General features: G+C 38.2%; 5 protein-coding genes across 9 annotated transcripts; 4 read left to right on the top strand and 1 right to left on the bottom strand.

Annotated features, from left to right (window-relative positions):
• Window positions 1–20,277: 20,277 nt before the first annotated feature.
• znf414 (zinc finger protein 414) lies at window positions 20,278–25,680 on the top strand. Of its 3 annotated transcripts, none has more exons than XR_008361313.1 (8): window positions 20,278–20,419; window positions 20,644–20,693; window positions 20,784–20,894; window positions 21,562–21,667; window positions 21,772–22,232; window positions 23,353–23,417; window positions 24,558–24,707; window positions 25,302–25,680. XR_008361313.1 is itself a non-coding variant. In XM_053506749.1 (7 exons), the coding sequence occupies exons 2-7, from the start codon at window positions 20,687–20,689 to the stop codon at window positions 25,376–25,378; spliced, it is 912 nt and encodes a 303-aa protein (XP_053362724.1). In that variant the 5' UTR covers window positions 20,278–20,419; window positions 20,644–20,686; the 3' UTR covers window positions 25,379–25,680. The 3 variants fall into 3 exon arrangements, 1 of the variants encoding a protein (XP_053362724.1); XR_008361312.1 differs by having other exon boundaries at window positions 23,350–23,417; XM_053506749.1 differs by lacking the exon at window positions 23,353–23,417.
• A 2,183-nt stretch (window positions 25,681–27,863) lies between these two features.
• On the top strand, window positions 27,864–34,801 carry LOC128533458 (protein ENL-like). 3 transcript variants are annotated; one of them, XM_053507729.1, is made up of 11 exons: window positions 27,864–27,993; window positions 28,627–28,719; window positions 28,805–28,930; window positions 30,314–30,660; window positions 31,537–31,732; window positions 31,883–31,964; window positions 32,554–32,662; window positions 32,882–32,975; window positions 33,167–33,235; window positions 33,336–33,407; window positions 34,545–34,801. In XM_053507729.1, exons 1-11 carry the CDS (start codon window positions 27,991–27,993, stop codon window positions 34,671–34,673), a joined length of 1,320 nt encoding a protein of 439 aa, XP_053363704.1. In that variant the 5' UTR covers window positions 27,864–27,990; the 3' UTR covers window positions 34,674–34,801. The 3 variants fall into 3 exon arrangements, with proteins under 3 accessions (XP_053363704.1, XP_053363705.1, XP_053363703.1); XM_053507730.1 differs by having other exon boundaries at window positions 28,624–28,719; window positions 33,167–33,226; XM_053507728.1 differs by having other exon boundaries at window positions 28,624–28,719.
• Window positions 34,802–44,752: 9,951 nt separating this feature from the next.
• On the bottom strand, window positions 44,753–52,397 carry LOC128532879 (E3 ubiquitin-protein ligase TRIM16-like). Its single transcript, XM_053507001.1, has 6 exons — window positions 51,750–52,397; window positions 47,584–47,679; window positions 47,054–47,287; window positions 46,719–46,878; window positions 46,370–46,429; window positions 44,753–45,823 (listed from the first exon to the last, which is right to left on the bottom strand). Exons 1-6 carry the CDS (start codon window positions 52,347–52,349, stop codon window positions 45,288–45,290), a joined length of 1,686 nt encoding a protein of 561 aa, XP_053362976.1. The 5' UTR covers window positions 52,350–52,397; the 3' UTR covers window positions 44,753–45,287.
• Window positions 52,398–56,602: 4,205 nt separating this feature from the next.
• On the top strand, window positions 56,603–58,902 carry LOC128533302 (myoglobin-like). The gene is made up of 3 exons (XM_053507542.1): window positions 56,603–56,703; window positions 58,309–58,525; window positions 58,622–58,902. The coding sequence occupies exons 1-3, from the start codon at window positions 56,621–56,623 to the stop codon at window positions 58,760–58,762; spliced, it is 441 nt and encodes a 146-aa protein (XP_053363517.1). The 5' UTR covers window positions 56,603–56,620; the 3' UTR covers window positions 58,763–58,902.
• A 2,797-nt stretch (window positions 58,903–61,699) lies between these two features.
• LOC128532892 (myoglobin-like) lies at window positions 61,700–63,252 on the top strand. Its single transcript, XM_053507018.1, has 4 exons — window positions 61,700–61,729; window positions 62,333–62,418; window positions 62,674–62,890; window positions 62,985–63,252. Exons 2-4 carry the CDS (start codon window positions 62,336–62,338, stop codon window positions 63,123–63,125), a joined length of 441 nt encoding a protein of 146 aa, XP_053362993.1. The 5' UTR covers window positions 61,700–61,729; window positions 62,333–62,335; the 3' UTR covers window positions 63,126–63,252.
• Window positions 63,253–71,358: the final 8,106 nt, after the last annotated feature.

The following is a 71,358-nucleotide window of genomic DNA, read 5'->3' as shown; positions in this document are numbered from 1 at the left end:
ACAGTGCAATTAAATGCATAGGTACCCGAAAACAAATTATACTTCTGGAATATTGTAAGTAAAAAGTGCTCTGGGGGAACTTAATGGTACTAATGAGCAAATAATCCTTACTCCAGGGTGATTTAATTATATTTGGAGTGATTTATAAAATTAAAACTTAATGATACTTAAGCCCAATCCCAATTTTATTTTCTACCCTTTCCCCTACACCTTGTCCCTTGAAACGAAGTGGAAAGGTGAAGGGTTAAAATATTTCCCCTAAGAAATGGGACACCACTACAACACGGTTATACGTCATCATACGTATCTGTTCATTTACATGTTCACATATGGCCGTAAGCAAAACAAACAATGTGTTATCAAATGCTCGGCAAACTGCCGTGCTACTGAACTTTCATATTTGTTTGTAGCATGCAGTAAAGTGTATATGACATAAAAAAATATTTTTGTAATATCGTGCAATCGGTGCTATCCGCTAGCAAACTTTAGCGATTTTTTTGCAAGCGTTTCTTTACAGAACATTATGGAGCGATATCCCGGACAATATTTAAAAGGAATAGCAAATTATATTTGCAATTGCGTTTCCCATATGTGGACGCACAAAGTGTGCCATAATTCAAATGCAATTGCAAACTTTGCATTACCGTTTGCTGTTTCGCCTTCGTGAACGCACACTGACTGCCAAATTTCAAATGAAAAAGAAAAGTCCATTTGCATTTGTATTTCCCATATCTTACAAGTCATGAACCTGCCATATTTAAATACCAAAATCAATGAACACGTTTGCTTTTTCACTTTCTCTGCGTCACGCTTCAAGCCGGCCAAAATTCAAACGCAATCGCTAATCCATTTGCAATTGCATTTCCAACACGTTACACGGAAACCTGTCAATCAGCCTCAGGGGCGGGTCCATACTGTGGGGCGGGATTGTGTGGGGAGTGACGTCACTCGCAGTCGCCGACCAAGAGGGGGGAATTTGAGCAATGAAGGTGAACAGCAGTAAAGTTGTGTTATGCGATAAAATGCCCCCTGTCATGGATTGCAACCCCCACAAAATCTCTTTTAAATATATTAGGACATCATAATAATAATAATAATTATTATTATTATCAAATATATTATTACTAATATAATTAACCCTAGGCAAGTTACAAATTAATGCAGGAAAATAAAGACACGTAATACAAATTCTCATATAATGTATATTTTGTGGAACATTTATTTTGCAGGGGTTTGTCATGTAATACAAAAATGTTTACACTAAATAAATATTGTTTATGATGAAAAATTACACGACGCGGTTTTTATTATAAATAAGCAATTTAAAAAAATATATATATATATGAAAAAAATATATAATTTATATAATTTTTCCCAATACAACATGTCTTTTTTAATATTGCTAATTTTATAATCAAATTCGTTTGGTGCAATTTGTAAAGCATAAACCTATTAATTTTAGTCTAATATAATATTTGATAGAGGTTATGTGGGGGGAGGGGAAATCCGTGGAGGCATTTTAGCGCATAACATTACAAAAATAAAGTTCAATAGCTTTTTTGTTATGTGGATTACACACGTAAAACCAGTTGTACTATAATCCACTCTATCAGTTTCAGTTTGATTTCATTTTTATTTTATTTTTTTCAAAAAATGAATAAACAAATTAACTGAATTAATATCAAACTGATCATTGCAAAAGGGAAGGGTTGTAGTTATTAGCGAGGATAGAATGCATTATAGTACAGTTGGTTTTACATTTTCTAATTGCCAAATTTCCATAGCAAAAAAGTTATTGAATTTTGTTGATTTAATTGTCATTTTTGCAACTCATAATAGACTGTACCAAGGTGCATTCATTTTCATACATATCTTCACAATGATTATTATTTTAATAATAAAAAACACCATAACTCTCATTTAACAAATTATCTGTTTTATTGCCACAAGAATTGTCTGTGTAATCATTTATTTTAAAATGTACATTGAAATATTTATTAATCAATTAAACAAACAAATTAATAAACAAATAATCCATTCTGTAGCCTAACAGTGTAATGTCCTGTGAGGTATTTTTCTGTAATTTTGTGTATTCTTCTGTAAACAAGCGGTTGAGTCTTGGTTATGCACTTTTTATACAGTCCATTTATAGCGATGGAGTCACTTAGTGACTCCATCACTATAAAGCTCCGGTAAGCAGCGTTTCTAACAGATTTGGCTTCAGCAGGCGGTAGCAGGAGAAGATCTAAAAAAATATATTTATTTGTAATAGCTTCTCTGCCACTTCAGAGTAAGAAAATGTGCGATTTGTCATTTTTGTGTGTTTATTTCTTGATAAACAAATGAGATAATCTCGGTTCACCTCCATTGCTCAAATTTCCCCCTCTTGGTCGGCGACTGCGAGTGACGTCACTCCCCACACAATCCCGCCCCACAGTAAAGACCCGCCCCTGATGCTGATTGACAGGTTTCCGTGTAACATGTTGGAAATGCAATTGCAAATGGATTAGCGATTGCATTTGAATTTTGGCCGGCTTGATGCGTGACGCAGAGAAAGTGAAAAAGCAAACGTGGTCATTGATTTTGCTATTTAAATATGGCAGGTTTATGACTTGTAAAATATGGGAAATACAAACGCAAATGGACTTTTCTTTTTCATTTGAAATGTGGCAGTCAGTGTGCGTTCACGAAGGCGAAACAGCAAACGGTAATGCAAAGTTTGCAATTGCATTTGAATTATGGCACACTTTGCAATTCCTTTTGAATACTGTCCGAGATATCGCTCCATAGAACATCACCATATAAACTAACACAAGACTAAAGGTAATATACATATAATGAAAACTTCTCATAAAAATCCTTATTAATGGCAAAAATACTTACATTTATGGGTCTGCTTGCTCCAGTGAGCAGCCATGTTGAAAATTTCGCTTGGCCCTTCGTTTGAAGTGAGGTCCCGAAAAATCTTCGTTTAGAGGGCTATCTGGCCCTTACCCTTACCCCTACCCGTCCAACCAAACGGAGGGGTAGGGCTAAGTGCAGGGGTAGAATTGGGATTGGGCTTTACAGTAATGATACTTAATGATACCAGAGCAACCTAATGATTTAAAGATTCAGATATGTCCTAGTGTCTCATTTATTCTACTGAGTGACTAATTCTAACACATGTAATATTTCAAAGTGACTTAAGCCTTGATGCCATTGATAAACATATTACTATTTCAGTATTATTTATAAATACTTCATGGTGTCCTATTTTTTGTGTGGACCACATGACCGAACACAAGAAAGACTTCTGCTTGCCTTCTATCTTACCAGATGATCTAATTTATTATAATGTTATGTAAAATGTATATTGGTCATTAAATTTTAGCTTGTTGTCTTTTCTTTAAAATAAGGAAGAAATTTAAATGTACAGGAGGTTAGATCTGGCTTAGTCAAAAGAGGGGTGTTCAAGAAAAAGTGTGACTTTTGATTGTGCAAATAACTTTGTGAAAGTAGAACCTTCACTTATTTCTCCAGAAACCCATGCTACACCAATTCACTTGTCCCAGCATTTCACAGGTGCTTAAATAACATAACAGTTATTTTGTTAAAGCATAACACATTTTTTCGGAAGAATTTCCCAGGAACTATTTAAAGCTCAATTATTTGCAAAATGGCTTGGAGCAAGGGCAGGACTGTACAGGATATGTGGCAATAACTTTTAGCAAAGTTTCTGACACCAGACAGATGTGTCTCTTCTGCAAGTTGGTGACAAGTAATTAGTTGATTTTCAATCATCAGGCGTTCCACTCTTTGAATGTTCATGGGATCAGGATGGGGCTGGGATCATTATTCACGGCTGCCCTGTTTAAAAGTTTTACTGCAGCTAAGAATCTCATCACAGTCCTTTGATTAAAGTATTCTGTAAACATCAATCACTTTTACACCTTCATTCACTATAATTTCTGTAAAAAAATAGCTAAAGCTGATGGAAAACATACTTCATTTAGGTCCTTACTGCATGACAGGAGATCATCAGTGGAGCAGACTTCATCTTCCTCTATTTTTTACCTCATTTTTTTCTCAATCATACCCCTCCCCCCCCCCCCCCCCCACACAAACCGCTAATTTCCCTGTCCAGCCTATGAAGGTCGACCGGGCCCGAATATCTCCTGAGGAACGCCAACGTTGGCGAGAAAAGCAGGCCTGTTTCCACTGCGGTCAAATAGGCAATTTTCGCCTTCAATGGCCATTACAAGGATAGGGCCCACAATGAAACTGGGAGCCTTGGAGGGCCCTTCTTAAACAAACCTCCCAAGCTGACGCCCTTACTACCGGTTATGATCATTTGGAATAGCAAGATTAATCAACTAAGAGCCCTCATTGACTCTGGATCTGACCAAGACCTGATATGTGCTGCAACAGAAAGAGAATTGAAAATCCCTTTTTTACCCCTAGACACCTCCTTATCTGTACAGGCCCTCAACAGAAGTTTCCTACCATCCATAACTCGCTGCACACCAGTCCCTAGTCACTCTAAGAATCTCCTTCCTTATGATGGAGGACTCTCACGCCCCTGTTGTCCTTGGCTCTATGGCTGATGAGACATAACCCCAACATTGACTGGGCCAAGTCCTCGATTGAAGCCCTGCCTGTTTCTCCTCATGGCTTCACTCTGCTAGAACTTACTTACATTTACATTACATTTTTTTTTAATTTTTTTTTTTATCTCATTACACATCTGAGCAGTTGAGGGTTAAGGGCCTTGCTCAAGGGCCCAACAGTGGCAACTTGGTGGTTGTGGGGTTTGAACCTAGGATCTTCTGAACCGTAGTCCAATGCCTTAACCACTGAGCTACCCCTGGCCCGTTGGTAACTTATCGCTCTCTGTCACTCAGGATGTTCTGATCTTTTTAACAACCCACCTGAATACAGCAACCGCCAACAAGTTTTCAGTAAGGCACGTGCCCTCTCTCTGCCACTGCACAGACCTTACGATTGCTCTATTGATCTCTTTCCAGGTACTACACCCCCTAGGGGATGCTTGTACTCCCTATCTGCCCCAGAAGGGAGGCCATGAACAGATACATCACCGAATCACTGGCAGCAGGGATTATCCAACCTTCCTCCTTGCCAGGAGAAGCCGGGTTTTTTTTTCAAGGACACGAGGGAGAAGTCTTCGCCCATGCATTGACTACTGTGGGCTTAATGCCATTAAAATCAAGAACTTCTATCCATTAAAATCAAAAAATGCTATCCTCTCATGTCTATGGCCTTCGAGCTCCTGCAGGCCTACGAGTACCTGGTAGTTCCTTTCGGTCTGAACAATGCCCCTGCTGTTTTTTAGGCCCTAGTTAATAATGTCCTGGGAGACTTTTTAAATATCTCTGTCTTTGCTTAACTAGATGACATCTTAATCTTCTTTTGTTCCTTGAAAAAGCATGAGCTGCATGTCCAACAGCTCCTGTAAAGACTCCTTGAAAATAAATTCTATGTAAAAACAGAGAAGTGTGAATTTCACCACAGCTCTGTGACCTTTCTTGAGTTCATTATCACCCTTTGCAGCCTACAAATGGAGCCATCCAAGTTAACGGCTGTCACAGACTGGCCCACTTCCAACTCAAGACGAGACCTCCAACGATTCCTGGGGTTTTTCAATTTCTACAGGCACTTCATTAGGAATTTTAGTTCAGTGGCAGCTCCCCTCACCGCGCTAATCTCCACAAGAGTTCCCTTCCTCTGGAACAAACAGGCTGAAAATGCGTTGTCTGACCTTAAGCACAGATTCACCTCGGTGCCCATTGTAGCCATCCCAGACCCTTCCCTTCAGTTTGTAGTGGAGGTGGATGCCTCCTAGTCTGGACTCAGGGCTATCTTGTCTTAACGATCATCTAAGGATGATAAGCTACACCCGTGCTCTTACTTCTCCTGTCATCTCACCCCCGCAGAGAGAAATTACGACATAGGAGATCGGGTGGTAAAGCTTGCTCTAGTGGAGTGGAGACAATGGTTGGAGAGAACTGCTTCCCATTTCTCAGTCTGGTATGACAACAAAAACTTAGGCAAGGTGGAGTCTATTTTTCTCACGTTTTAACTTCACGCTCTCGTATCACCCTGGCTCCAGAAATGCCAAACCTGACGCCCTGTCCCAACAGTTCTCCACACCTCAATAACCGACGCTGATTAATTCTGCCTTCTCGCTGTCTTGTAGCAGCCGCACGCCTGGATGTCGAAAGGCACGTTAGGAGAGCACTCAATCAGGAACCAAACCCTAGCGACACCTCCCCGACCACCTCTTTGTCCAGGTCTCTGTCCGACTTCAAGTGTTGGAATGGGGACATAGCTCTCAGGGCTGCCACCCTGGAGAAGCCCACACTCTATACCTACTCCAGCAACGATTCTGGTGGGCCTTTATGAAAGATGATGTTCTGAGGTTTGTGGCAGCCTGTGACACCTGTGCATTGATGATCCTCCTTGTGTTCCGTCTGCATGGGCTCCCCTCTGACATCGTTTCTGACCATGGCCCCCAATTTTCCGGTGAGTTCTGGAGTGCCTTCTGCAGATTGATCGGAGCGACACCCAGTCTATCCTCTGGTTATCACCCTAAGTCAAACGATCAGAGTAAGACTTAACCAAGAGTTGGAGAAAGCCCTAAGGTGCATGGTGTCATGAGATACGACTACACGGAGACTACAATTCGCTGCCAACGTCCTCCACAGGTTTCTCTCTCTTCCAGTGCTGCTTTGGCTATCAGCCACTTCTGTTCCCAGCCCAAGCAGAGAAAGTAATGGTACCTTGAGCTAGTTCTTTCATATGCCATTGCAGGAGGATTTGGTCCCAGGCCAGGACCTGTCTACTTCACTCCGTCAGCATCTTTAAAAGGCAAGCTGACCAAAGCCGCACAACAGCGCCCAGCCCCGAGACATTCCCCTTAAAACAACTTTCAACAAATTGTCACCCAGATTCATCGGACCAAGGTAATCAACCCTGTCTTCCTTAGGCTTTCCCTACCACTTTCTATGTGCCGCATCAATCCAACCTTTCATGTCTCTCAGCTCAGGTGACTAGTACACAGCCTGTTACCTCCCCACCCTTCTCCTCCTCCTCGACTCATTGACGGTACAAAGGGGCAAAGTTTTCACAATGCACTAAACATTCAACGCTGAGGGCGAGGCTTACTATACCTCATCGATTGGAGGGGGTAATCCCAGAATAGAAAAGTTGGGTCCCTGCCAGGTTCATTGTTGACCCACACCTAATTTCGGAATTCCACCAACAACACCCAAAAGCACCAGCTAAGGCCCGGTGTCGGCCATGGGGGGTGGGGGGGGGAGTGTTACTGTCGCGGATCGCCAGGTAACGCCCACTTCTCGTGACAAGCCATGATCACCGGTAATCCCTTTCCACACTCCATTCTGCTGCTTCCATTTTGCCGCCTTATTCATTTATGCTCGAGCACACCTGCGTCTCATCTCATTTACCATTCTTCCCTATATAACTCTCCCTCAAAAAGCCAGTCCTTGGTGATTATTGCATGCTTATAGCCCAGTTTTTCGTGACCTTTTTGCCTCCAAGGATTACGTTTTTGCCTCTCAGGATAAACTTGTTTGCCATGCTGACTGATCTACCAGCTTTGATCTTCTGTTTGTGCTTTCGACTTTGGCTCTGTCTGTATCCCCAGGATTATTTTCATTTGGACTACAGCTGTGTGCTTTTGAATTCAGTTTGATCGGCAGTCCCTCTGTTTACAACCCTGACTTTCTTTCGTGGCTGCTCTCACTCTGTGTGTTAGAAACTGCAAGCGCTCTACGTCTTTTGATCTTGTGCAGCTGCTCTCACCCTGCGCGTTGTATGCTCTCTGAATCTGCCTGCTTTTTAACCTGCTCTGCCGTCCGTCCTAAACTGCATCATTCTGTATTGATTATTCTGTATTTTGCTAAATTTATCCTTTTTTTCTGCTTTTAGCACACTTTTTATTAAAAATATCAACCTCAATCTGATCTGTTGTAACTGCTTTTGGGTCCTCCAGCCTGCCTACCCAAAACAGGCACCCACGTGACACTTTCCTCACCTGACATGGTATACTGAAATGTATTTTCCAACGGAAATTACTCTGTTGGTTAAAATTTGGTAAATATTTATCTTTTCAACCTTGTCCAATGGTCCTGCTGTGTTGATTCTCTTGACCATGGCTCACTGGAAAGAAGAGTCTTCATGATTAAACCAGTTTCCAGGTTTTTGATATGAATTATTGTTGGGAAGTGCACTTTTTTCCCATGTGGGACAATAGATTGTAGAAGAAATTGAGTCACTAGTGCAGAAAGCTCCAAATATAGTGGTAGGATGGAAAAAGTGTCACTTAGACTTAGCAAATTACCTTTCATACACTGATATTGCACTGCAACACGTTCCCTTCGATCCTCCAGCACGGCTCGCCTCGTACCACCATCTCTTAGGGATCAAGGACGACATTCATCCAGACTCTTTTCAGTTCTGGCACCTAGGTGGTGGAACGGACCTCTTCTAGATGTCCGTATACCAAAATCTTTGACAATCTTTAAACAGCGACTCAGGACATTTCCAGTTCTTCAAAAAACCTCTGTGTTTGACTGATGTCAGTTAGTTAGAAACCTAGTAAACTTACTATGTCAGATCAGAACCTAGAATACTTTACTCCCCTTAAAGAGAATTAACTCATTTCACTCATCTTTTCTGCAAATTCATCAACCTGTATATTAGATCCTATACCGACACATTTTCTTAAACAGATAGTACCAATAATAACAGAACCCCTGTTAAGAATAATGAATTCCTCACTCAGCATTAGGTATGTTCCAAAATCTTTTAAATTTACAGTTATTAAACTGATTACTAAAATCCTGACCTCGACCCCTGTCAGCTGTCCAATTACAGGCCAATATCAAACCTCCCCTTCATCTCTAAGATTTTCGAGAAAATAGTAGCGGAGCAGCTATGCTCATATCTACATAGAAATAGCATACATGAACTGTATCAGTCAGGATTTAGGCCTCATCACAGCACAGAGACAGCACTCGTTAAAGTAGTAAATGACCTCCTATTGGCCTTTGATCAAGATTGTGTAACCATGCTTGTATTACTCGACCTTAGTGCAGCTTCTGACACCATTGATCATGGTATTCTTCTGCACAGATTAGAAAATGTAGTAGAAATTAAGGGTACAGCCCTCTCCTGGCTCAGATCCTATTTGACCAATCGTTATCAGTATGTAGGTAGCTCAGTGGTTAAAGCATTGGACTACTGTTCGGAAGATCCCAGGTTCAAACCCCACAACCACTAAGTTGCCACCGTTGGGCCCTTGAGCAAGGCCCTTAACCCTCAACTGCTCAGATGTGTAATGAGATAAAATTGTAAGTCGCTCTGAATAAGAGCGTCTGCCAAATGCCAAAATGTAGACTTAAATGGTGAATATTCTGCATGCTCTCTAGTTGACTTTGGTGTTCCACGAGATTCAGTTTTAGGCCCACTGCTTTTTCCCCTTCGTAAACATGGTATTAGCTTTCATTGTTATGCTGAAAACACACAGTTATATGTCTCAGCAAAACCAGATGATTAAAACCAGCTTACTAAAGTTGAGCAATTGATTGGATGCTGATTAACTTCCTTCTGCTTAATCCTGATAAGACAGAAGTTCTAGTCATAGGACCGCATACAGCTAGGAGTAAAATTTTAGATCACACCGTAACTTTAGATGGCCTTTCTGTTCCATCAAGTTCAACAGTAAAAGACCTCCGTGTGATTATACATTCCAGCCTTTCATTTGAAGCTCATGTAGATAATATTACCAGGATAGCATTCTTTCACCTCAGAAATATTGCCAAGATAAGAAACATACTGTCGCTAAACGATGCAGAAAAACTAGTTCATGCTTTTATCACCTCTAAGTTGGACTATTGTAATGCCTTACTGTCTGGTTGTTTAACCAGATGCATAAACAAGCTTCAGGTAATCCAGAATACAGCAGGGAGAGTCTTTACTCGAACCAGAAGATACGAGCACAACACACCTATCTTATCTTCACTTTATTGGCACCCCGTGAAATTTCGAACTGTTTTTAAAATAACTACTCTTGACATATAAAGCATTAAATAGTCTCGCGCCGCAGTATCTGAGCGACCTGCTAGTGTCTTACGTCTATCACACCTACTTCGGTCAAAGGATGCAGGCTGCTTGTCAGTAGGGGGCAGAGCTTTTTCTTACAAAGACCCAAAATTATGGAACAGTCTTCCAAATAGTGTTATATGCTGTCATAGTTAGTCTTGCCGGAGTCCCTACTTGCACTAAATATATATTCACCTTATACATTGTTCGACTGTAACCATACCTAACTGCCATCTCTCTCTCTTTTGCTCACTTCTCTTCTGCTCTCTTCCTTTACCTCTACCTATCTCTCTGTCGAGCTATACATGTATACATGTCGCTCCTGTGCTGCCAGTGATCCAGACCACGTGTGGTCTGCCTGGGATGCGTGTGGTGACTGGGGATGGTTCCACTTTTTCACAAAGGTGGTCCTGTCCTCGACTGATGCAGACAGCTGTTTTTTGAGGACCTGTGACTTCAGTCGCTCAATAGTTCAGGACTGGAATTTCCTACAGTCTACCTGAGCCTCCAAGAACAAACTGGACTCCTTTTAATTTAACACATCTCCTGTTATACTTAACTTCCAGTCTCACATAGTATTAAATAAAATCCCTTTTGTCCGTTTTCACCCAAATGAGAAAGGGTTCCCTGTTGAGTCTGGTTTACCATCTCAGGGAGTTTTTCCTTGCCACTGTCGCCGTTGTCCTCGGCTTGCTCATCAGGAACAATCTTATTATTTTGATTCATACATATTCACATTTCGTACAAACTTAATTCTTTTGATTGTGTAAAGTTGCTTTGGGACAATTGTTACAAGCGCTACTCAAATAAAATTCAATTGAATAGATATATAGATAGATTTTAAAATATCACACAAGGAAATTTTTACAATTTCCTTTATTTTTTATATCCTATGATTTTTGCAAAATATGCCAAAGCATCAATTAATTAAAATTAATTATCAGATAAAACCTTTGTTGTAGATTATAGTGATAGTACAGTATATCCATGCACAATACAAAGTATTGAAAGACAAGAATGATGAGGCAGACTATAAAAAAAAAAAAAAAGGTTCAGGGACAATTTATTCAACTTCAGCACTCATGTATGTTCTCCTGGTCAGTGATGGATGTTCTCTCTCCTGGAAAAACTGACCGCGGTAAGGTTAGTTTGATATTCAGACATTCGACAGACATTCAGAAGCTGTATTTTACGGACCGTCAACAAATTTCTGTCCAAATGAAAAGTGAAAGTACTTGTTAGTTACCTGACTACGTGGCCCAGTTATTCTAATTTATTATTAAACATACAAATGCCATGCATACTGCTTTTGTTTATTATTAATTGTTGAAATAATAGATAATATTAATTGAATATTGTGAATTAATTAAATGACTATTTCTTCAATAGCTTTTTGGTCGTGTGACCATGTGACCCTAAACTGGTACCAAAATAATCAGATCTGAGACCCCCAAAAGGGACACCTGATTTTAAAAACTGTGCATGACGCAGGACCAGTGTGCCTCCTATTAGGTAAAATAATAAATATAAACGTGTAAAGGATTTACATTGTTTCCACAAATCAGTTGTGTAGGTTAGTTTTTTAAAATGCAATTCCTAGCATAATTACACATTGCACATTCTGTGTAATTTTCTATACAGTATATATTATTGTAGCTTGTAAATCTGTAAATGTATAGAATTTTAATGAAATATTTTCTAAGTGCAGTAAAACCCTGCTAATATTATATCTTATACAGTTATATATAGCATATACGTATATTTAAAGATTATGGTGATTAGAATTGCATTATAAATTACCAATATATTTTATACAGTACTTACGGTAAATCAATCCATTCATTCTATCCCGACGGAATCTTACTTCCGCGTTTCATGACGTCGTGTCAAGCGCGTTTTGCGATTGGTCAAATCGGTTCCCTGCGTCTGACGAAACACACTTTTTTTTTTTTGTTCTAATGCGCATGCCTGGATACAACGTCCCGAGCGGTGAGGGGAAAAAAGATTTCAAAACCTTTAAAGATTTTTGATATTTGATCAGCAATAAAGATCATAAAGTGTTTAGCGCTAAATATTTCTTTTAAACATCTAACATAATGAAGAATGCAGTTTATTATTATATATATTTTTATGTATATTTTTCATACACTTGTATGCATGTATAATAATTACTGTGAATGTTTATTAAGTATTTTAGGCCTAAAAATAAATTAAAAGAAAAAGCTAATTAAATATTTAACCATTAATTTCATGTCTGTCTGCAGGTACAATTCTGCATCACATCCATTACATGTGTGCATAGTCTGTTTATTTCCCTGCCCAATACTACAGAAATTCACAATAATGTTTACGATATTGTTGTTTAGTTTGATATTTATTCTGTTTGTTTTGTAACATTTATCCAGACTTGCTGAACAACATCCTGAAGGATTATCTTATCATAAGACCGAGTCCCTGGCTCATATGTAGGAAGTATTTCATATATCGAGCATTAAAAGAAGGGGGAAAAAACATTACCCACAATGCAGTTTGATTACCTGCAGATGGTGGTGTACTGGGATTTAGCCCTGACTTTATCTCTTCCAAAAGAAAGTGATGCAGCGGCACTTTAGTCTGTCCAGTATTACACATTTGAGCATGACCTTTGGTTTGAACCCCTCCATTTGTCCAGTGGTCAAAAATATTTAACATTTTACCAAATTCCCCAAACATTTAACTGACGTGTGTTTCTTCTTGCCCAGATGTGAGCTCGGGATCGGATTGATATTAATTCATTAATTTCTTTGAACGCCTGCTCTTGGTTTCAGTCTTGGATTTCACCTGTGAGTACAATTGTTATAAAAAAGGATCAACCAAAATGAAGACCAGGGAGCTGACTATGGAGGAAAAGGAAGACATTCTGAAGCTGAGAAAAGAGGGAAAATCCATCAGACTTATTTCTCAGGAGTTAGGAATAGCCAATACTACAGTTTGGAACATCTTGAAAAAAAAAGAAACCACCGGTGTGCTAACAACCAAGCAGCGATCGGGGCGGCCGAGGAAGACGACCGCCGTTGATGACCGGATCATTGTAAGAGCTGTGAAGAAAAACCCACAAACAACAGTCAGCACCATCACCAATAATCTTCACATGGCAGGGGTGAAGATATCGCAGTCTACAGTTCGAAGAAGGCTTCGGGAGCAGAAATATCGATTCCATTACATAAACTGTGACCCACTCACCGACAGGATGAAACAGGAGGACGATTTAGAATTAGCAGATAATACAAAGATGAGAGATGAGGATTTAAAAGAAAAGCAGAGTGTTTAACTGTGGGAGCAGACAGAATGTGACTATGATGTTTCATCTAACATGTTTCATGAGAGATCAGAAACGATTCCAACAGGCAAAGAAACAAAGGATAAATCACAGCATCTAAATGTTTAGCTACCCAATTGGCACACAAATGCTCGCTTTCATGTTAAGATGAAATTTTGTTTAGGCTTTACAAGTTAAACACACAGTCTGTCACAGTCATATACTGTATAGTGCTGCATACAAATCGAAGTCGCACTATGGACATGTGGAATGATCCAACCACAAAAGCCTGCGATTTATAGCAGGTCATGTACGCACAGGCAGTAATTTATTTTGAGATTGTCAATTATTTGTTAATTTTTGGTTATTTATGCCATTATTTGCTGTTACATTTGATAAATGTGATACATTTAAATACCAAATAGTATATTTGATATGTACATATTGCAATTTATAACACAATATGTGTGAAAATAATCTTGATGTGAAATTTTGACCAAATTGTGCAGTCTAGTATTGTAGATCATCTTTTCCTGATTGGCATCATCATACACTGGATGCATTGTTTTGTGCAGAAATTTATCAATAAATAAGTCTGTTTAGTGCATAAAATATAGTTTGTGGAAGTTTCTAACAACATTAAAGTTTTATTCTTCTAAAAACTTGCGGTGATGCTTAAATAAAAATTTATTTCATAGTAATATGCAATGTTGACCACAATGTATAATATTAAAAGCATTTGAGATTACACTAGGGAGAGAGTCCCTGTTTGTGTTTGGGACTACAACTGATGCTGATGATTATAATAATAATATCACTTAAATCGTCACCGTTGCTTGTGGTTTAAGTTCGATCTGTAGTTGTTTTGTGCAGAATACTTAATTAAAAAAAATACATTATTTAGAACTGCATCACTAAAAGTAGTAAGAAAACCCACCTGTACGCACTGAAATTTCTACTTCAACTGTATCTTTTTGTAGTTTCTGTAAGAGTTGTGACAGCATACTAATAGTTTTTAAATATGCAGGTCAATAGCACCCCAAGTGGCCATTTATTGCCAAGATAACAAACATGAAATGATCAAACTTAAATTTTTTAAGATTTGTTTTTGTCATTTAATTGTTTTTAATATTTAAGATACATTCAGGTGTAAAGATTTTGGAACAAAGTTAAGGGTGTTTTTTGGCATTTGGATTCCTAAGATACAGTAGGAAGAAACCTTGCGAGGAACCAGACTTGACAGGAATCCCATCTTCATTTCACGATATCTAGCCAAATCAAAAACATTTTTGAGTAGGTAAGCGTGTCATTGTTAACGTCTACATACAGTACAAGTGATGGCTTTATGAAATAAGGACAATTTATGGCAGGGTGCAAACCACTGGTAATGCTCAAGAACAGAAAGGTCAGATAAGACTTTGCCAGAAATCTTTCCCAGATGCTTTGGACTGATGAAGCCAAAATTACCTTGTACCAGAATGATGCGAAGAGAAAAGTATTGAAAAAGAAAGAACAAGCTTGTGATCCAGAGCATACCACCTTTCATCATCATTTCTTTGAACATGGTGTTATGGCATAACAATGTACGGCTGCAATTGTTACCGGGTCACTTGTGTTTATGGATGACATGACTGCTAATAAAAGTAGATGGATTAATTCTGAAGTGTATAGGGATATACTTTCTGCTCAGATTTAGCCAAGTTTTCAAGGCACAGAAATGGTCTCAACCCAACAGAGCATGCTTTTCACTTGCACTTGATAAAGAGACAAAACTGAAGGAAGAAAGACCCATGAACAAGCAGCGGCTAAAGACCATTGCAGTAAACTCCTGGCAAAGCATCTCAAGGGAATAATCTCAGCATTTGGTCATGTCCATGGTTTTGCAGTCACTGACTGCAAAGGATGTTCATCCAAGTATTAAAGGCAATCCTTATGTTTGTATTTATGTTACAGGCGAACCTCTGCATATGAAATTAATTTCAGTTTTTATTGTGATATGCATTTTCCCATAAGAATTAATGTAATTATAAATAATCTGTTATAGCCCCCAGGAATAGGAATAAAACATGCAAAAGTTCATGTAGCCTTTGAAAGCACGCCGAAGGTATCATGGCTTGACTCACAACAACTTTTGCTGACTGAATAAATAATCTTTAAATTTGTAAACTTGCTTTGCTTGGCATCTTAGCATCTGTTTGGTTCGGGTTGGTTTGTTAATTCGTATTAAAGTTAATTAAAGTTGTGTAGTTGAATGAATAAGTAACAGCAAAGGACAGAGTATTTATATGCTCAACCAAATGCCTGGTGTCATGTACTGGACATCTGTTACTACAAAGGACATAAACCATTGTAATATAACCTGGTAAAATCCTTGAGATAAAGAGTGGAAGTTGGACAGATAGGTGTTAGCTTGAGAAGAAGAGAGAGAGAAAGAGAGAGAGAGAGAGAGAGAGAGAGAGAATGGGAAAGTAAGCGTGGGAGAGTTAGGACCTTAACAACAGATGCAAGAGGAGACAGAAAGGTAGTAGCAAGGAAGATTTAACACGTTAATATCAGATCCACTGATATTCATACTATATATATATGTGCACACACACACACACACATACACACACACACACACACACACACACACACACACACAAAGCACCAAAAAGGTGGGTGCGGGAGCGTTTTACATCTGGTCTGGAATGTTTATAAAAGATAAGGTGAAGAAGAACAGAAACTTGGGAGTAGTTCTGCATTTAACAGCGTTCACCAGTTTTACGCCCCTTAACATAAACTATACTATGAAATGTGTTTATTGATAGTGAAGTGTGTCATGCACACAGAATATCATGAAATACACTAGAAATGAAATATTCCCTACATCCAGGACGGAAAAAGGAAGAAAGTAGACTTCTTTTAAATCTAAAAAAAAAAAAATCCCTTACAGAGGCCAGGAAAAAAAGTACAGTATTTAACATACAGTATTGGTGTCTTTAGGAAGACAGCACTTGAAAAGGTTTAAACTGAAAGGAAGATTAGGAATAAAACGACCAGAAGGTGGCGGTAGTGAGACATATTGGATGCCAAGAAGAAGAAGAAGAAGAAGACACATTAGAGCAGCCATTTTTTTCGGATTGTATACAACGTCGCGAGCGGTGAGAAACAAAATAATCTGTTATAATTAACAATATTTATGATCCTTTATCAACTAATAAAGCGCATTTAGTAATAAAAGTTATATTAAATTGTTTTATGTTAACAGTAATAACAAGCGGCCGGGTGGTGAGTTATCTGCGGTCTCGCTCTGTTTGTCGGAGGTTATTAATTACCTGGTGTTACCTAGTAACGCTGTAGGATGGAGCGACACATTTCCTTTAAACCGCTAATAAAGTGAATGATGCGGGTTATTTTAAGTTGCAGAGAACATGTATGTATAATAAAGTAAATAACATTAATGCCTTTACATTAAGTAAATGTTTAGGCTGTTATTTTTCAAATATTATTTTAATGGTCCAAAAAGCTAATTAAATCTTAATTGTTTAAAATCTTAATTGTTATTTAAGAAATCCTCTCTCTATATATACAGTATGTCTCATTTAATTCAACTCCCAATCCCAAAGAAATTAAACAATAATGTTTAAAATATTGTTCTTTCAGATTGATGATCATTCTTTTTCATAACATTCATCCAGATTATCCGACCTGAAGGCATTATCATACTGTACACTGCCTGGACCATAATAATAATAATAATAATAATAATAATCTAGTCGTTGCGTGCTTAAGAATAGATTTCCTTCAGTCACCCTGAGCGTTGATTTCAGTTCTCACTGTGGTGTCCAGTGTGTAAATGATTCTTTATCATTTGTGGTTTTCTTATAGAGCCACAGCTGTTTAAAGTTCTCATTACAGTGTGTGTGTGTGTGGGAGTGAGGAAATGCTCTTACTTTCAATATTGAACATAGCTCTGGTTTTTACTGGTAATTTTTTTACCATGCAACTTCACTAAGCGTTTAAGTGATTTATATTCTTTTTTTTTTTTTCAGATCGCATTTCTTCCACAAAGTTGACAGTTCAGATTTTTTCTTTAATGGTTTTGATAAACGTTAAATGTTGATCATTCTGTTAAAGGGCTCTCAGCCCAGTTCCTTTCATTTAAGTTCTCCTTGTGTGATGTGTTACCCACAATACAGTTTTATCATCTGCTGATGGTGGTGTCGTGGATTTTACAGTAGCTTACGCATAATCTCTTTCAAAAGAAAGTGATGCGACAGCGCTTTAGTCTGTTCAGCTCTCTCTTCTTCTCATCGTTTACTCAGATCAACTTTCAAAGTGTCCTGCTGTTGCCTCTCTGTCAATTTCACTGCACTCGCTGTCTTGTAGATTTTCATACTGATTATTATTATGTTCATTCTGAATCTAAAAATATTGGAACAAGATATCTGATTCTCTAGTTTATATACGCTAATAATATTTAGGCTTGAGATGATTATGAGACAGCGATCAAAAATCCCAATTTCTTACTTTTTTGATATTTACATCTAGACATGATGCACCTTTTACTGCACATTTCTTTTGAACCCATCCGTTTGCCCAATAATAAAAAATATTGAAACATGTTTCTTCCTGCCCAGATGTGCCCTGTCGGATTAATAGTAATTAATTAATATTTCTGAATGTCTTCTCTTGGTTTTAGTCCTAGAGTTCACCTGTTCATCAAAAAGGAGAAACCAATATGAAGACCAGAGAGCTGACTATGGAGGAAAAAGAAGACATTTTGAAGCTGAAGAAAGAGGGAAAAACCATCCGACTTATTTCACAGGAATTGGGAATAGCCAGTACAACAGTTTGGAACGTCTTGAAAAAGAAAGAAACGACCGGTGTGCTAACAACCAAGCAGCGATCGGGACGGCCGAGGAAAACGACCGCCGTTGATGACAGATTAATTGTGAAAGCTGTGGAGCAAAACCCGCTAACAACGGTCAAGAGCATCACGGACAACCTCCACATGGCAGGGGTAAAAATATCACGATCCACAGTTAAACGAAGGCTCCGGGAGCAGAAATATCGATTCCATTACGTAAATTGTGACCCACTTGCGAGCAGCGTAAAACAGGATGAGGAGGAGGAGGATGATTTGGAAATGGCAGATAATTCAGAGATTAGAGTTGAGGTTTTAAAAGAAGAGCAGGACATTGAACTCTGGGAGCAGACAGAAAGTGACTCTAAGGTTTCATCAAACCTGCAACATGACGGAGCAGAAACAGACACAACAAGCAAAGAAACAAAGAAAAAATCACAACATTCGAATGTGTAGCTACCTAACTGTTTCTGTACATCTATTTTATTTTCTTATGATTTTATTTTTATCATTCCAGTATAGAGGAACATTACAACGCTGCCTGGACAAAAATGTCACACTGAGATTTTATTAAATTGTTTTCAACTTTGATTAAACACACACACTGTTTTCATGTATGAAAACGATTCCTCGTGCTCCCAGAACCACTATTTCACACTTTGAGTCCTGGAATATGGCTGTGCGATCAGGAAAGATGTGGGATGGAAATGCTTTGTTCAGCACTGAAGGGTACTTAACCCAGGTTTCCTTTGTTGTTTTCTTTGCTTGATGCAGCCCAATAGTTTGACACTTCTGAAATGGTGACTTTTTTTTTTTTTTTTGCCAGGCAAAGTATATTTGTTATTTTTACATGAAGTACAAGTTTATTGCACAATCTGTTACAGTATTCGAGATGATTTTTGTACTGATTGTAATTCCAGCTTACGATAATATCAATGTTTTGTGCATAAACTAATAAACAAATGAATGTTTACTGCATAAAAAAAGTTTGTGGAAGTAATTAGCAATGCTGAAAGCAACATACGGTTTGAAAAAAAAAAGTTGTATTTTTCTTAAAACGTGCTAATGCTTTTATTCCATATTTTAAGGAAGTATATATTTATTTACACACAATATTAGCAGTTTATGAAATAAAGAAGCCACACACATTACTAGTCAGTTGGATAAATGCAGACAAAAGTGTGCAAATTTTTTTTCATCCATTCATTCATACTATACTGCATTATCTTGTACAGTATCGCGGGCACCCTGGAGCCTGTCCAAGGAGACTTTGGGCACAAGGCAGGGGAGTTCGCATGTACTCTCTGTGGTTGGTGGGTTTCCTCTGGGTACTCTGGTTTCCTTCCACAGTTCAAAGACATGCAGGATGGACTAATTAGCGTTCACAAATTGCCCATAGTGTGTGCGCACCTTGCAATGTTTCCCTGTAACCTCCAACAAGAGCCATTTCTTTATTATAAGAGCATGTCCTGTTTGATTTTTGTTTGTCTTTTATTTACAAACTTGTCAAGACATGTAGGTTAGACTAATTGGCATTTCCCAATTGCCTGTAGTATGTGAATACTGACTGGAGGTTTTACCAAGGGGGTAAAATGAGAGTAAATGCAATGGAAATCACCCTAGATGGATGGATGGATTAGTAGAAGAAGCAGCTGAATTAGTAGTATGGATGTTAGGATTCAGTGTCTTAACATAAATGGCCAGAAGATGTCACCAGTGAGACGTGTATAATAATTACGGGTAAAAATCGCTTCAAGTTATCCAACATCCTGTTTTTATAAGGTTTCATAGATTATAATTTCTGGAAGATATTTGTAAAAAAAAAAAAGTAATATAAAGTTGTAACAATTACAACTTTATCTTAAATATAACGCATATAAACGCAGATAAAATCTATGTACATTACTATATCGCATCAATTTGGATTCACGCCCAGGTCTCTATCAAACGCGCCTTCCTATTGGTCGAATCGGCTGGCTGCGTCTGACGTCACAGCGCAGCCATTTCGGTGCGCCTTCTATTGCACGTACAGTAACGTAAACACAACGGCGCGAGCTGTCAAACAAAAAACAACAACAATAATAATACAAAACCTGGAAATATTTTAAAGATTTTATCAATTAAGAAAGCTTAGTTAGTGAGAGGAGGTATGTTTAATTAATTTGTCTGGGGATTATGTTAATAACTGTGATGCTAGGCTGCACGGGAGTTGATTAGCTAGTTGCTTTGTTGTTAGCTGTTAGCTAATGATGGTTTTAACAGCTAGTAAATTTATATTTATTATGAGTATCTACAAAGTATGTATGTACATTTATTTTACATTTGCGAGGTAAATATTTACACATTTAAGTGACTTTACGTCTGTGTGCAGGTAGAGTTCTGCATCCTGTCCATCACTGCACCCCTGAAGCACCATGGAGGGTTTGTACTGTTAAATTAAACACCTAAACCACATAAAAAATCATAAATAATAATTTATGAAATTGCTCATTTTTTGAAAAATTTGTTTAGGCTGCCATTTATCCTGTTCGTTTCATAACTGTAAGCGGACCTTCAATCATCCAGATGTTCTGAACATCCACCTGAAGGACCATCATAAGAATCCTGCACAATCCCTGCCTGGTGTGTAGGAAGTATTTTAAATATATATTTTTTTAAAGTTTAATACCAAGTGATTGGTAACGGCCATGCTTCCTGTAATTTAACCTACACTACCGTTCAAAGGTTTGGGGTCACTTTCTAACTCCATGATCGTTCCTGATTTTTATTTCTTTCTACATTGTAAAGGAATGCTGAAGGCGTCCAAAAAATGCATTAATCTCCTTTGAACAGTTAATGGTGAGATGTTTCTGCTACTTCTGCTCTGTAAAGACTTCATAACGCCTCTAATCTGAGGTGCTGTTAATTGGTCATTTTTCAGGCTGATAACTCTAAATGAACTTCTCGTCTGCGGCAGAGGTAGGTTTTGGTCTCGCCCTCCTGGGACGGCCTTCATGAGAGCCAGTTTCATTATGGTGCTTGACGGATTTTGCAAATGCACTTGACAATACTGTTCTTGCAAGAACTATTACAGAAAGGCTGACCTCTGTGTCTTAAAATAACAACTAACTGTTGTTTTCCTTGTTGTTACGTGATTACCTAATTTCATATGTGTTATCTTATAGTTTTGAAATCCCCAGTATTGTTGTAGAATGTAGAAAATAAATCACTAAACAAAAAAAACAAAGAAATTTGCAAGTGACCCCAAAATTTTGAACGGTAGTGTACAGTATTTGTTCTTCCTTTTTAGGTAAGTCGTTTCTGTGCTCGACGATAGGATGTGACGGATCTTTCACCACCATGCAGCAGCTGATGGATCACATGAGGCATCATCACAAGCCGAATTATTTCTTCCTGTACGTTGGTAAACATACTATAGTTGTATGATGTTTTTTTTTTTTTTTTTTTTTTGCATTGCCATTATAGCAAATAACAAGAAACATTGGTCTCTAATCTGTAGATGTGAGAGCTGCCGGGCCAAGCTCCGCTCCTACCGCACCCTCCTCAAGCACCTCCAGACGTGCGCCAAGGTCGCCAAAGGCAAAGGCACGAGACCCGAAGGAGGTCTGATACCCGATCCGTCTGTTCCCAGCACTGATTCCGACCCTGATGGTTCTTTCCAAGCTGTAGATGAATCTCAGCAGATGGAGTCTAACCCCTTGCTGCCTCCACAAGCTCAGTTTCAAGCCATTTCATCAGACCAAGAGTCCCTGTCTTCTCTGGCAGAATCTGGATCTACTGCTTCTGAGGCGGCAAAGTCCCAGAATCAAGCGGATGCTCCCTACAGCCCGTTTCCTCCAAGCCTGTCCCCTGCACCTGATCCTGAGCCCCAGCGCTCGCCCAGGGTCGGTCCGGTCAGCATGACGCCCTCTGTGCCACCACCTCCACCAGGCTCTAACGCCGTCTGGAGGAAGAACCAAGGTGAACACCTTTGAGGCTAGAAATAAAGGGTTAAGACTGCAGTAGGTTGTGTTATAATCTTGAAGATGCTTTGTTCCTCATTATTCACTAAGATGTAGTTGCTCTCTTAATGTCTCAATACCTTTCAGAATTTTATATAAAATCATTAAAGAAAATTTTACCTTTATACACTACATGGCACAGGTTAAATTAATGAATGTGAATAAATGAAACTATAACACCAGAGGTGATTACTGAAAGGAGGCTCACAAACAAACAAGCACGACTGTCACGAGGCCATCAGCCAGTCAGGCGTAGACGAGCGAGTTTCATGATGTCTTATACCGCAGTGCTAATAAACGGTGGCTTCTGATTGGTCAGAAGGTATTGATTAATTTTCAATAACAGCAGCTCTGACAGTAGTACAGCTGCCAGTCACAGGTTTATATTAATGCGCTTATTCTAATTCTTCATTGTTTCTATAGCAACAGGGAGGTATGCAGTGGACGCTGTACATTTATCCAGTGTCAGTACTTCGTAATGCAGTTAAAGCTGTGAAGGAAACAGTTGTTTGTAGGTTTCTGTTTGGGTTGATTTATAGAAAAAGTGATAACAAGAAGTAATCTAACTACACTAAGTAATCTTTTCTTTAAATAAGATATAAGAGCCCAGTATGCTTCTGTGCCGTTTTTCCCCCTCAAATAGAACATCCAGCATAATGGTGTAAGACTAATACCGGTGAATATTAGGAATAACGATGTACTCAGATTTGCAAGAAGTAAATAGTCTTCCGTGGTTTTATGGTCAAGTAAAGGTAGACTTCGGAAAAGAAAGAATTGTCAAAAACATTTTGGTGTTTATGTTTTTATCAAAGACTATTTGGGCTTGTATTTTCTTTTTTGGGGCTCTGTGTACTTATACAAGTGGTGAAGCGTCTTCCCGAACACATTCTAGATTAAACACTGAGCATCATCATTCATCATCATCCTAAACAGTTTTCGAGTTCCTGTGCATCTGTTATTTTTACTTTCTTAATTTCTTTATTTTTTAAAAAAGTTTCTCACCTGCTCTTTACTACACACATCATCACACGTGTTGAGTGAACTCTGTTTTTGTCGTGTCACACTGTCGCCCCCAGCAGACTTGCCTGCGCCTATTTTGCACAGATGGAACTCTCCTCAGACTTTGAGTAGAGAGGATGTCCAGGTGAGGAACGGAGAAGTGTGTACACACACACACACACACACACACACACACACACACACACACACACCCTAAGGAGAAATCAATCCAATCTGCTTTGGAAGATCTCATCGCTCCTGCTCCTTCTGCTGCTGCTTCTGCGCTTCCCAGCAAACTGTGTGGCTGTGATGAATTTCATTATTACTAACAGATTGTAACATTTCACAGAATAAATTCTGTTCTGTCCTCCTGGTTGAACCCCTCCCTCACCTCACTAATCAGCAGCTTGAGTCCTGGGCTTGATGGACGTGTGCTGAGATGCTGACAGTGCTTCCACATTCCTGCTCTTAAGTCTTTGTTCCAATTTCTTCTTGGCTGCCTTCACACTTGTGGAATTTTTTTTCCTCTCAGCCCTACGTAAGAAAAGAAAAAGAAAAACTTTTAAATTCTAGACAAACCCCAGTTTTTATAGCATAATGGTTAATTCTATCTAATAAATCTAATCTTGACATAAATTTTTATATCAGTGATTTTTCTAAAAGAGGGGAAAAAAAGTCCAAGTGTGAAGGCTACAGGAATTTTATTTATACCTGATCTGCCTGAAACATCTTTAAGGTCCAGAACTGCAAAGTTGTTCTGGATTTTTTATAAATTATTACACTTATTTGTTAGTTATGTTAAATTTGCAACTTAAGTACAAACCATGTTTCAGGCTGATTGGCTGCATTAAAGCTTAAAGGTGAAACTGTGCACATTTTCTGGGGCAAATTTTTGCTTTCGGTTGGTTCATTTTGAGGTTTATCCTGCAGGCACAGATCAAGCCTAGTCCAGTAAGTCAAATCTGGAGATACAATGCTATATTTATTTTTAACCAGTCTGATCTAGTCCTAAGTGCTTAGGTTTAATCTGTGTCTTTGGTAATACTCCTGCTATGAGTTCAAAAGTCTGATTTCACTACCATTCTGTATTTAATTGGTGAATAATTTATTTTTATCTGTCGAAAGAGCATTCTTTACTATGTAAATATAAAAAGTGTGTAGAATGAAATTCTGATTGGGTTGATATTTTTGAGACTCTCAGACTTTTGAATTCTATTAAAAATGGATTTGTGTCTGTTATCCTAATCGTGTGTGTGTGTGTGTGTGTGTAAACCGTTTCTCCCAGGTCAGTCCTTTAACAGTCGGATCCTATGGGAGCACACTAGGGGGCGATACAGCTGCCTTCAGTGCGGTCACTCCACCCTCGAGCGCAAAGAGATGACAGCACACATCGAGAGCCAGCACAGGAGCCCAGGGGCCAAAACTAATGACACGGGTATCGCTGACACTCGTGTCTAATGACTAGTGCTGTTAGTTAAACTTGAAACAGTAACTACATCCATCCTAAAATGAGTTGCAAAATATTGTGCCTTTATATGCATTATAATGGAATACAAGTTAAAATTTATCACTCATTCACTCATCGTCTATACCGCTTTAGGAATGCCAATTAGCCTAATCTTCAGGTCTTTGGACTGCCTGCCTCTCACAAAGTTTCTTTAATTGTTCCACTTAAAATTTGCGAAAAAAAAAATAAGTTTTTTTTTTCAAGGAAAAATAATAATAATAAAAAAGTAATAAGCATGGGGCAGAAAAGAAATCCTTTATATATCAAAAATATATAATAAAATATTATTTTAAAAAGTTGAAGTAAGGCAATTTAAAACAGTTCTAGAAGAACATTTTATTTTTAATTTAATGTTTTAAAGAAAGACTAAAAAAAAAAAATTGTATGTTTGTTACACAGCCAGTTTTACTAATGTTTATTGAGGTGTATATCATTCCATATTATAATGACACTGTATAGGGTAAATTACACTATATGACTATGTTTTGTGTGTTTTTCTTTATTTTTTATTATTATACACAGACGCATCGGTTGGTTCGCCTTCGTCCCTGGGTAAAACCTCAACAAACTCAGAGAGCACGAATTACACTCAGCTTTAGATTCCCACCAGATGATAAACTCCGGATTTGAACGGCTGTTGTAGCTCACACGATCAAAATCTCAAGTATCAAAACAGTGACTTTCTGGTTGAATCTCTCCAGGAAGTTCATGTTCTACTTATTTTCCATTTACATTTTGATTGTAATTACAGTATGATTAAAAAGAATGTATACATTGTATTTTAAGGCCTACAGCAGTAGATTGTATGTGCTTTAGTAGTGGCATGTAACTGATTTGTACTTGATTGTACACACAGGCAAGTACATCAGTGTTTTTAATATCAGTAAAAATATTGAAGTGGTCTGAATTTGCATTTATTCCCTGTTTTGTTTCTCAATGTTTGCTTTCAAAAATAAAATATAGTTGCAAGCAATGATGACTGCATAACCTGTTAAAACATGTTAAAACCTCAAAATCGCCATCACTGCACCGGTTGTCACAGCCAGCCCTAAATATTTGTCATGTTAACTGTATATGTGTGTGTGAGAGAACTTCAGCGCAATCACAGAAAATGTATTAGGACTTTTTAACAGAGTGTAATTTGTGCAAAAGTCAAAAAAATCCAAAAGTAATTTTTTGCATGATTTCTGTGTTTGGAAGTTTAGATTTGATAGCATAGACAGAAGTCTCACAGCTAAGCTATTCATTATTTTTAGTAGAATAAAATCTAAAAATTGAAAAGAGACAGGTGTAAGTATTGAAATATGCAGACATGCTAAACAAAAATAGACCACCATAGTTATATGATAAAATATCTGCACCAGAACGTATTACATTTTGGAGCATGTGAGGTGTTAATAGATGTAGCTATTATTACTTTATTACTAATTTCGGACTTTCCTTCAGCGGCTATAAGAGCAACATCTCGCCTAGGTGTAGAATGAGAGGATTGTTCTTCTCAGCAGATCTCTAAACAACACGAAGACATCTTTCATGAGGCCCAGACCGACCAGCTTGTGATCCCGACACTGTTATTTGACTCTTCTCTTTAAACTGAATTATAATTTTGTTAAAAATAGAAAGTAGGATTTAAAGATTTGTGACCATTTTCTCGGAGACAGTCCTATCTCAGATTGACCAAAAATCGGTGAACTAGTCTTAAAATATCTCTTTGAATATCAGAACTATATTAGGAATTGTTTTAAGGTGAGTCTGTTCCAATCAGAAAAAAAAAATTCAAATAAAAAATCCTAATAAAGCTGCATACATTTTATCATAAACATCTGAGGGTACATTAAATTCTTTAATGTTTGAGTGAATATCGATTTTAATGTTTACTTGTAATTTCATGTGATGTTTGTTATTGACTAACTTTGTACATATTTAAATGCCTGTAGGAAAATATATGATAGACAGACGATAGATTCTGAGTTTGTGGACTGAGTCAGCATTGCTGAAGGACAGATTAACCAGTAAGCTAACATTAGTGATCCTGTCAGCTATTTTTATCTCTTTTTTTTTTTTGTGGAAAAATAATCAGCCAAATGGTGCACGATGAAGGTCACAAGGGTCATGTACAAGCGAAACTCTGGATACATGTGGAACTGCAGTGTGGGCAGGTGGGAATTACCTGAATTCCTTCTTGTGCAATGAGAATTTTTAACGAATTCTTGTAGTGTGTTTCTCTAACTCTTACAAAGCGCTGACACTGGAGACTCCTTCCATAAATTGCAACTAAACAGCACCTTCCTGAAAACTTTATGTTTATAAATAAGAGCTGCTGTCATATTTTGTAATCACCTAAACACATTCAGTTTCCCCAAAACATTAACATTTTATTAATTTGACGAATGCAATTAATTATTGAGTGCGGTAAAAGAGTTTCACTGCACCACATCGACCCCGTGTCCTGTACATTCTCATATTAATGTGCATTGCCTTTCTTTGTCTTGCATTTCATCACCCACTCCCTTCACTACTACACCACTACAATATTGTTTCAGTGTTGTTGTTTTTCTATTCTTTACGTAATTGTTTTTAATGTAATTTACTTTTATTTTATTTGACAAATACACTGTGGAGGGGGTGCATGTTAATTTGCTTGCAGTTTACTCAGCTCTCAGTGAGGTGTGTTTAATCTTGGGGAATTGTGTAGGTTGCAATCCTGGTGAAGTGAAAAATAAATTTGAAATAATAATAATAAAAAATCTCCTGTATTTTGTGCACAACGCTTTTACTTTTAAATTTTTTTAAAACTAATTTGTCTTACAAATGTATTTTATAGAAATGTTTTTAAAGTCCATTTTAATAGATTTTATTGCAAGGAATTAAATTTTAATTCTGATCCTAAATAGAAAGTAGAAGAAAAAGTGCTCAAACTATGATGAGATTCATACATTAGTTTTGCATTATTAGTTTTATTTTTCCGACTTTATTTTGTGTCAGGGAACGTAGACTAAACCGAACAGCCCTGTAGACGTGTGGTAACCCGATGAAAGTCAAAGGTCAGGCCGTTCTGTGTTTCACCAAGCGGCAGTGTTTGCACTCTGAGATGACAGACTGACTCAACAAAATGGTTTCACACACAGACTCGGCTTTAAAGAGCTCTTCCTCTATATGCTACTGGGGTGTGTGTGGTGTGTATGCGCGAAGGAACTGATTCCAGACACAGATGGTGAGAATGAATTTATCCAGTAAAATACACCAGTGCTGAATTTTACTGAAAGTCAGAGCTGATGTTTTTATCATTGTAGATGGTTTTGCTTCTGGATTTCAATGTTTTGCCACTAAAAAGGGATTTCAGTCTGCAATTTAATTCCTAAATGTTTATATCAACCATAAGGAGATGTATTCATGAAGACAAAAGCTTCAGACTTTGTTTCGTCATTGCAGTAATCAGTTAACTTACAATGTGCAGTATTTCTACACCATTGACCATTTCTGTCTGGTTGCATTGATGAATAGATTTTCAAATATTATACGAACAGGTCTTAATCTGTTAGGGCCAGGAGTGTGTGTTGGTGTGTGTGTGTGATGTGAGCATGATCTGTCAGTGTGGAGGATATTATGAAATCAGTTAGATAAATAATGTTTTTTAAAAACTTTTAACACTTAAGACCATGCTTACTGACCATATGTACAGTATTATAAATATATACCATCCTAACTTCATTTAAATAGTATGACGATAAAATGTTTTGTACTAGTTTAAGAAAATGTGTTTGTCCCTCATGGCACCACCCTTATGTGTCAAAAGGATTAGCATTAAAAAGTTTGCTTTAACTACGACCTTTTCCTAAACCAGCAGAGAGACCCACCGGTCAATCACCTACTCCATGGGAAGCTCACATTTAACAACAAGAAACACGAGTTCCGCAACAAACCCGTCAAAACTGGAGGGGTGAGTTCGGTCCAGTCGCTCTGGTTCTCGAATTGCTCCCAGTCCGGGGATATTTCTTTGTCCGCTGCTTTGTGTCTCCACTCAGGTCATGGTTGTACCTGAAGGAGCTGAAATGATGCCCAGAGCCGGTGCAGATTATCCCATGCTGTCTAGTCCTGCTTTTTCTGCCATATCAGACCACAGAAAGATCAAATTGCACCATGATATGAAGGTAAGGTTTGTTATGTACCAGCACTCATGAAAATGTTTTTTAACTGTCATATAGCAGGGATTCAAAAATAGTTTTTTAGGCAGAGATGCCTTTCATTCTGTGGACCCTGTCGGAGAAATATATTTATTCCATGAACATTATGTGTCTTTTTCTATTTATGAACTATCAATTAAAAGACTTATTAAGCTACAGAAAATGTTAAGTTTTGTATAAGCTTTAAGTTATTAAGATTTGGATTCAATCCATTTTATGGTGACCAGTCAAACAGGCAGAACTTTGGTAATGGTGGGTTGCAATTTGCGCCTAACGTTAAATGCTTGAATTTTATTGAAAATGTTTTATTAGATTGTTTTTGTTGGTGTTGTTCTTTTTTCAGTTTAAACAATTATTTTTAACTGAAACTTTTGTTGCTTGCGTAAGAATACCCAATGTATAATTATATAATTTAACATTACTGTTTAAATGAGTTTTCTAATAATAACACCCAGTATAAACACTACATGACCAACAAAAGTATGTGGTGACATGGTATAGTTGACTATCACAACCTTACATGTTTCTTCACCAAAATATTTTTACAATATATAAAGCATACAATTATATAGAAAATCTTTGTGTGCTGTAGCATTACAATTTCTCTTTACTGTAACTAAAAGGCAGAAACCTGTTCCAGCCTCGAGAAGACAGTCCCTATAAAGGTGAAGGCTGTTATTACAGCACAAAGGAAACAACTCGGTCTTAATGTCCATGGTTTTGGGATGGATTGGTCAGCATTTAGGTGTCCACATATATTTATTTAGTATTTGTATAACATATTTCATATCCTATACACTGTCATGAAGCCAATAAAGAAATAGAAAGTGCAGCATTTCAAAAAAATATATAGCACTTTTTTTTAAGTCAAAACATAAAAAATACAAGTGATGTAAATCATAATAGGAGTATTTAAAACAAAATAATAAAGAGAATAACATAAAAACTATAATATATTATAATTAATTATAATTAATTATTTTTTTGCTAATTCTAAAAAAAGATATAATGTAATTGTGTGTCTGAGCTTGATGAAGAAATTATTGTATTTTTGGGTGCACTACTAGATCTAAGTGAACATACAGGAACATACGGGTACAAGGTCCATAATAGATGATAACACTAATCTATTTAGTGCTTTAAAAGATAAATTCTAAATATAACTGCAAGTCAGTGTAATGTAGTCAGGATTGGTGTGTTGCGAACCTGAGCTCCTGCATTAAACAAACCGTTAAACATATAATTTAAGTCAACTGATCCTTGTTCTGAGTAATGATCCAGTACGTTACAGAAGATTACTCTGGTATACATTTTCTCCTCATTTAACACTTCTAAATCTCTCACCTTCAGGAGCCAAATAAAGACAGAGAACATGGTGCGGGAAAGGGCCACAAAAACCAAACACCGAATACAGAGCACAGAGAACACAAGATCACTGAGAGTAAAAGAACGTCCAAAGAGAGACAGCATGAAAAAGAGAAGTCCACACTGGAGCTGCCATCTTCTTCCTTTATAGGGAAGAGCACAGAGTATTGGGGGAAGACAGAGGGCAAAAACTTGACCAAAGTGGCCTATAAAGAACCCAAAATCAGCAGAAGAGAGCTCCGAGGTGGAGGGCAGGTGGATTTACAAGGTGTAAGCAAACGTGCTTCATCTACAACAGAGTCATCAGATCTGAGCACCAAAAAGCTGAAAAGGTAAAACTGATAATCTTCTAATCTATGAATAATATTACAACCAGTTCACACTTTTGTATTACATATGAATTAAATAAAATGCAATATTATTATGTCAGGTAATCTCACAATCTGCTTAAATTGTCATAATCTTCTTTATAATTGAACTGTGACGCCTCCGAGTGGCACAGTGTAACCCTAGTAACCCTAGTGCTCGCCCTATCATCTGGAGATTGCGAGTTTTATTCCTGGGTGATGATGTAACCTCTCGCAGCCGGAGGTCTAGAGAGAGCTGATTGGCTGAGCTCTCTCAGAGGGGAGGGATGAGAGGTATTAAGTGCTCCCACATTAATCACGGTTCTACAGCCAAGCAGGTGGTTCGGATGAAATATGTGATAGTCTTTGGCCCTTCCCTACTGAGTGGTAGTAGTCACCTTACTGTGGGAGCCCCCTAGTGATGGGGAGGAATTGGACACGACTAGATTAGGGAGAAAATCATGGAAAAATCCCCCCCAGAAAATAATTAAATTGTGACCTTTTTATACTTATATAGAATCTCCCAATAATTGTATATCTATTTCAAATTTCATACCTTTCATAATCTGTTAAAAAATTCTACATTATACTACTTGTAGTCTCATATATTTGTTTTTGGCATACTCTGCTCAAAGTATGTACATCTGTTCTAATCTGTACATTGTGTTGTTATAATCAGGTCCTGTTTTAAAGCCATGATACTGTAATCTGATGTCAGTACACTTATAATGCAACAGTGTGTGCTTGTCAAGACATTTGTTTAATTTAATCTTTTAGTTAATCGTCTAACAAAAAAGTTTTTAAATGATTAAATTGCTTCGTTATTAAAAACGTTGTGATGATGTGTATTTGCCCCTTAAGCTTAAAGGGGTGTAAAGAAAGAAGCTCTGTTACAGTCTCCTCCCGTGTCTCCTCAACTTCCACCACAACCTACCTGGAGAAGAAAGGAATGAAGGAAACAAGCCACTGGATAAAAGTCAAACATGAAATTCCTGTAGTGATGAGAAGCAACAGCTCGAATTCCAATTCAGAAGAGGAGATTTTGTCTAGATCTGTGGTGAGGCAAGCTAATCACCCTTAGCGGTGTTTGCTAGCCGTTCAAATGTTTAACCTTTATTTGCAATTTATAATTTTAACTAAATTACTTGCTATCCCTTTATAGGAATTAAAGTGGTTCTGTAGTAGTAACTGTGTTTCTCTGAAACAGTCATTTCAGTCCAGGTCATCCAGTTCCTGCTCTTCTTCCAGCCCTGATTCTGAGTTTGAGCCTTTGCAGATGCAAAGACAAGGTATGAGAAGAGACCAAACTGATATAGTCTCTGATGTACTAAAGTTGCATGTGTGTGTATTAGTATCTGCAGTGTGATTTAGCACTTAACCCAACCACCTTATCACCTTTAGTCTCCTCTACACTTTTCAGTTTCGAAAACTTAATTTTAATATTGTTACCATCACCTTATGTAAAAGAAACCTGTAAATCTAATTTTAAAGGAAAGCATTGATGACTTGTCTCCAGAAACATCCTTACTTTGGAAAACCATGATAAAGAGTAGATGGGGTTTGATGAACCTACAATTTTGGATGAGGCTTTAAGAAAAGAATACATTTGAAACTCAGGGCTAAGAGAAGACTTTGAGAACATTGGAGTTTGAGACAATAGGGCTTTAAGTAGAGATGACTTCAGAACATGGGTCATCTTATCTTTGATAACCTGGGACTTTGAGAACATGTAACTTTTAAAGCATAAGTCTTTGAGAATTTTATATCCTATAACTGAGAACAATAAAACAGTGATGAACAAGCGACCTTAGAAATAAGTCTCACAGAACATGTCACAGTACTTTGAGATTACTGAAAACATGAAAATATTGTATGCAGGACCTTTGCACTCCATGGTGGAACATCTGCATTCAGTGCACTCTGATGATTACAGAAACCCAGTGGTGGAGACAGCTATGAAGGCCAAAGCCACAATCCAGGACTCACGGTACACACCATCTCCTCTCCTTAGCATTCAGAATCAGTGCTGTTGCTTGCTTTGGGTTTCTTCTTATAACATTATTTTTCTTAATTATCTTATTATCTTTTGGTTATTGTACAATGACTAAACAGAGATTTTTCTACGAAAATTTCCGTAGCCTGAATCTATATAATGTGTTATATTTATTTAAAGCATTTAACTGTTTTTACTTGTCCTTTTTTTCAGTTTGTTCAGGAACAGTGACAGTGATGATGTTGAAGAGTCTTACCCACACAGCCAGGACGCACCATCACCCAAACTCAATACAAAAAGCCTTAGGGTAAGTTTTACATACAGGTCTTTCACTGGGACTGACGGATACAGAAGCCACTCCGCCTTTACTGAACCTGACAGATACAGAAGCCACACACCCATCACTAAGAGCGACAAATATAGAAGCCACACCTCCTTTACTCAGATACAGAAGCCACACCTCCTTCATTGGTACTGACAGAGTCCTTGTGTTTGTAGATGTTGGAGAAGAAGAATTCAGATTCCTGCAAAAATAAAAAGGTTTTCAAGGATGACAAGGTAGAAAGGGTAAACAAACAAAAGTAATAATTAAACTAAGTAAATGAAGTGGAATTTCCTGTGGCTTGAAAATTTGTGTGGTGCATCGTGTTGATTTTTGTCCTCTAAGGCTTACACAGAAGAGCTGGTGGACCTCCATCGCAGACTGATGGCTCTGAGAGAGAGGAACATTTTACAACAGGTAAGAAACCAGTTTCTTTTTCCAGATGAGATTTAAAAAAAAAAATCTAAAAATATATTCTGTTCTATGACCCAAGCCTTGTTTGTAAGATCTTCTTTTATAAAATTAATGAATCTTTTAATTTAAATTGAATTTTGACTATACACATTTGTCTTAATGACTTACAGACTCTATGCCTAGCACATTCGCTTAATTACTAATAACTCACTGAGTAACTTACTGATGAATTCATTCACTGACTTATTAACTGACAGGTTAAATGCCAGGCCCTCTGATTAACCCACTGACAAGCAGACTCACATTTTAACCGACAGACTAACTCACCCTTTGCTTATTAATTAATAAATAAATTAATTAATTAACTAACTATGATTGACTTAGCTGCTAAGTTTAAGGGGACATATGCAAAAATACACTTTATCATTTTTGGACATTTAGATGGCTTTCCAGTCAAACCAGAAAAAAGAAAGAGAGTGTGCGAGAGAAACAAAAAAAATCTTACTTAAACAAGCAGATAAGATTTATTTATTTATTGTATTGTGAGCATAAATCATTCCGGAAGCGTGCTTGTATATCAAAACCCTCGAATTTCCCCCATAAGCAATAGTGGAAACTAAGACGATTCGTTCCACAACCCAAAAATATTCATATAAAAATAATTAATACAAAGTATAAGGTTAAAAAAATAAACAACTTTAACCTGCACTTTACATTTGAAAAGTGTAGTAACACAGAGCTAACAGTTCTGTAACTTATGCCTTTATTGACCACAACAGAAAGGCATGAAACAGTTACAACAAAAACTAATGACAGACACGTGCTCTCTGCTTCCCGCGTTCAGCTGCTTGTTCTCCGCTCTTTTTGAACATGCAAATCTTTTCCATTACTCACTGCTGCCATCTAGTGGATATGTGAACAATAAACCCACTATACTACAAAAAGAATCCTAGCTGCAGTAATTGAGACCAGAGAGAGGAGAGGAGGAAGAAGGCTGCTGTGTAGGCCACACACACACACACACACACACACACCTCTGAACATTATTGATTTGTAAGACTTATTTTGTATTTAATTTAGACAAACTTAACCAACTATATTGAACACATTTTTAACCACTGTGGCTTGTTTGTGTTTTAGATAGTAAACCTTATTGAAAAGACAGGACACTTCAACATCACCAAAACCACATTTGACTTCGATCTTTTCTCCTTGGATGAACCCACTGTGCGGAAATTACAGAGCTACCTGCAGACCAAGGGGACATGACAAAAAGAAAAGCTTTATGTCTCAGTTAAATACCGGCATGTACACACCGCAGTAATAAATGTGATGAACATGAGGAGGGTTTGAAGGCGGGAGTATGTTTTTGCACTACAGCTGAAAAATCTGAGCATGTAACAAAATCGGCACAAACAATGGACGTTCAATGCTGAAATGGCATTACAGCCACATAAATGCTCCCTCTTTTACATCCTTGTCATTCAGTCACCTTTGTCATGTATGTTCATTCCAGTGCTTTGAAATGAAAAATATGCTTCACAACAAACTGTGCTGTCTTCTCATGATGTAAGTGACCACTTGTACAGTTATCATTCCACTTAGGCAGATTTATAAAGGTTGTGATTTTATTTTTAATGTGTCTGTTAAGTTTATTTAACATTAAGAAATGAGGTTTCAATATTATATCTGTAAGGTAACTAAGTAAGTTTACTTCATTACTGTACTTAAGTACATATTTTACATATTTGTACTTTACTAGAGTAGTTTTTTCTCCAGGTACTTTGGTTTCCTTCCACAGTCCCCCAGCAGAGTGCACAGTGAACGGGTGGATTGAGATCGGTATCCCTTAAAAGCTGACCAAAATGTGGCCTAAGCTCACTTTATGAGGATGGCCTAACAACAAAAAAAAAAAAACATACTTGAACGTTCTTATTAACAGACATCAAAATTTGCAACTTAATATTTTTAAAAACTGTTGTAGCAGGCATTACTACAGTGCATAAAAATGCTTATTTTTAAGGTGTGCTCAAATGCAGTGAATTATAGAGTAATGCCATAACCACAAAAATTATAGCATCATATATATTATAATAATTATATATCATATATATACCTACCTTATAATAAAGTAGGGATATGTGTAAGGTGAGTGGTGACATCATCCTTCCCCAAAAATACACAGTCAGCGTATCACTTATGCCATACACATTACATACACTTACTGTATCATCAATATGAACACCATGACAATACTGGGTTTCAGGATTTCTTTGAACTGATCTTTTTCTACAGAATAATGATTATACAATATACACAGGGGAATGCTTAATATTTCATCTTTTCTGGACCAAAAATACACATACAGCATTGATATATAAATACAGTATAGCACACCCGAGAGCCTACGGTTCGGAAGATCCCAGGTTCAAACCCCACAACCACCAAGTTGCCACTGTTGGGCCCTTGAGCAAGGCCCTTAACCCTCAACTGCTCAGATGTGTAATGAAATAAAAAAAAAAGTAAGTTGCTCTGGAAAAGAGCTTCTGCCAAATGCCTAAATGTAAATGATTTATTCTATATTTGCTTTCTTCAAGCATCACAATTTTATAAATATCCTCATTTAATATTCCATTTCACAGATTTTGTTACAATTTCACTACCACACGATGCTGTGCAACCCTCTATTGTGTAAATAGTTTACAGTGCACCATTTAGTAATATATGTTACCAATTCAATTATGAAAATATATTACTAAATTACAACAAGAATTTTATACATTTTTTTTTAATTATTATTATGATTTGAATGATTTTGGAAGTCAATGTGGTGCTACAGGGATAGCTGTTGTAATGAGATAAAAATTTAAGTCGCTCTGGATAAAGGTGTTTGCTTAATGTAAATACACGAAGTGCTATACATAACTGAATCAAGTTTTCCCACAATCTCTTATCTTCTGTACCATTTTCCAAAACCACTACAAAGCATACTGTAGTTGTAAGCAAACAAGCTAAAGTTACTCTGATAAAATAGGAGAAATAAAGCATTTTATTAAAAGTTAAAGGGCCATAAAGCTGCTGAGAGCATCTTCAGCATATAAATATTCATATTCAGAAGTGTTGCATTTCCTTGACAATGAGGTAAAAAAGCTGGACAATTTAATAATAGCATACTAGTTATGTGCAAAGAGTTGTTTATGCAATTAGTGCATGGTACCAGTGAGAGATGTAATTGGTCGACCTCAATGTCAATGCTGACACTCATCGTCATCCCTACCACTCACTCATCATTTATACCGCTTTATCCCGTATTCAGGGTTGCGGGGTGCCTGGACCCTATTCCAGGGATACTATGGGAAATTTGGGAATGCCAATGAGCATACAGTAATCTGCGGGTCTTTGACTTGTGGGAGGAAACCGGATTATCCAGAGGAAACCCACCAAGCACAGGGAGCACAAACAGGAACTGAGCCTGGCCAGGAATCGAACCCGGATGCCGGAGGTGCAAGGTGACAGTGCTAACCACTACACCTTACCAATGAGTCACAAAAACTAAACCTATATATTATCTTAAATTAAATTATCAGCCTGTAGGTTATTTGCCTAGAACGCCCCATTACCAGTTCACCTCTGGTTATCAGAGAGTTTCCAGAAGTGTGTTAGTGGAGCTGTTATTTAGCACTGTTTACCATGGTTTATGCTTTTCCAAATGACTTTTACATTTGAACTATGCCATTACATTTACACATTTACATCTGGCAAAAAAAAAAAAAAAAAAAAAACATTCTGAAAAGAAAAGAAAAATATTTATGAGCACGAAGCACAGATTCAGGGAAACTAACTGTATTATGGCTATAGATCATTTGTATTGTGATAATTTTAAACCTAACTTTCAACTAAAGGTACTCAAACATCACATAGAATTTACCAAACCTGGGCCAGAGTAGCCATTATTCTCCTGTAGAGTGTTAATTGTGTTTCACTCCTATGGGAATAAGTTTCTAAGATACATTGCTGTCATTTAAAAAAAAAATCATTTTCCAAAGCCTCCAGATGGACATCGTCTGTAAGAAAAAGCTCAGTGTTGTGAAAACAAATGTCACTGTGATGTACCATACCCCTGTTTAAGCCTAAGATAAAGGTAGCCAGTTCACTGTTTACCCATTTACGAGAGCGATCAATCTTTTTGGGACGTACACAACCCCACTGTCATCTTTGGGTGATGGCTGATAATATAATAATCATCTGGGGGAATGCTGTAGAAGTTCCTGCAGGTCAGCATATCATCTGTGGCTGATCTTACCTTGAGCCAGCCTTTAAAGTGAGCGATGACTGACTGCCACCTCAGTCCAACCAAGCCATGTCACTTGATATGTGCGTTGGCCCCCAGGTTGATGCCCATGGTCTTCTTTCCTTTTCCTCCCCGTGGCAAATGTAGCTGTCTCCTAACACCAACACTGTTGGTAAACCTTTTAAAGGAATGAAATCATGCAAGAAAAATCAAATTGAATACTTAATATTATAAAAGATTGGATCACTGTAAAGATGCAGCATAACCCTACCACTCCCTGCCCACTTTAAAAATCTTAAAAATATACCAGAATCAAAAAAGAGTTTTATTGCCAAGTACTCTTGCACATACAAGGAATTTTTTTTTAGTGACAAAGCTTCCAGAACAAAACAAATGACAAGACAAAACAACACACAAAAAAAAGTTAACAACAAATGGAGTAGGGTGTGGGATTCGAACAAATGAGTTAAATAAATATCTGTGGTATTGCACGGTATATTACATAGTGGTATTGCACACAAAAGTTCAAAGTGAAGATGGAATGGGTCCAATGTGATATTCCGAGACTTCTTTACTCTGGATATATACAGTTCTTGCAGCGGGGGCAAGGGAGTGCAGATAATCCTTTCAGCAGTCTGAACCGTCCTTTGTAGTCTTCTGATGTCTGATTTAGTAGCTGAGCCAAACCAGACAGTTATTGAAGTGCACAGGACAGATTCTATGACGGCGAGGCTGAGTAGAACTGTATGAGAAGCTTCTGTGGCAGTTTGAACTTTTTCATTTGGCGAAGGAAATAAAACCTCTGATGGGCCTTTTTAACAATGGAGTCAATGTGAATGTCCCACTTCAGTTACTGAAAGATGGTCGCGCCCAGGAACCGGAATGACTCCACTGCTGTCACAGTGCTGTTCATGATGGTGAGTGCAGGTGGGTTTCTCCTGAAGTCCAGAATCATCTCCACTGTTTTGAGTGTGTTCAGCTCCAGGTTGTTGTGACTGCATCAGGCAGCCACCTGCTTAACCTGGCTTCTTTATGCGGTCTCGTCACCGTCCTGGATGAGGCCGATTATTGTAATGTCATCTGCAAATTCCAGGAGTTTGACAGTGGGGTCTGTAGAGGTGCAGCCGTTGGTGTAGAGGGAGAAGAGCAGTGGAGAGAAAACGCATCCCTGAGAGGCTCCAGTGTTGGTGGTGTGGTTGTTGCATATGAATTCCCCCAGTCTCACTAGCTGGTGCCTGTCTGTCAGAAAGCTGGTGATCCAATGACAGAAGCAACTGTCTGAAGCAGTGCAAGACCCTTGCATAAGCCCCTGGTTTATCCAGGTGTTGAAGGATGAAGTGTAGTCCCATATTGACTGCATCGTCCACAGACCTGTTTGCTCTATAAGCAAACTGCAAGGGGTCCAGTAAGAGTCCAGTGATGTCCTTCAGATAGGCCAACACCAGTCTTTCAAATGACTTCATGACCACAGATGTTAGGGCAACTGGTCTGTAGTTATTAAGTCCTGTAATTTTAGGTTTTCTTTTTTGTGTGTGTGGAATGGGGACGATTGTGGAACGTTTAAAGCAAGAAGGGGCATAGGTACAGTGATCTGTTGAAGATCTGTGTGAAGATGGGAGCCAGCTGGTCAGCACAGGATTTCAGACAGGCTGGTGTAATGCTGTCTGGGCCTGGAGCTTTCCTTCTGTTTTGTTTCAGGAAGATCTGGCAAACATCTATTTCACAGACCTGGAGTGCAGGAGGGAGGGTGGTTGTCAGAGGTGATACTGGTGATGTAGAAAGAAGGTAAGGACAGGTGTGTGGTGTGAAACTGGGGGTTTCAAATCTACAATAGAACCAGTTGTTGATTCCCTACAAAGTTGAGGGATGGCGTCTTGTAGTTAGTCTTGGTTTTCAGGCCTTTCCACACTGGAGTAGGGTTGTTCACAGAGAACTGGTTTTTCAACTTTTCAGAGTAGCTTCTCTTAGCTCTGATCCCCCTTGTTAGTGTGTTCCTGGCCTGGTTGTACAAGATCCTGTCCCCACTCCTATAGGCATCCTCATTGGTCTTTGTTATATGTTAAAAATGTAGTAGTAGTAGGGATGCACATATCCTCACAAAAACTGATGGAGGATGTTGTTGTTGCTCTGTGTCTGTAATCTGAGTAGCCAACTGTTGCAATAGTGCATTTACACACGAAGTGAACTCCCGTGGCAAATAGAAAGGCTTGCAATTAATAAAATATGCCTCTAGATTGGGACAGCACATCTTCTTCATTGGTATCACATTTGTATACCAACGTCCATTGAAGCAAAAGCATATCCTGCTGACTCGCGATTTCCCTGTTGATCCTGTGCGATCCGCTCTGAACAGCTGGAAGTCTGGCAGGTGTAACGCGTTGCCCGGAATGGCTTCATGCAGCCAGGTTTCCGTGAAACACAGTGTGGCAAAGTTTAAAAAGTCCTTATTTTTTCTGGAGAGCAGGAAGAGTCCGTCCATTTCGTTGGGTGGAAAGCGGAGATTCGCTAGATGTATACTCGGCAGTGCACTTCTAAAGCCATGCTGTTGGAGCTTGACGAGCGCGCCGTCTCTTCTCCCCGCCTGCGCTTTATAAAGGATTTGAACAGCGCCCCTGCCCCACTGGTTACAATGTTCAGCAAACGTCGCCATACGCCGTAATCATCAAAATTAATAAGTTTACACTTCAATTAATTAAAATTAATAAATTTACCCTGGATTAATGGTATGCCAGTTGGCTATAATCGTACAGTATTGAACCACTTTTCACTTTAGCAGCCCAAGTAAGAATATTATATAAATATAAATCTATAAACAATTTTTTTTAGTCATCTATCTGGGTCAGTGTTGATTCTGTAAGTGAATTATGGTCTGAAAAAAATCTGAAATCTTTTTTTATTATTATTAATAAATAAGAACGTTGACATTGGATCCTCAGAAGACTAAAGATTCTCAGAGACATCAGCCACAACAGGAAACTGACAGGACACACATAAATTACGTTACACTCTGGTGTGGTTTCTCTGTATCTTTGCTCAATGATTTTTGAAAAAAAAAAATCTAGTAGTTAACTTTGCGATTTGGCAGTTTTAAGTATTGATGTGCTGCATAGTTAAATATTCATTTAAAGTTGCCACTTTACCTTGTCTTCCTCGATGTCTCGCGATCTGCAAATAAATAAATAAAAAGAAGTCTGTTATCCACAGCTGAATGTAACAAAACATTATCCATCTAATCCTCTCCCCACTAACTTTATTCACTTCATTTGGTCTCCTGGTTATATTAGCATTAGCTATTCAAGCGTTTAGCCTTAAATAAATTGATTAGTTTATTCTGGGTATAATGTGGCTGACGTTATAGCTAGTAACATTTTAAGCTATAGAAAAGATCAGAGGTAAGTCAAGTTTATCTGGGGCTTGATAGATTCCTAAAGATTATTTACAAAAATTTGCCACAGACAATTAAAAATGCTGCCCCATATTTGTTCCATCTGTTAACTTTAGACAGAAGGTTGAGGACTAATTAATGACATCACCTGCTTTCTGCACAGGGAGAAATAAAATACATAGCATTTGTTGTCTTACTTTTTGGCATCAGTGTATTATGGTACACATGTGCACAATCACAATTTAGAGGTTGGCACATGCATTATAGAGGTTGCACTATCTCTGCTTATACCAAACTGGCACAGTGTATCAACGAACAATATGAGCATCATTTTTTACTTTCTTATTCCTATATTGTTAAATCTGTAACTGCTGTTTTGTTCATTTACTGTCAAAATTAGTCGAGGTGCTTTAGCAATACTCTTTCTTATTATGGTCGTGATAGTGAAACCTATTTCAACTGTGGTAAGCTGAGGGAGCGACAGAAACCCAACCTGACAAGCCATCAGGTTTTTCCAGGTTTTTATAACCAGAGCTTTTCTTGGTCACTGGGCGCAAACAGATTCCATCTTTGCGTACAGCACTTAGTTCCCCAATCTTCCCTCCTTATGACTCTGAATGCAAGCAAAGTTACACTCTGATGCTTTTTCTGTAAAACACCTATAACTCAAGGCGAAAATTTTTGGGGCTAAGTCTAAAATATTCAATGCTTAAGTCTGGAATTATTAGACGTATGATGCCACAGTTCATGTCAGAATTGCAGCAAAAATGATGTTAACTTGTGGAGACTGTTTGAAGCTTTGTTCTTTAGAGGAAAGCAACTACAGCGCCTTCTACTGCTCTTAAACAATTGCCCTCCACATTATCTTGCGCAAATGCAGCTCTAGTTTATAGTCTGTTGTTGTCAGCCTACATTGTTATTCGCATGCTGTAATTTTTAGTTTCTGTAATGTTTTCAGAAATGTAATGCAAAGTATCGATTGCATTATACTTTTAATGTGCAATTGTTTTAGGTATGTTAATGTCTTAACTCAACTCACCCTGTCAAGAGATAATCTTTCCTACATACAATTATTAGAACATTTAAGTAATCAAAATTCCATTTAAGCTATTCAAGTGGGTCAAGTCACCAACAGGTTTATGCAGGCATAATTTTCTGATAAGGTCGATAGCTATAACTATAATTGTGCAGTACAGTAGGAAATTCTGATGAGGCAGGACTATTGGTTAAAACTGGTTCACTGGTTACAGTCATGAGGGTTATTTGTATATTTGCTGCTTTTATAAAACATTTGTTTTATATTTATCTTTCCAAGCACACAACAGAATGAACTTGCATGACATCTTTTTGTCATGCACCCAACTAAAACTTGTAGTTTTTACCTGTCGTTCAAGTTTTTCTGCGTTAACTGAAACCATTTCGTGGCCTCGGTGTTCATCCATCATACAGAGATAACAGATGAAGCTTTTGTCAGTATTACAGTAGATCTCGATTGGTCTATTGTGCTGTGAGCAGATCTTCTCTTGGAGATCTGCATGGGCTTCCACTAACGTGTGGCTCTTAAAGGCAGGTGAAGATGAGCTTCACAATATGAGACCAGACACACCAGACAGGACGTCACAGCTTTGTATTTTATCCTGCAGAAATCACACTCCACATCTCCAGGTCCAGTATAAAACTGAGCAGAGGAAGCAGGTTGGAGTTCAGTCTTCTTCAGTTTCTCCACCACTTCAGCCAGTGTGTTGTTCCTGCATAGAACAGGCCTTGGGCTGAAATTCTCTCGACACTGAGGACAGCTGTAGACACCCATGTTCATGCATGCTCAATAGCTTGGATTAAACCTTTCGTAGTTGATGGTGTGTGTCCACTCCGGGAGATTCGTCAGAAGAGAAAGATGGTTTCTCTCACTGATGGGTAAAGCAGATGTTTTGCTGTGAGGTTCTCCAAAAAAACAACAATTATCCCACAAGCAAAGCAGAATAAATCAAGCAGAATTGATGCTACTAGTATGAATGGGGTGAACTAGCCAATAAATATACAGAAATATAATGTAATATATACTCAGATACTGTACAAACCATTCATGCAACTTTACAACATAAGTTTGAATATAGCCTAGAATGTTGTTATTTGCTTCCTCACACAGTCATAAATTAAATTAGATAAATGTACAAATAAGTCACCATAGTGGACTTTGCCTTTGAAGTTCCAACCAGAATGTTATTACACCTATTCTATTACTTTTTCTTTCGGTTGGCAGTCAGCTTTAGGGTGCGTTACCACCATCTGCTGAACTGTACATAAAAAAAGGCATACAATCCCATATCTGTCCCAGTCTTACTTAAATAATTCCTTAAAGTGCTGAACATGTTCCATAATTATACACTGTTATTTCACAATTTGTTGCTTTTATAGCTGCCATAAAATCCTGCCTTTGTTCACTAACACTGTTACTTTCTATTTGCATGTGTGAGTGGATCTCATACTGTACTTGGTTCTGAAGGACCCCTTGTCCTGCACATTATGATGTTTTTCACTGCTCATTAACGCCATTTTTAATTTAGAAAAGGCTTTTATTAGCTGTTTAAGTAATTAAGATGCGCTGGAGCCTAAGTTAAGGCCAATGGATTGAGAACCGCAGTATTACCATACTGTATGTATAATTGTCTGTGCGCTTGTTTAAGTTGAACATTTACCCAGTCTATAAACATTCTCATTTATTCCTGCGTGTCCAAGCCTCAATTGGGTTATGACTGTATTTTTCTCTGGTTCCCCAGACGATACCCAGCCTTACCTGTTTTTCTATTTTGTAATAGTGTCCTCCTGTGTCCCTGTGTTCCAACATTTTGTCATTTATTGTCCATATAATTCCTGATTATTTTTTTTGACTAAATGCCCACTTTATTTTTTACTGATGGTTTAGCCAACATAACAGTCATTACTGACTTCACTAGAAACTTTTTACCCAAGTCCATCTCTACAGCACAAGTGAGAGAAATTTTGTCTTTTTCTTTCTTTCTTTTTTAAATATAGAAAAATAAGAAGGAGCGGTAAGAATTCGAATAAATTATATACTTTGACTCAATTGTCATAAAATAACTACACAGATCCATTTGAAATATGTGGAAATTTGTGCTCTCGTAAAATCTACTTCCATCACTACAAAAAAAAAAAATACATTAATCTTTTTGTCTAGGCAGTGTAATAGCAGATTATTAGTATTTTACATTTATTACGCCTACTTTATTTCTTTCCTTCTATCACAATGGGAGTTGAGGCAGAATGCAAGAGCAGGTTGTTCTTTAATAGTAAAGTTATAACCTTGTAAAAAACAAACATAAAGTACAAACATCAGCTGGAAGAATTTGAAACTTGTTAGACTCAAGTTAATACTAATGATTCAGATAAATACAGACTAATTAGAGATCCGAGATTAGAGTCAACTTTATTTTAATTGTGCAAAGTAGATGTTAGCATCTAACCAGAGGTGCATACTGTAAGTGCCCTAACAATAAATAACAAATGAAGCCATTTCTACGAGATAACATCAACCTAGATGAATCATACGATTTTAGTTTATGTGACAGTGACAGGTGATGTATAATGGATACAACCATGAACATTAAAGTCCTACAAAATACAAAAGTCAAAAGAGACACAAAAACATGAACCATGACACTGTTTGACAATTTATTTGTATAATGCTTTAAACAATTGTCATCGCAAAGCAGCTTTACACAATCAAAAATAAATGTGTATGAATCAAAATATTAGATAGTCCCTGTGATAATACATGATGGTATAGAGAGTATATAAATAAAACTAATTGGTCACAGTTGATGGTCTCCGACTGCATTTGTTTTCAATGCTGTTTTTCCTTCTTTAAATTTCTTTACAGTCTGAGCACATGCGTGTTTTAATGGTGTCTTGTCTGCTAACATTAGTTAAGGTAGTGAAAAGATCAGCAACTAAGGCAAGAGTTGGGTTCAATGATAACAAATGCATGGCTTGCGGTTAAGACTATGTTGATTAGTAAAGTTACTCTTCTACCATGTGGAATTTAAATGATTTACTGTATTTTAGGTAAAAAAAAATGTTATTCCCACTAATGTTATGCATTACTTTCAGTACAGTCCTCATATACCACTTTTATTGCAAAAATATTTCAGGTCTTCAGGGAGAAATTCACTCTGTCACCTGAGTTTTACTAAAAGTTTAATATTGGTTCAAACAACTTTACAGTTGACCTGAAGGTAGTTAGCCAGAACCCAGCGTACAGAGGCTGAGTGAATGTGGTGCGGACACTGTGGAGGAGACTCATCGTGTCAGAGACGCTGTAGAAGGACAGAGTTCCTGCACTGTGATCCACATACACTCCTATGATGTTCGATGCTGGACCTGAAAGCTTAGTCCTAGTGTCATTGTGGCAGAAAGTGACAGAGGAAGAGAAACACTCCAGACTCCAGGACTGACTGTTGTGTCCAAACACACACTCATCACCCCCTCCTTTCCTGCTGATCTCTTTATATGAGACTGATATAGACACATTACCGCTCCAATCCACCTCCCAGTAACAGCGTCCACTCAAACTGTCCTTACACAACACCTGAGTCCAGCAGTCAAATCTCTCCGGATGATCAGGGTATGGCTGTTTTCTTCCACTGCGTGTCACGACTCTGTTCTTCTCAGACAGAATGAGTTGATGATGTGCTGTGTTGGGATCCAGAGTCAGATAACTGAAATCTAGAACAATAAAATGAGAGCATTTATTGATTTATGTATTTATTTGTTTGTCTGTTCGTTCATTTGTTTTTAAATTACTCTTTTTTAGCATGAACTAGGCAATATTATAAATCAAATTGTATTTCATTTTAACCAACTATACCACTATGACTCCAGAAAATATAAAAAATGTGGTCATGTGTATTTATGTTTTTTTTTCAGTTGTTTCAATTATTGATAATAATAATAATAATAATAATAATAATAATAATTGGAAATTAGTAGGATTTACATGTTTTATAATTAATGATAACTTTGGTTCTACCTGACATAACTGAAAACTCAAAAGCATGCTTTGATGTCTGAAGCCTCCCCCCCCCTCCCCCCGTCTGTATAAGTAGTTGTTTTTCTATTATCACGGTTAATCACAGGAATGTAATTAAAACACAATTATGATATCTCATATGCCTCCTCTCCTTTGTGTTTATGTCTTTAAGTAAAGATTTATGTGTGTGTGTGTCTGTGTGTGTGTGTGTGTGTGTGTGTGTGTGTGTGTTTGACTCATACACTGCAGAAAATCTTCTCTGCCCTGTAATTGTGAGGGTAAAGTCAGCCGAACTGCTGCAGCTTGGAGACACAGAGACAAAACAGAGACAGAAAAATGATATGCATCGTCTTTACACATTATGATTTCTTTTGGTAAGTCTTAGGGATTCTAGCTGCTAGTAAGAAGAGTTTACACATGTCTTTACTGTTTACTGTTGTGTAGCTTCTCTTAAAATCAAACCAGCTTATAACTGTAATATTTATTTTACAATTAATAAATGTCACTTTAGCTTTAATGAGCATCTTATGTCGTTGTAGAGTTATTCCTGTTACGACGTAATCCTGTCATGACTAGGACGCCTTTTCTAACCTTGTGGACGCATTCTGTTGAATTCCTCATCACAGACCTCTTCGACTTGTTTTTTCAGTTCGAAGAGAGATGTCTTCATTCCATCGAATGAGAGACGTTGATTGACTCTTATCCTGGATAAGTCCTTACATCTAGGAGGAGCACAGAGCCGCTGGAAACTCTAAACAATAAAATAATAAAGCCAAATAGAAATGAAAAAACATTGTACAAAGAGGAATCAGACCGCAGACACACTTGTGATCTCAGACAGGAACATTTATTGTTGCTGTAATGAGCTTTTAGGAGGAAACTTTGTGAGGAACAGCGCCCTCTGTAGATCAGACAGTGAGTGTTACCTGGAGGAAGTGGATGTGATCGTGTGTGTGTGAAAGCTGCTCCAGCTCAGTGACTCTCCTCTTAAGATCAGCAATCTCCTGCTCCAGTTGCTTCAGGAGTCGTTCAGCTCGACTCAGTTCAGCTTTCTCCTGAGCTCTGATCAGCTCCGTCACCTCCGAGCGCTTTTTCTCCATAAGGCTGATCAGCTCATTGAAGACCCTCTCATTCTCATCTACTGCTGCCTGTGAACATGTCTGTAAAAACACAAACAGTCCACTTCATAATTAGTTACAGTATTATTCGTTTTATTATAAATAAACTTTTAGTGCTTCAACATTTTTGAGGTCCAGTCAGCTATATTAATGGCCAGTAGCCATACAAACATTTAGATTTTTGGTTTTCATACAGTATTCAATAAATTCCATGAGATATTCAGCACTTCATTATAAAATAGGCTTTTTATTAGATAATTCTGCTTAACTGTAGGCTAATGTAAGTGTTTAGATGTGGCTAGACTAACCTATGATGTTAGGTGTGTGTACACGCTCACCTTAATAGTGTCCGCGGCTTGTTTGAGTTCCTGAACCATTTTCTGCTTTACCTGGATCTTCTGCTGGAATTGTATCTGCTCCTTCTTTATGTCATTCTGAGGCCAAATAAAATACATTTCATTATTTCTGCATCAAGAGCTATTTGTGTTAACATTATCAAATAGTTAAAGGAAAACTCTGCCTGTTTCTATATACACTGTTCAGTCAGGCCTCTGGAAGTTTGCTGTTGTGTTCGGGACTGGGAAAGTTGACTACCTGTGGATCTTTTGGTTGCAGTAGGTTGCAGGAGTATGGCCTCTGTGGATCAAATTAGTTTGCCCGGTGCACTTACTGTAATGGGTGCTCACTTCACCTCTTAGGTGGTCATAATGTTATACAGTAGATGATCATTGTATGTCTATAGGCACTCTGTCATTGCCAAGCTTTATATTTCTATTTGATGTTCTGATTTTGATCCTGATTTTCTGTTTCTTTGATGCTTTTTGCTTTGATTCATGTTGTTATCTAAGTCAAAACCAACCTGGTGCATTGTTCCTTAACCAGGCTCTCACTAGGATGATTGTTGTCTAAGGGAAGTGATACCTCAGTTGGTTGAAGCTCTGGGTTGCTGATTGGGGGGCTCTTTATTGAAAGGCCCTTAGTCTTTACCCATATTGTATATCATATTAGTTAATTTGCTACGCATTAATAAATTATGATGAGAAAATTAATCATTCATTTATACAGATGATAACTTAATCAACTCCCCAGATTGGCCAAGTTTAGAAAGTCCTATCATGCCTTCTAGGAACCAACACAATAATGTTGTTGTTGTTGTTTTTTTGGCTGATTTCTTCAAGGGTTCACCACAACAGATCATCTGCATACAACTTAGCACATGTTTTACACACACTAAAAAACGCTGGGTTGTTTTTTCTACCCAAGCGCTGGGTTGCCTCTGTTGGGTCATTTTTCTGGGTTATTTACAGAGAGTTGGGTAGTTTTTGTGTAACCCAGCTGCTGGGTTGAAGTTTGCTTGGCTCCTCCCCCAAAGTTCACCGGTGGATTCAGCGGCCGTCAGCTTTGTGTCTTCTCTTGCATTTTTGTAAGTCGCTCTGGATAAGAGCGTCTGCCAAATGCCTAAATGTAAATGTAAATGTAAATGCATTTAAGGGAAAATGACGTTAAATACAAGGTCTGTATACACATGTTCACTCACCTTAGTTACATACGACTGAAAAATGATTACTATATGTAACATTTATTACTGTTACCGTGTTAAGGTTACACTCAAACTTTTAGGCTGGTCTAAAGTATGATAATTTAGCTGACAGTAGCTGCTAGTTAGCCAAAGAACCGCACCTGTGTATGTCTGAGCTTTTTATCTTTCTCCGTAGAATGTTTGCAGGGTGACGAAGATGGTGAAGTGAAGAATAAACGCTAAACTATTAATTGTAGTGCTAGCATAACGCAGGCATTTAGTGAGGTTGCTAGCGTTAGCAACCACATTGACATTAGAACTTTATTAATCTCACTGCTTGAGAGAATAAAATGCTGGGGTGTTACAAAACACTGATCTCCTCACAAATATGCAGACCTGCTAACCCTCCCGATTTTCCCTGGAGACTCCCGTTTTTCACTAGTTAGTAATTTACTCCGCGGTCAAATTTCTCCCGCGGTTCTCCCGAGTTATAACAATATTTTACACATTTTCCCCTTTGGCAAGTATGCTACAGTAATATGTCACCATTAACTGCTGCATGTAATCTAACCAGGTAGCCCTCTTTAACCAAAGTTGCTTGTGACTCAGACTAAATTAAATATCTGTCAGCGTGCCAACTACAGGAAAAAGTACCAGAGCTGTACAGATAACTACTAGATGGGAGTATAAATATTTGGGTGATTGTAATATATATATATATATTGTGGCGTGGGCGGGGTTTTGGTTGGGAACCATCATGCTTTGCGGGAGAAGTTGTTATGTTGTCACCCTGTGGGGGAAAGGTGTTTGGGTTAGTGGCTTCGGCCAGGGTGTGTGTGTGTGGGTCAGAAGTATGTCTTGTGATTGTATGTGTAGTGCCTGTTGATTGTGGATGTGCTGTTTATGTAACCAAGTGATTAAAATACTGCCAGTCATTTGCATTGGGCAGCAAGGAAGCTCACTCGCCTCTCCAAGTTCCTTCAAAGCGGGAAAAACGCTACAATATATATATATTTAGGAGCTTTATCCTAAAAGCCTTTTTTGTAGTAGCTGTCTCCATGTTTTTGTTTTAGGTTCTCTATACCCTATCTTAATGTACAGCTTTGTCATTTTTTATTTAGTCTCAATCCTATTACACATTAAATTACATTTTTAGGCATTTGGCAGACGCTCTTATCCAGAGCAACTTACATTTTTATCCCATTACACATCTGAGCAGTTAAGGGTTAAGGGCCTTGCTCAAGGGCCCAACAGTGGCAACTTGGTGGTTGTGAGGTTTAAACCTGGGATCTTTCAAACCGTAGTCCAATGCCTTAACCACTGAGCTTTCTTTCATTTCTTTTTTTCTAAGGTTGGAACCAACATGGTGGAATACCTCCAGCATGCTGAAGTGTCAAGGCCGTACCCTACATCCTGACGTTGGGAGATGATGACCAGCGCTGCTCTCAGGCATTCGTCATTTTGGTGGGACAGGCTCTGGAGCAATGCACACTACCTGGGGCGATTGATGTGTGCTTCAAGGCATTTTATATTTTTAACATTAACTATCTAAAGCAGTGTGCTCCTGTAATTCCAACTCCATGAAATTTTTTGTAATGTTGCTATGAAATAGCGAGGCCTACTTGAAAAGACATAGACAGTGTTTGTATGTTACAATGAGACCAGGGCTGGATAGTTTTGTTCTGCAGAAAAAATATCTGAAGTCACAGAGAGATCCTGCTCTATCTAGTAGAAGCTGCCTCAGCCTATTTGTGTTATTACTCCATTCTGCCCTTGTGAGTTATAGTATAGTAATGATGTCGCTGTTGATTATCTGTTCTTGTGCTTTTGAAAAGGAAATGTTTTTTTTACAATAATAATAATAATAATAAATTTGGAGATCTACTACTACTACTAATAATAATTCTGAATGAAAATGAAGAATAAATACATATCAGTTTGAGCTTGACACGTTTATGAGCTCTGTCACTTGCCGTCAATGGGCGCCTAAGAGACATAACATTTTTCGGCTTCAGTAGACACACAGTACTTTAGACTGAAACACGACTGCCCCCTACAGGTATTGAAGGGCATTTTCACAGCTTGCCGCGCGCACTCGCGGCAAGTCGTGGGATCCCTTTTCCGAAAACGTGCGTTTTTAAAGGCCAGATCTGTATATAAACATTTAATAGGATGTTGTTTATTGTATATTTGTATGGTTTGCAAAACTTGGAAGTTTTTTTGTAATAGACCAGTACAGTATATCAAAGTCATTTAACTGTTTAATAGACATGGGTAGTTTTTATTTTTTATTTATTTTTTTATTTTTTTTTACAAATTTACTGTAAAACATGAAAAAAAAACCTTATTTGTGAGGTAGAAATAGATTTTTTATTTGATCTTTTGTTACATAGATTTTATTTAATCACAAAGTTAATAATACTAACTGCTTATTTTAAAATGCTCAATCTCATGTCACATGTTTACTTCACTATCTCTTATCACCCAGGATTTAGGAATATCATAGCTGACTTCTTGCCTCATCTGACCAGTGTCACACAAACCTTCTGAAGAACAAAATACAGTACAGTATCTACCCTGCCAAGCCAACTTGGACTCAGGGCACAGAGAGAGTGGGTAGGGATAGGGTTCTGTTATGTCTAGGGCAGAATTGGTGCCAAAATTACTACAAACTACATTTACCAGAAGACAGCATTGTCTACAAACATGGCTGCAAAGAACTGTAAATCCAGATGCACATAATAATAATAAGAAGAAGGAAAAGGAGAATAAATAATAAATAAAAAATTCCCATTATTTTAACCTGTAAAATGCATTGTATGGTTATTAACAATAAAAAGTTTACTGATTCTGTATAGGAAAAACATTTATCACACCCTTCCAAAAATTCATTACTTTATGTCTTATAATTGATTAAAGCAAATTTAAAGCAACTCTTTTTTTATTTGCATGACTTGCTGCTGAAAAAAGGTTTTCAGTTCTTACCTGCTTGTCATTTCTTTCTGTTACAGCTGGAACTGTCTCATGGCTTTTGTGTTCTTCCATCGTACACAAGTAACAGATGAAGCTTTGGTCAGTACGACAGTAGATCTCGATCGGTTTGTCATGCTGAGAGCAGATCTTCTCTTGGAGATCTGCACAGGCTTCCACTAACTTGTGCTTCTTAAAGGCAGGAGACTGATAGTGAGGTTTAACATGATCTTCACAATAGGAGGCCTGACACACCAGACAGGACTGGACAGCTTTATGTTTTTTGTCAGTGCAGAAATCACACTCCACATTTCCAGGTGCAGCGTAACGGTGAGCAGGAGAAGCAGGTTGGAGCTCAGACTTCCTCAGTTTCTCCACCACTTCAGTCAGCATGTTGCTCCTGCGGAGAACAGGCCTTGGAGTGAAGGTCTCTCTACACTGGGGGCAGCTGTAGACACCCTTCATGTCTTCCTGATCCCAGCAAGCATTAATACACACCTTACAGAAGCTATGACCACAAGGAGTAGTTACAGGATCATTCAGGAGGTCCAGACACACTGGACAGCTGAAGTGATCCACTGAAAACTGATCTACTGAAATGCCAGCCTCTGCCATTTTTCCAGGCGCGAGAGGAAAAGAGAGAGAGAGAGAGAGAGAGAGTCTGGGTTTCGTTTTCTCTGAAATTAACTTCCTGGCTCTGTGTATTACATCAGACAGTTAGAGCGGGCGTGGCTTTAAAGAGAGAGGGGGCAAATGTAGCTCTGCATGGTTTAAGGATCACCCCTGTGGTTTTGAGAGCCAAATATGAATAGGAATATAATAGGAATATCTTTGTTGCATAATTAAAACATTAAAAAGGACCATATTGAATAAACAGTTGATAGCATTTATTTGACCTGAATGAAAAAAAAAACCTTATAGAATAAAAGCATTTTTGATAGAAGTCAGACCTGGAGAGAAGGAAAAAGAGAGAACACAGAGCATTAAGTTTGATTTTATTCTGCACTGTTGTTTTTCTGATTGGATTTCAGCCCGTCACTCTCACTGTTGGTAAGGATGCCTCCTGAAGACTGGTGACATGAAATTACAGTGAATGGTCCAACTTAGAAATCATTAAAAATCACTAAACTAGTAGATTATTAATACCTTTATTACATTAACTCCAACAATAACCAAACTAATTGTTTTATATATTTAGCTCTTCCAAAAGATAAATAATGTAAACAATCTACTGTAAAGTTTTTAAAGACTTCAAGTAAAAACAACTTGATGATCGAGTCACTTAGTCCGCCTGCTGCGCTTCAGTAAGCTTACTGACTCCAGGAGTGCTACATTCAAACACTCACACAAAAGTTGTGTGCCAGAAAGGTCTTAATTTATTAACAGCAAAAGAGTTTTACTATGTTTAAATGTAGCTCTCCTGGCATCAATAAGCTTATTATCCTGGACAACAAAGAGTGGAAGTTGTATTAATGTCCATCCGGAGACAAACCAGGAAGTGTTAGGTCAAGGGAAGGGGAAAGAGAGAGAGAGAGAGAAAGAGAGAGAGAGAGAGAGAGGGGGAGAGAAGGTGGGAGATTGAGCACATAAAGTTTACATATTGTATATCAAAAGCATTAACATCTAGCAAAAGTTAAAGTTAGTATTCTATAAAATTTGGAGGAATTTTGTGCTAAGTTACCCAAAACCACTCCTTGACACTACTAAAAAATGTAAACATTTATTATTATTTTTTAATGGGCACTGGTGACTCAGTGGGAGGTGTTTCGTCTGCCGTGCAGGAGGCCTAGATTCGATTCCCAGCCAGTGCCCAAACCCCAGCCACTGGATGCAGTGCCGGTCCCAAGCTCGGATTAAATGGGAGGGTTTTGTCAGAAAGGGCATCCGGCTTAAAACCTGTGCCAAATTTCTACGATGGTCTGCTGTGGCGATCCCTTGCCCAGAGCAGCTGAAACCCAACAACAATTATTATATTTTAAATCATAAATAAATAAGTTTGTGTCTTTTTTCTTTTTCTTTCTGTATATTGAGCAACAGACTAATTTATTATTATAACTACTGTAAGTAGAACAATATTTTTTGGAATTGGTTACATTAAAGAGAGATATTTTGCAAATGTTATGTTTATTACTTTTAAATAATTCATATAAGTATTCAGTGTGTATTTACACAAAATATAAGTAAAACCATTTTCTGCTCTTATTTCTTTTTATATTTTTGTTTTAGCATTGTTTTACTCCTAATATCCCTTCCTGTAAAAAGATCTAACCCCTGGCCTGCTGCTCAGCTCGGCTGTTCTCTGGTAGGGTATGGTTTAGCAGCAGCTTATTTATATAGACACAGAAATAATGTGTTCATAGGTGGAGTATAACAGTTGGAGTTATAAAAAAAAATCCTTGATCTGAGGGGTATTTCAGTTTGAGCATTAACTCACATACTCACAAATCTGTTTAAACTTGTAAAAGTAAGTAAAATATGGAACTGTTATTTCGGAACCAAATTTGAGTATAATCATTAGTTAAATGTATTAGAGTCAAATATTTGATATAAAGTTACTACACATTAAATTGTCAGCTGCATTTATTTTATTAATTGGTCATAAGAGAGCAGTGGACCAAGATAACATTATTTATATATTTTAGTCTACATCATCTACCATGATTTCAGCTTTGCCCTTGTCCCCTTAATAGCCACCTGCTCCTCTCCTGCTGACAGGTGTCCTTAGCCATCCCAAAAATTTTCTTCTCTACCCCTTGAGTCATAACATGTATGACAAATTGTGCTTTATCTTCTTTATTCACCATTCCAGCATAGTCATTTACATTTACAGCTTGAAGCACTTGTTCAACATAGTCCACTATGACTTACTAGGGTTCTGTCAACAGCTATTGTCCCTGTTACAGTCTCTGTTTACCAGGAAAGTGTCTTTAATCAGGACGCGCCCTTGGGTATAGGCGAGTTGGTTTAACTTTGTAACTATGGTCTAAAGGGCCGTCATAAGATTCAGGACCACTGGAGCTCAGTGTTGTACCAGGTAGTAAAGGGCAAAGCAAGTCCCTTGCTCACTGTTTAGGGCAAGAGTGGGGGGGGGGGGGGGGGGGGTGGGCTCCTCAGCGCTTCTCCCAGAGGATTAACATTAATGTTAATTAATTACCCGTAAGCGATCTTGGCTTAGGTTCATCTTATGGTGATGGGGCAGTGAGATGCACAAGGCAAACTACTGCTGGCCAACATAAAAAAAAAATTGTGCTGGGTTAACATAAAAACAACAGGAATTAACATTTGTAATTACTGTTATTCTGATCACACACCCCTGTTCACATTTTAGACCACACCATGAATCCACTTACATTAAGAGAGAAAAAGTTCTCATGTTTTATCTCTAGACTATTAAATGTTGTTATGGAACAGGTTGTGAGAAAGTCCATGTCTGAACTCCAGTTGCTCCCAGTTAACACAGTAAATAGTGTTACAGACACTCAGCTCCAGGGTCCTGTGTTCAGAGCTCAGGTTAAGGGCTGTGTGGGGTTTTGCATATTCGCCTCATGGTATTTATAAATTAAAATGGTCAAGAAAAGAATAAAAAACGGTTGAGCATAATTTATTTAATTATTTAACCAACTTTTTAAAGAGAGCTTGTCGTCTTGTGTGACATTTTTTTTCCTTCAGTGTGACAGTGCAGGTGTCAAACCAGTAGATATTTGAGTTGGGGCGTACAAGTGAGAGAATACGAAAGAGAGAAATCAGAAAATATGAGAAACAGATAGGTGAAAAAGTAATAAAAATGAGAACCAGTGGGGGGCGTACAGAATCCTCAGGTGGGAGGAGCATTAAAAGGGGTGTGGTTAACATCTAGATAAGGTGTGAATATGTTTGATTGACAAACTTTTGTAGGATCCAAAGTATAAAAGGCCAAAGTCAGGAACCAGTAGCACTGCAGGTCAGGTCTGAAGAACATCTCATTTTAGCTGAGCTAAACCCTCTCCTGGTAAGTGTGTGGTTTCAGGTGATTTGTGTTCTTATCAGATGGGTCTGTGGTCATTTTTTGCAAAATAAATTCATGAGATTCTTGTTTAATAATAAACTGTCATTTTTCTAAGCCCCAGTACAGACATCAGACCTAGCTGACCATCAGAAGAATGATTCTCTCCACACAGGCCACTTGGGTGCTTGTTCAGTCTTTATTTTAAGACTGTAATCCAACCTCTATTCCATCATGCAGATGGATGACTTGTTTGCAACCTCTGTTGTCCCACATGTCCCCTCTTCTTGGCTCCTTTTTCTGGCTTCCTGCATTAAAATCTTGCCTACCCAGCACCTACAGTACTTGCCTCTCAGCTCTAATCACACCCTGGACTGCACTACATTCCCTCCATCATTCAGCACTGCTTGATTGGTCTCACCATCTCTCAGGGATTAAAGATGTGCATCAAGACTATTTTCTATCCTGGCTTTTAAGTGATGGAATGAACCATTTCTAGATGTCTGTAGCTGAGTCACTGGCAAACCTTGATACAGTAAATACTTTGAGTACTTTGGTTAACTCACCCAAAAGATCCTTCCTATCAAACTTTTTGACTGGTACTTTTAGTTTAATTTTTTTATTTGTATAGCAGTTAACTGTTGTCATTGTCACAAAGCAGCTTTACACAATCATAATTATGGAATTTTTTATGTAAAATTATCAGATTGGCAACCTAGGAAAAACCTTGTGTAACAGCTCTGGATAAGTGTGCATATTTTTGTGCTTGACCCAAGGTACACATGGTCTTAAATACTGACCCATGTTCACTTTTTATTTTTATAAATAATAAAAAAAATACTTTAGTAGGAGTTGGGTTAACTGCTAGATTCATTACCTGACCTCCTGTGTCTGACTGCAGGCAATGTCTGACTGTGAGTTGATTCTGGCCAGCTGGGGGAAAGTTGAGAGCAACCTTGCAGACTATGGAGGAGAAGTTCTGACCTGGTTAGTACCTAATCTTTGTCTTTCAGCTGTTCCCTTTCAGGGGTCGCCACAGTGAATCATCTGCCTCCATCTAACCCTATCCTCTGCAACCTCTTCTCCTCTTCTCTACACCAACTAAATTCATGTCCTCTCACTAAATCTCCTCTTTGGTCTTCCTCTAGACCTCAGCATCCTTCTACCGATATATTCACCACTTCAATCTGGCATTTCTGACTATCTTCAAAACATCTGACATGAGTTGTCCCCCTGATGAACTCATTCTTGATCCTATCCATCCTTGTCACTCCCAAAGAGAACCTCAACATTTTCAGCTCTGCTACCTCCAACTCTGCCTCCTGTCTTTTCTTCAGTGCCACTGTCTCTAAGCCGTAGAGCATTGCTGGTTTTACCACTGTCCTGTACACCTTTCCTTTCATTCACCACCTTTCCTGATGCTCTTTCCTGATGCTCTTTTCTCGCACAACACACCTGACACTTTACTCCACCCATTCCAACCTGCCTCTTTACCTCCTTTTCACACTCTCTGTTGCTCTGAACCATTGACCCCAAGTACTTAAAATCCTGCACCTTCTTTACCTCTGCTTTTTTTCTGAGGCTGTATCCTCACCGTTCCTCTTGGGTTCCTCTCACTCACACACATGTATTCCGTCTTACTGCGGCTAACCTTCATTCCTCTGCTTTCCAGAGCATACCTCCACCCCTCCAAATTTTCTTCCACCTGCTCTTGCTACAAAGCACAATGTCATCTGCAAACATCATAGTCCATGGAGACTCCTGTCTAACCTAATCTGTCATCCTGTCCATCACCAGAGCAAACAAAAAGGGGCTTGGAGCCGATCCTTGTTGCAGACTCACCTCCACCTTGAACTCTTCTGTCACACCTACAGCACATCTCACCACTGTCTTGCAGCTCTCATACATGTCCTGCACCACTCTAACATACTTCTCTGCCACTCCAGACTTCCTCATACAACACCACAGCTCCTTCCTCAGCACTCTGTCATACGCCTTCTCTAAATCTACAAACACACAATGCAACTTTTCATTACCTTCTCTGTACTTTTCCACCAGCATCCTCAAAGCAAATACTGCATCTGATGTACTCTTTCTAGCCATGAAACCATATTGCTGCTCACAAATGTTCACCTCTGCCCTTAACCTAGCTTCCATAACTCTTTCCCACAGCTTCATTGTATGGCTCATTAGCTTTATGCCCCAGCTCTGCACATCTCCCTTGTTCTTAAAAATCGGCACCAATACACTTCTCCATTTTTTTTCTGGAATCCTCTCACACTCAAAGATCTTGTGGTCTTTTAATGTTTTTTTTTTTTAGCATGTTGAGCTTCATGGCACAAAGATTAACCAAGTCTAACAGTTAACACCAGTTCTCGCATTGCTTCAACATGTAATGGGGGAAGAGCAGTAGTCCATCTAGATGGGATGGCAGAGCATAGACTGCCATTTTGATGCATGCCTTGTTTTTTTTTTTTTTTTTTTTTGTTTTGTTTTTTTTCCCCAGTTCCCCTTTTCTCAGTGAAGTACTTGCTGTCAATTTATTCCCTCTAAATTATTACTGTAGAATAATTGTATGTATACACTGGCCAGTCTGTTCACAGAGCATCCTGACACTCAGAAACTCTTCCCCAAGTTTGTGGGGATCTCGCAAGCTGAACTGGCTGGAAATGCAGCCATTGGGGAGCATGGCAAAACAGTTCTGACAAAACTGGGTGAGATCCTGAGGGCAAAAGGCTCTAGTGATGTCATCAAGCCACTGGCTACAACCCATGCCAACACGCACAAGATCGGCCTCAACAATTTCAAGGTAACACTCTCTTAAATTTACCTTTATTAAAGTTTACTTGAGTAATGAACTGCACCCTACTAGTGACACCAATAATACCCTCACTCTCTCCATCAGCTGATCACTGAGGTCATCATTAAGGTGTTTGGGGACAAGGGCGTGTGGGATGCTGCTACCCAGGATGCTTTCAGAAAGGTGATGAGTGGTGTTGTCAACGAGATCGACTGTGTCTACAAGCAGCTAGGCTTCGCTGGCTAATGCCCTTTGTCCCCTCAAGTCCTGACATTACTGGAACCAAGTAAACGAGTGTTAATTTAGCCAGTGGGAGTAGATTGTAATCAGTGTTATTGGTGGATCGTAATCTAATGTTTTACCTAAAAATTCCTGATCTAAAATAAAACACTGGAATCGTACTGTGTACACTTTTATGCTTTTCCAAGAGTTGGAGCCAGCACAGCTTTTGGTGTCTGTCCTCAGCTTCAGGTGTTTTGCATTTTGAATTTTAGTGTTTGTTCGTGGTTTAATGTCTGTGTTTAGTAGGCTTAAGGTATGATTTCAAAGCTTCACTTCCCATAACACCACTGCATTCTAGCACAGCCTTGGACTACAACAGTCCAGGGTCATGTTCACTGTTACAATACTTCTAATCTCACACTTTTGTGCATATATAAAAAAAAAAATTGTGTAATATTTTTTTTCCTTTAATGTGACAGTGCAGTAAATCATGTATGGGGGGGCGGGTGAAATCCTGACATTCATACATGCGATCTCATTCCTAAATGACAACAAATCACTTGTTTCCCTGCATTAAGATCTTAGTTTAATTATTTACTTGACGACAATCTCGGATTGCTGTATCTGTTAAGGTCACTGGTTGCGCTTAAACAGTGTAACACAACACTAAATTACCATATCAACATTTGGTAAATATCTCACACACACACTTGCTAAGATCTAAAATACACACTACTGTCTGATCAGAGACAGGCACGTGCAGTTCTAATTGTGCTGTAACTATCAGTATTAGATAATTAAACCTACCATGTTGATTTGAGCTGTTGGTTCTGACAGGGACTCTGAGAATTGAGCGAAAACAACAAGTTTACTGGAAGTGTGTTAAGATTGAGCAATAAACCCACTGACAATAAATGCTACACTTTAACCTATGTATTTAATAACAAACTAACAGTTACATTTACCATATGCTGATAATCATGATAAACTAACACATTAAGTTCTGTAGTTGTCGGAGTATACAAAAGGCACATGTGCTACTTAATTATTTTATGTATTATTACTACTCATGTTTAAGAACTTTTCATTTACATTAAAATAGGAAAATATTGCTTTTATTTTAATACAAGAGACTTAAAAGTTCTGTGACGACAACACTTGATTTTTCGCATTTGCAATTTTTTATTTTATTTTATTTTTTTTTGGGAAGAAAAAATCATGTGATTTTTGTGAATTGTGATCTCAATTCCCATGGAGAAAAAAGAATCATTGTCAATCAGTCGTAGAGATGTTAGAGAAAGTAATAAAAATGAGAACCAGTGTGAGAGAGACAGTACAGAATGTGTGGGAAATGTGGGTAGCTTTTATAAGAGTTCCCTCTAAATATCTGTGTGTTTTATCACTCTTCACCTTTATAGTGTACACAGACTGTTTCAGCTCCTGTACCACCTTCTGAATTCTACAAAAATCCACACGTTTTGTTTTTAAATTAAAAAACATTGAATCTACACTGAACTAAAATAAAAATGACCCAAACTAAGTAATTTTACTCAAGTACAGTTATTTAATACATAGAAATTAGATTTAAAAATATTTGTATCATTTAAGAGGTGGGTAAGTAACAAGTTATATTTACTCTGTTACGTTTACTTAAGTTACTTTTTAAATTACTTCTATATTAAAAAAGTGAATAAGTAAGTCTTAAATAACCCCTAAGTAACTCTTAAAATCTTAAATTGTTACCTGAATATAATGTTGCTTTTCAATGACTATAATTCATTAAAAAACAATGTGTTTCATTGGGAGCCAAGGTGGATTAGTGGTTAACAATGTCGCATTGCATCTCTGGGGTCCGGGTTCGATTCCCATCACTGCCTGCATGGAGTTTGCATGTCCTCCCTGTGTGGCGTGGGTTTCCTCGGTGTACTCTGGTTTTCTCTCACAGTCCAAAAAACATGCAGATTAGGCTAATTGGGATTCCCAAAATTGCCCATAGTGAGTGTATGAGTGTATGTATGAGTGTGGACCCTGCGATGTATTGGCACCCTGTCCAGGGTGTGCTCTGCCTAATGACCTAATATTCTTGGGATAGGCTCCAGGCCCCCTGCGACCCTGTATACGGGATTAAGCGGTATAGTTGATGAGTTAGTGAATGAGTGTGTTTTATTGTGATAACTCTAATGGTTTTGTAAAAACAGCCAAAAACGGAAAATCGTAAGTTGCACATATTTCTTATATTTAAATCTATTGAAATGGTCAAGAAAGGATTCAAAAATGGAAAAGAAATTTTTACCATTTGCACAATTTTACATAATTTCCTAGTTTACCTCATCGTTTTAAATGTAATTTAATATTTAAGTTGTGTGATACCAAAGTATAAAAAAGAATAACACATTTTGTGCTTCCAAAAAAAAAAACATACATATTTTAACAATTCTGAGACAATAACTTACCGCGTTTAAATGTCATGAGCTTTACAGAGTTTCAGTTAATACAGAAGCATTAAAGGCACAATTGTATAATTTCCAGCATCAGCTGATGGGTTAACGTGTGTAAGTTGTTTGATCCAAATCAAATTCCGCTCTGATTTAATAGAAAAAGAACAGTGTGACTTCATGGTGTAAACAGCAACGTTTTCTTTGTTTTTGGCGAGTCAGAGATGCTGAATGCAGGATTGTTAAATTCGCTACGTGGCGGTCGTGTATTAGCATGAACATGAGTTAGAGAAAGGGGAAAGTAGTTAAGAAAGTGAGAATGAAAAAAAGTTTGAAAATATGAAAGTAATAAAAATGAAGGGCAAAAAGAAATAAAAATGAGAACCAGTGGGAGAGATACAGAATCTTCAGGTGGAAGGAGTATTACAAGGGGTGGGATTAACATAGGCATCTTTGATTGACAGGTGAGACGTATAAAAGGCACCAATCGGAAATCAGTGGCACTGCAGGACAGGTCTGAAGAACATCTCATCATAGCTGAGTAAACACTCTCCTGGTAAGTGTGTGTATCTTTCAGGTGGCTGGGTTTCTTATCAAATGGGACTGTGGTCAGTTTTGCAAAACAAGTCACAAAGTTGCAGCGGCTGTAAGCACATTTGTAATTTTACTTTAATTTGAGAGTTAATTTTCAATACTGAGATGTACTTTGTGTGTATTTGGGTATAACAGTCACTTGTGTAGGTTGCACAGAACTGTGTTTAGTTGATTCTATATGTGTTAGTTCTGTAGTTTTAAGCAAGTTGTTCTCTCAGGTGACTAATCAAGAGTAGTTTCAGTCTCAAGGTGTGAATTGAGGGCAGAGCTTAGCAAGATGTATTAAGCGGGGCTCTTTATTGCCACAGAACTTAATGTCCAAGTGCACACTCGCCTTATTCTCTACTCATACGCTGCACTGTAGAAAGTTTTGTCCTGCTCTTAGGTGTTGCAGCTCTAGTTTTCTGTAGTGCTGTCACTGGCAACCCTTTAAGCAATGACTGAAGATGCTCTTGCTTGGGTATTTGGGTTAACTCTCTCCATCCCTCACATGATGATGAGTAGGAGGTTTGTGCACTGCTAGTTACCTGACCTCCTGTCTCTCTGTACGTCATTGTGTCTACAGACAATGTCTGACTGTGAGTTGATTCTGGCCAGCTGGGGGAAAGTGGAGAGCAACCTTGCAGGCTATGGAGGAGAGGTTCTGACCTGGTGAGTAGCTACTTTTACAAAAGGTTCCTGTTGGTACATCAAGCATCATAGCCCAATGACTAATCAAGTCCTACAGTCTCCTCCCCTCTTTTCACTAGTCTTGAAAGAAACCAGCAGGTTTTAGAGCTTACAATGTCAACTTCATGCCTCTGTTGCCTTTTGTTTCTCATCCAACATTTCTCATACTGGCTGTCAACTTATAGCCCCAAATTTATTACTGGAGAATAATCATATGTATACACACTGTTTGGCTAGTCTGTTCACAGAGCACCCTGACACCCAGAAACTCTTCCCCAAGTTTGTGGGGGTCTCTCATGCTGATCTGGCTGGTAATGCAGCCATTGGGGAGCATGGCAAAACAGTTCTGACAAAACTGGGTGAGATCCTGAGAGCAAAAGGCTCTAGTGATGTCATCAAGCCACTGGCTACAACCCATGCCAACACGCACAAGATCGGCCTCAACAACTTCAAGGTAACTCTCTTAAATTTGCCTTTATTAAAGTTTACTTGAGTAATGAACTGCACCCTACTAGTGATGCACCTAAGACCCTCACTCTCTCCATCAGCTGATCACTGAGGTCATCATCAAGGTGTTTGGGGAGAAGGGTGTGTGGGATGCTGCTACCCAGGCTGCCTTCAGAAAGGTGATGGGTGGTGTTGTCAACGAGATCGACTGTGTCTACAAGCAGCTAGGCTTTGCTGGTTAGATGACATTTACCCCTGAAATTGCTGTAACCAAGTAATACTAACCAGTGGGAGCAGTGTAATCAGTATTGGTGGATCATGATGTTTTGCAACAAATTACTGATTGAAAAATAAAACCATGGAATCCTATTGTGTCATGCTTTTTCAAAGGGGGGGAGGGGGGTTGCACAGCTTTGTCTGTCCCCCATGTTCAGCTGTTTTGCATTTTGAATGGCGGTCTTTGCAAGAGATTTCATGCCAAGTGTTTCTTGTCAAGTGTACTGCAGAATTAAGTGTACAAAGCAGAAAATGCTGTTCAGTGGCTTTAAGGTGTAACTAAAAAAAAAAAGGGTAAGGTATTGACTTGACAAATGTGGTAAATGCAAAATTACATTTTCAGCTTACAAGTTCATGTACACATTTCCACTTCTTTGGGGGGGGGGGGGGTTGATTAAAAAAAGCTGTTCAGTAGATTATCCCCACACACACCAAAAAAAAAAAAGTTGCAGTTTCATGATATCTTGGGGCATTTACTATGGTATGTTCTGCACTCAGCTAAGTTTATTAAATTAGTTAAATATTTGAGTATATTATGTACCCCAACTTGGGAAGTTACAGATTGGTGCAGCTGAGGCCTAAACTGGCAACTTTCTGATCAGTGAGCTGTTACACAGTACATAGTTTATGACCATACATGTGTATGAAAATGGCTACAATAAAAACTGTTAAACCTAAAAAAAAAAAAGTGCATCACAAAATACTTTACCTAGTCTCCATGTGAGATCCTGATTTATAGAGCTGTAACCTGCTGTATGAATGGTGATTAAGACAATTGTTCAGCTCTGACCACATCATACTGTAGGTAACGTTATCTGATGAGCAATGGGGAAAATCTCACCTTGTCTCGTATCCAACCCAGCTGAGGTCACCTGAGGTCTTTTTGTAGCTCTAAGGCTCCGACTGATTTTGTGTTCAATTTGTGATTGTCTGTCACCCAAATGGGGATGGGTGTCCTGTTGAGTCTGGTTCCTCTCAAGTGTTCTTCCTCTTGTCATTTCAAAGTTTTTACCAATGACCACTGTTAAAAGTGCTTTTTAAATAAAATTTGTGTACGAGTGTTTACCAGTTTTAGGTCTGTTTGTCATGAATAGAAGTGAGATTTAATTTTCATTCTCTAAGCAACCTCAATTTGTAGAGTTTAGAAGTGTGCTGCAGGATAAAACACTTAAAGCAGAAAATGTTTATACTTTTAGTGCCTTCATTTAAGGTCTGATTTAAAAGTTAGAGTTTATTTGCAAAAACTGTAAAAAAAAAATAAAAAAAATTGCATGTTTATTTCCGATCACTTAACCTTACAGTTGAGTTCTAACCCCATACCCGGAGCCCAGTGTACAGAGGCTGAGTGAATGTAGTGTGGACTCTGGAGGAGCCTCATCATGCTAGACATGCTGTAGAAGGACAGAGTTCCTGCACTGTGATCTACATACACTCCTATTCTGAAGGACGCTGGACCTCGGAGCTCAGTCTTAATGCTGGCACCAGACAGAAGAACACACCAGACTCCAGGACTGACTGTTGAATCCAAACACACACTCATAACCCCATCCTTTCCTCCTGATGTGAGAGAGGGAATGTGTGTTATAGGTGTTATAATCATCTAAACTGCTGTAGCTGTTGAGACACAAAGACAGAGAGAAACAGTTTAAAGCATAACGATAAAGGATGTGATTCCTCACTGCTCTCAGTCAGACACGTATACATGGAGAAGGACTGGATTTAGAGCTTCAGTAAGTTATTGTTCAGAAATGTCCTAACACTAGCTGCATGCGGACGCATCTGTTATGATAAACACACACACACACAAATTTAGAGGCAGCATAAAAGTACCCCTCATCTGTGTGTGTGTGTGTGTGTCTTTTCAGACCTTCACAGTCTGTTTCAGCTTTTGCACCTTGCTTGTCCTGGATCCTCTCCTGGGATTTTATATTATTCTGAGAAATAAAACATAAATATACATTTTATGTATGTGCAATCTGCACAAATGACACCTTAAACCTTAAAGGGGTCATACAGCACTACATGCACTATTTTAAGCTGTTTGGACTAAACTGTGTGTTAGGAGAGTGCGTACACAACCACTCTACGATGATAAAGAGCCGCCCAGTGGTTTTCTTTTCGTTTATTACAATAACATGCCCATTCTGAAATCAGGCCAATCGCAAAAGCCTTGCCTTGTGACGCCACACCACAAGAGGCCGCTCCTACACAAGTTGATTGACACTGGTGTTTTAGCAAAGACCCGCCCCGAGTGAGAAGACGCTGTCGGCCATTGTTTTTCGCCGCTGGAGCAAAATGTTGCCTAAGCGAGTGTTGTGTACAGTTGTTGGATGTAATAGCGAACACAGCAGTCGTCATTCACTACCTAGGGTTAGTGACCTAGGGTACCTACCTAGGGTTAGGTATCTGAGCCACTAAGGACGCAGTGGCTGAATTTAGTTTTTAAAGCTAATGTCCCCGCCGATTTACCTAAATGCGTTCATGTTTGCGATAATCATTTTTCACCAGACTGCTTTATAAACGCGGGTCAGTATAAAGCAGGTTTTACTAGGAAGCTGCTCCTAAAAATGGATCTGTACTAACGCTTCGTGTTCCTGCTTCATCTTCACCAGGCTCGGTGAGTAATTTATTTTTCTATGACTCTTAGCAGATCGCCTTTTCTAATAATCACGATGAATGCAGAGTGTAAGTTAACTTTCTCTAATAGAACATGGTTATGGCTTCTTCTCTATGTACATCCGTCTCTATATAATCCCTAATCGCCCGTTTATAATAAACAATGAATTAAGGTGATTGTCTAGTTGCAAACTGTGTACGTAGTCGGAAAACTATATTATGCTTACCTTTGTTACGTTAGATGGTTTATAACAATGTCTGTCGAAGATTAAGAAGTCATGTAAACACATCAGTAAACACATCGCGTCCGTATCTCTCTCGGTAAGTTTCTCCGCTTTTGTTGTTGTTGCTCGCGGCAGCGTAACAGCCCGTTAATTCATGCCCATGCAGTGATGAGAAAGACAAACGGGTCGATGCATGTCCATTCTTTTAATTTCTGCGTTGTCAGGCGATATTACAAACTTCCGCGAGCTCAGCAGAGGTCATGAGCATTTAAATTAGCATGTACTGAAACAGGTTGCTGAGAACAGAGCTAGTTTTTACCAGGTAAAAGTAGTGTTTTTTTTACACAATCCTTTTGAATTTTTAATTAACGTATAATACAAACTTTTCATTAGGACCCTAAAGATCATATTAAAATTTAATGAAAAATATAATGTGTAGGACCTTTAAATGTCTGTGTGAGGCGCCGTATAGGGCTTAAATCAAACTTTACTCATGCACACACATATGAAACACTTGCATACACATATATGAAACACTCACACATACATATATACTACTAACTGCTCAAACAACTACATATGAAATGCGCGCGCACATACATACATACTTTCCGCGCACACACATACAAACTCTTCTCGCACATTCACCCATGAGATTCTCAGTGTAAAAGGAAGGCATTTCAGTGTAGACGGACTTGTCGCTTCATTCTCCCTGAATGGTAGTACTGGTTTGTATCATCACTTCTCAATCACATGGCGTATTCAGAACTATCCACATAATGTCTGAATATTTCAGCGGCAGAAAACGCAGGTGATGATTTGCAAAAAGAAAATTAAAGCACGGAATCTGTGGCTAATATGTCGAATCCTACAACAGAAAGAAATACTGTTTCCTCGCCTTCGCTAATATGAACAACAACTCATCAGAATCCCACGGGACAAACATTGTTCCGACCCCCCATATCACCCACTTTTGTGGTGATAAATAAATCACTCGTTGTCTTCTAAACTGTCCATTAACGGTCTATTTAAGAAACGCTACTACTAATCAGGGAGAATGAAGTTCATATACATTGAAATGACTACTCCCTACACCCTACACCCTACTCCCTGCGCAGGAAATGTCTGAAAAGGGAACTTCACTCTACAAAATTCCACCATTCAGAACACCATGCAACGTCACTTCCTCCTTGCGTTACCATGGTAACACAAGCACCTCGGATACCTGCTGCTGTGGAAATTTCACGCTACGGACATTAAATATAGATTATTTATTGAAACAAAAACTGATACCATAAAAAAATATAAAACGTATTATTTATTTATTTATTTTTACAGATTACTAGCCTATATAATACGAATGGTTTCTTTATTAAATCAAAATGTAAATTATTGTGTCCTATTTATATGATGTCCTCGCCTCGATAATAATTATAATAAAAATATAAATTCTTTTTCGAGTAAAATTTTTTCACACTCCAGCGATATGTAATGACTTATAGGAAATTATCCATTCCCTTTTCCGCTAAACTAAAGATCCGTTGTTCACTCGTTCCCTACACCGCTACAGTTGGCTTTGTGCGCGTGCACAGAAAGTATGTATGTATGTGTGTGTGTGCGCGTGCGTGTGCGCGGAAAGTGTGTATGTATATGCGCGGAAAGTATGTATGTATGTGCGCGCGCATTTCATATGTAGTTGTTTGAGCAGTTAGTAGTATATATGTGTGTGTGAGTGTTTCATATATGTGTATGCAAGTGTTTCATATGTGTGTGCGTGAGTAAAGTTTGATTTAAGCCCTATACGGCGCCTCATATGTCTGTCATGTTCCAGTGCATACGGTATATTAATAGAAACATGTCTAAAATAAAGTCTGTTAGAAAACAATAAATCTAAAACTAAACAGTTTTGTTAAAAGGGAAACCATTAATAATTTAGTCATCTACACCATGATAGAAATTAGATTATTAATATTATTAGTCTCATTTCAGTTGATGAAGAATGAAGATGTCCAGTGTTTAGCAGCTTTTTATTTAATTCTGTTTTAGCTTGAACTGTATCATTGACTTTGTGTTTTTCCATCGTACACAAGTAACAGATGAAGCTTCGGTCAGTACGACAGTTGATCTTGATCAGTTCGTCCTGCTGAGAGCAGATCTTCTCTTGGAGCTCACAGGCTTCCACTAACTTGTGCTTCTTAAAGGCAGGAGACTAATAGTGAGGTTTAAGATGATCTTCACAATAGGAGGTCTGACACACCAGACAGGACTTGACAGCTTTACATTTTCTACCAGTGCAGAAATCACACACCACATCCACATTTTTGCAAAACACCTTAAAATATATACATATATTACGGTAATGTGGAATCTGCTATTTAAGTAAATATAAGGCGTCACTAACTTTGTCAGATCTTCAGTGTTGTTGTAACATTTTCCTTAAAATCTTTGCTAAATGTGACATTAAAAAGGTAAAGATAAATTATAATTTATGTTTTTTAATGTATGTTTTTAATGTATGTTTTAATATAATTAAATATATAATTATAATGTATGTTTTAATATAATTTAATTTATATTTAATTATAAATAAAGAAATCCTAAACGATAAACCAACAGAATGAGATGGCTTAATCTTAATTTAAAAGCTCTTAATTAAGAGCCAGTGGTAGCTCAGTGGTTAAGGCATTGGACTACGGTTCAGGTTCAAACCCCACAACCACCAAGTTGCCACTGTTGGGCCCTTAAGCGCGGCCCTTAACCTCAACTGCTCAGATGTGTAATGAGATAAAAATGTAAGTTGCTCTGGATAAGAGCGTCTGCCAAATGTAAATTTAAGAAAGTTATTTACATTTAGTGTAACTTAATAAAATAACAATATTGAACTACTTAACATGATAAACTACTTGGAGTTTTGTTGAAAAATATATCACTTTGAGATCAGTGATGATTGTATCTCCCCTAATGCAGTTCTAAGCTTTTTGTATAATTTTAGATTTGTAAATATAATATATTTTTGGTTCTTTTATGTACATCACTCAATAGGACACTGTGCCACAGCAAATGACAGAAATGATAGTTAATGCATTAAAAATAAAGTAAGTTAATGTTTCCATTTTTCATTTAACTTTAAATACAAATTTCTTTAAAAAAAAAAAAAAAATTAATTATACTATGTTATATTGTTTATTTTTTTTTTTGTATTTTTAACTTTTTTCTTTTAGGATCTCTTCCCTGCATGGATCACTGTTATTTCTCTCCTTGTAATTTATCACTCTCTCTCTACGACTCGTATCTCACCCTAAATTCTTTCTATTTTAAAAAAGAGTGAAATATCACATTTCATTTTATTTTAATGAGAGGAAGAGTTTAAGGTGGAGGTGGGTCTGCATCAAGGATCGGCTCTAAGCCCCTTTTTGTTTGCTCTGGTGATGGACAGGATGACAGATGAGGTAAGACAGGAGTCCCCAGGGACTATGATGTTTGCAGATGACATTGTGCTCTGTAGCGAGAGCAGGGAACAGGTGGAGGAAAATTTGGAGAGGTGGAGGTATGCTCTGGAAAGCAGAGAAATGAAGGTTAGCCGCTGCAAGACGGAATACATGTGTGTAAATGAGAGGGACCCAGGAGGATCGGTGAGGCTACAGGGAGCAGAGGTAAAGAAGGTGCAGGATTTTAAGTACTTAGGGTCAACGGTCCAGAGCAACGGAGAGTGTGAAAAGGAGGTGAAGAGGCGGGTACAGGCAGGTTGGAATGGGTGGAGAAAAGTGTCAGGTGTGTTGTGCGATAAAAGAGTATCAGCGAGAATGAAAGGAAAGGTGTACAGGACAGTGGTGAGACCAGCGATGCTCTACGGCTTAGAGACAGTGGCACTGAAAAAAAGACAGGAGGCAGAGTTGGAGGTAGCAGAGCTGAAGATGTTGAGGTTCTCTTTGGGAGTGACAAGGATGGATAGGATTAAGAATGAGTTTATCAGAGGGACAACCCACGTTAGATGTTTTGGAAATAAAGTCAGAGAGGCCAGATTGAGGTGGTTTGGGCATGTTCAGAGGAGAGATTGTGAATATATCGGTAGAAGGATGCTGAGGTTGGAACTGCCAGGCAGGAGGTCTAGAGGAAGACCAAAGAGGAGATTTATGGATGCAGTGAGAGAGGACATGAAGTTAGTTGGTGTGAGAGAAGAGGATGCAGAGGATAGGGTTAGATGGAGGCAGATGATTCGCTGTGGCGACCCCTGAAAGGGAACAGCCGAAAGACAAAGAAGAAGATTTTATGACACTTTATAAAAGTTAAAAAGTTCTGTAAATAAAGCAGAAAACACCCAAATTAACATAATTACAGTGGAACCTTGGATAGCGAGTAACGCGGTTTGCAGTGTTCCCCAAGATGAGCAAAGATTTTTATTAAATTTTGACTTAAAAAACAAACAAGTCTTGGTTTACGAGTACTGAGTATCATGTAGCATACATAAGCTTCTTTTAGTTTCTTCTTGTTTTAACGCTGAGTGTCACGTGATCACAACTAAATCAATAGTTTTTCTCTTTCTTGCAGTGCGGAATTGTGGGTAATCGTCTCCACTGCTGGGTCTTAGTGCGCATCTCTTACTGGTATAATCAACATCCGTGCGCGCGTGTACTGTTTACTATAACACTGTGACCAATTGTGTGAGCATAAAACATCTTTTATTTTGTGTTTGTATGCGTGTGTGTACAGGATGCGTGTACTGTTCATTATAACAATAATTGTCATTGGAGAGGTTAAAAATCCCTTTTCTTTCACTCCCTGAGTCAGCATGCCATTATGTGTGGGCAAGCGCTTAATTTGACACTGTGTCTCTTTACACACACACACACACACACACACACACACACACGTTGCAATAATTATTTTTAAGTATTTATTTTTTGGGGGGCTGTGGAATTAATAATTTGAGTTTCCATGATTTCTTATGTGGGAATTACAACATTTGATTGGTTTACGAGTGGTTTGAAATACGAGCCCACTTCCCGAATGAATTATGCTTGTAATCCAAGGTTCCAATATGTTGTATTTATAAATTAAAATGGTCAAGAAAAGAATAAAAAGGGTTAAGCATCAGTTATTTGTGTATCTCTCCTACTGGACTCCTACACAGAATCCTCAGGTGGGAGGAGTATTAAAAGGGGTGTGGTTAACATCTAGATAAGGTGTGGATATGTTTGATTGACAAGCGTTTGTAGGATCCAAAGTATAAAAGGCCAAAGTCAGGAACCAGTAGCACTGCAGGACAGGTCTGAAGAACATCTTCTCATTTTAGCTGAGCTAAACCCTCTCCTGGTAAGTGTGTGGTTTCAGGTGATTTGTGTTCTTATCAGATGGGTCT

Source organism: Clarias gariepinus, chromosome 11, assembly GCF_024256425.1.
Source record: "Clarias gariepinus isolate MV-2021 ecotype Netherlands chromosome 11, CGAR_prim_01v2, whole genome shotgun sequence".
NCBI lineage: Eukaryota > Metazoa > Chordata > Actinopteri > Siluriformes > Clariidae > Clarias > Clarias gariepinus.
The sequence above is the reverse complement of the archived record's forward strand: the minus strand, read 5'-3'. Positions and strand labels throughout refer to the sequence as shown.

Bases quoted from the DNA above. Each gene is read 5' to 3' on its own strand.
- LOC128533458 (XM_053507728.1), top strand. The intron at 28,720-28,804 runs GTGAGTTCGGTC...GTCTCCACTCAG, and splicing joins AACCCGTCAAAACTGGAGGG to GTCATGGTTGTACCTGAAGG. The intron at 33,236-33,335 runs GTAAACAAACAA...TTGTCCTCTAAG, and splicing joins AGGATGACAAGGTAGAAAGG to GCTTACACAGAAGAGCTGGT.
- znf414 (XM_053506749.1), top strand. The intron at 21,668-21,771 runs GTACGTTGGTAA...TCTAATCTGTAG, and splicing joins AAGCCGAATTATTTCTTCCT to ATGTGAGAGCTGCCGGGCCA. The intron at 24,708-25,301 runs GTATCGCTGACA...TATTATACACAG, and splicing joins GGCCAAAACTAATGACACGG to ACGCATCGGTTGGTTCGCCT.
- LOC128532879 (XM_053507001.1), bottom strand. From the start codon at position 52,349: ATGGCAGAGGCTGGCATTTCAGTAGATCAGTTTTCAGTGGATCACTTC. The intron at 47,288-47,583 runs GTGAGCGTGTAC...GTGTTTTTACAG, and splicing joins AAGCCGCGGACACTATTAAG to ACATGTTCACAGGCAGCAGT. The intron at 45,824-46,369 runs GTATGAGTCAAA...TTATTGTTCTAG, and splicing joins CAGAGAAGATTTTCTGCAGT to ATTTCAGTTATCTGACTCTG.
- LOC128532892 (XM_053507018.1), top strand. From the start codon at position 62,336: ATGTCTGACTGTGAGTTGATTCTGGCCAGCTGGGGGAAAGTGGAGAGC. The intron at 62,419-62,673 runs GTGAGTAGCTAC...CTGTTTGGCTAG, and splicing joins GGAGGAGAGGTTCTGACCTG to TCTGTTCACAGAGCACCCTG. The intron at 62,891-62,984 runs GTAACTCTCTTA...TCTCTCCATCAG, and splicing joins TCGGCCTCAACAACTTCAAG to CTGATCACTGAGGTCATCAT.
- LOC128533302 (XM_053507542.1), top strand. From the start codon at position 56,621: ATGTCTGACTGTGAGTTGATTCTGGCCAGCTGGGGGAAAGTTGAGAGC. The intron at 56,704-58,308 runs GTTAGTACCTAA...TACACTGGCCAG, and splicing joins GGAGGAGAAGTTCTGACCTG to TCTGTTCACAGAGCATCCTG. The intron at 58,526-58,621 runs GTAACACTCTCT...TCTCTCCATCAG, and splicing joins TCGGCCTCAACAATTTCAAG to CTGATCACTGAGGTCATCAT.